Below are 72,089 nucleotides of genomic sequence, written 5' to 3'. Positions count from 1 at the left end.
ACGAGTTCAGAATCTCGCTACAGAATAGATATTCAGCTCTAACCGAGGATAACGACATTACCCTAGAAGAAATAAACAATAATTTCAGAGATACCATTGCTGAGTGCGCTGTAGAAATAGGCGGTAGAATAGTCAGAGAGGATACCGGCAAGCTGTCTAAGGAGACGAAAGATTTGATTAAGAAACGCCAGAGTATGAAAGCTTCCAATCCATCAGACCAGATAGAATTGGCAGGGATGTCAAAGCTAATCAATAAGCGCAAAGTGGCCGATATAAGCAAGTATAACATGGAGAAAACTGAGCATGCTGTAAAGAGCGGGGGAAGCCTTAAAGCGGTGAAGAAGAAATTGGGTATTGACAAAAATCAGATGTATGCGGAAAGGAACAAAGCGGGCAACGTCAGCACGAATATAGGCAATATAGTCACAGTAGCTGAGGAGTCTTATACTGATCTCTGCAGTACCCAAAGTAGTCAGAACCGTAATGAGGTTGGCGGTAGGGAAGAATAGTCAGACGTTCTGCCACTGACGAAAGACAAGGTTAAGAAAGCAATAGAAACTATGAAAAAAAGGGAAAGCAGCTGGAGAGGATCACATAACTATAAATTTGTTGGAGAATGGGGGGATGTCGTGCTAGAAAAACTGCCCGCCCTGTACTCTCAGTGCCTGGTGTCATCGACGGTACCGGAATCATGGAAGAATGCAAACATTATACTCATTCATTAGTAAAGAGACGCTAAGGACCTTAATATTTACAGACCAATCACCTTACTGTCTGTTACGTATAAGGTGTTTACTCGGGTAATCGCTAATAGAATCAGGACAACTTTAGACTGCAATCGAGCTAAGGATCAAGCAGTTTTTCAGAAACGGTACTCTACTATCGATCATATTCATACCATCAACCAGGTGATAGAAAATTGCTCGGAAGATACCAGCCCTTTTACATAGCATTCATTGATTATGAAAAAGCATTTGACTCAGTAGAAACCTCGGCGGCGATGCAGGCATTGCGAAACCATGGGTTAGAGGAGCCGTACTTGAAAGTGCTGGAAGATATATATAGTGGCTGCACAGCAACAATAGTTGGGCATAAAGAAATAACAAAATTCCCATAAAGAAAGGGGTTAGGCACGGAGACACGATCTCCTCAGTACTATTCACAGCTTGCTTAGAGAATACCTGAGTAACCTGTGATAAGCTGATGACATTGCCTTGCTAAGTAACTCGGGGGATGAACTGCAAAGAATGATTGGTGACCTAGACAGGAAAATTAGAAAGGTAGGCTTGAAAATCAATATGCAGAAGACTAAGGTAATGTTCAACAGCCTTGGACAGGAACAGCAATTTACGATTGGTAGCGAAGCACGGGAAGTAGTAAGCGAATATGTATACTTAGGACCGGTAGTAACCGCAGATCCGGACGATGTAAAGAAAATAACAAGAAGAATAAGAATGGCATGAAGCGCATTTGGCAAGTACTCGCAGATTATGACTAGCACCTGACCGGTATCGCTCAAGAGGAAAGTATACAACAGTTGCATGTTACCTGTACTCACCTATGGGGCTGAAACGTGGAGGCTAACCAAAAGGGTTCTACTTAAGTTGAGGACAATGAAGAGGGCTATGGAACGAAAAATTGTAGGGGTAATAGGAAGCGTGCAGAGTGGGTCAGAGAAATAACTCAAGTTACTGACATTCTAGTGGACATCCAGAAGAAGAAATGGACATGGGCAGGCCATATAGAGGATGACCGATGGTCGCTTGGGGTAACAAACAGGACTCCAAGGGAAGGAAAGCGTAGCAGAGGGCGGCAGAAAATTAGGTGGGCGGATGAGGTTAAGAAGATTGCAGGGGCCAAGTGGATGCAGTTAGCACAGAATCGGGTTAATAGGAGAAATATTGGAGAGCCCTTCGCTCGGCATTGGGTATAGTCAGGCTGATGATAATGATGATAAAGGCTAACGCATGCTGACGCATGCGTCAGTAATAATGCTGTTATTCCGTTGCGTCCAGTATTTCCTGCCAAGAAAACCCTATGGCCAGTTACAATACCATTAATGATATGGCGCCGGAAGATGAGCCCCCCAGGTTGGAAGGCGTCCCACATGTTACTGGGGATGAACAAAGGGCGTTTCCTAGTAGCTCCAGGACGAATAAAGCGGCTGTGCTAAAGCCAAAAGGACGCTCAGTTGTGGATGTATCGGGAAGTGACCGGAAAGTCCGATGTTGCAAGGAGATATATCACATAGCAACATGGAATGTAAGATCTATGACGCAAGATAAACTGGATGTCGTCAAGCGAGAAATGGACAGATTGAACATTGATATCTTGGGTATCAGCGAGATCAAGTGGACCGGAATAGGAGAATTTAACTCCGGCGACCATTATGTATTTTATTGTGGGCACGAATCCAAGGGAAGGAATGGGGTCGCTCTCAGAGTAAAACAGAAGAATGGGCAAAGCAGTGCTAGGGTACAACCCCAAATACGACCGAATGATTTCACTTCGGATCCAAGGTCACCCTTTCAACATAACAGTTATCCAAGTCTATGCACCGACCACTACTGCTGAAGAAGCTGACGTTGAGAGATTTTATGCGGACCTACAATGTCTTTTAGACCGCACCCCATCATCAGACGTCGTTTTTCTCATAGGAGACTGGAATGCTAAGGTAGGGAGTGAAGAAATATCCGGAATTACAGGCAAGTTCGGTCTTGGTGAGCCAAATAAAGCTGGGCAGAGGCTAGTAGAGTTTTGTCAAGAAAACAACCTGACCATAGCGAATACTCATTTTCAACAGCACAAGAGGCGTCTGTACACGTGGACTTCACAGGACGGTCTCTACAGGAATCAGATCGATTATATTATTTGCCGGCAGAGATGGAGAAGCGCTATACAAGCAGTAAAAGCAAGGCCTGGGGCCGATTGTGGCACCGATCATCAGCTTCTTGTTGCCAAAATTAAGCTTCGATTAAGGAAAACGCAGAAAACTAGAAGGCCTTTCAGGTATGATCTGGATAAAATTCCATTAGAATATGCTGTGGAAGTGAGGAATCGATTTCAATAATTAGATCTAGAAGACAAAGAGCCCGAAGAGATGTGGACTGATGTTCGTGATATAATACAAGAAGTTGCTACTAAGGTAGTTCCAAAGCAAAAGAAATGCAAGAAAGCAAACTGGTTATCTGAAGAGGCTTTGCAAATAGCTGAGGAAAGGAGGATGGCAAAAGTTATGGGGGAAAGAGAAAGATAAAAGGTTCTCAAGCGGATTTTCAGAAAATAGCAAGGAGAGATAAGAATGCCTTCCTGAACATACAGTGCCAAGCAGTTGAGGACAACAGCCAATTAAGGAACACAAGAGCTCTGTATAAGACAATCAAAGATATCAAAGGAAGCTTCTGTGCTAAGCTGGGCGTGATAAAGGACAAACGAGGGAAGGACCTCACTGAAGCCTCAGAGATAAAGAATAGGTGGCACGAATACACAGAAGAACTATACAAGAAGGACCCGAATGTGCAAACCCAACATAAGACGGTAGTGATCACTGATCTCGAGCCGGGCATCCTGAAGAGTGAAGTTGAATGGGCCTTAGCCAGCCTTGCTAAGAACGAAGCTAACGGAATTGATGGCATTCCAGCTGAGTTGCTTCAAAACCTCAACCATGACGCTGTTAACATTCTGTATACATTATGTCAGAAGATTTGGACAACTCTGCAGTGGCCACGGGATTGGAGGAGGTCAGTTTACATCCCCATTCCAAAGAAAGGCAGAGCCAAAGATTGTTCCAACTACCGCACGATCGCGCTTATTTCGCATGCTAGCAAGGTGATGTTGAAAATCCTACAAGGTAGGCTGCAGCAGTATGTGGATCGGGAGCTTTCGGACGTGCAAGCTGGGTAGAGGAACTAGAGACCAAATTGCCAACCTTCGCTGGATCACGGAAAAAGCAAGAGAGTTTCAGAAACCCATCTACTTCTGCTTTATTGATCATGCGAAAGCGTTTGACTGCGTAGATCACAGCAGATTGTGGCAAGGTCTCCAAGAGATGGGAGTTCCAATTCACCTCATCTGTCTCCTCAGGAACCTCTATGAAGGGCAAGAGGCCTCAGTCAGAACTGGGCATGGTCTTACTGATTGGTTTCCGATTGAGAAAGGAGTGAGGCAAGGCTGGATACTGTCGCCCTGCCTATTTAACCTATATGCAGAGTGCATCATGAGGAAGGCCGTTGTGGACGAGTCTTCAGCTGGAGTGAGGATTGCTGTAAAACGTATCAGCAACCTTAGATAAGCAGATGATACCACTTTAATGGCAGAAAGTGAAGTGGAACTCAAGAGACTTCTGATGCGCGTACAAGAAGAGAGTGAGACGTTTGGGCTTAAACTGAATACTACCAAGACAAAGATCATGGCGTCTTGCCCTACCAAGTCCTGCAGCATCAAGAGACAAGAAGTGGAAGTTGTGACAGATTTTCTCTTCTTGGGCTCCAAGATTACCTCGGAAGGAGACTGCAGCCATGAAATTAGGAGACGCCTGCTTCTGGGAATGAGAGCAATGGTTAGCCTTGATCGCCTAGTAAAGAGCAGAGACATTAGTCTGCCAACCAAGATCCGTATAAAGGCACGCTCACACTAGCGGGAAAACGCGCAACGCTGGACGTTCTCCGCGCGCCGCTTCCCGCAGAAACCGTTTTTTTTTCCCGCAGGCTGACTTGTTTGACGTTCCGCGGAGCGATGGGGTCGGGAGCTATTTTTCCCGTCCCGCAGAACGGAGTAGCCAATCGGAGCGGAGCGCAGACCGTGACGTCAGTCCAAGTTCAATGACTCCCTGCGGCGGCTGTGCGGGCGAAGGGAGCATCGCTGGTGTCGCTTGAGTAGACCGCTCACTTGTGCACGAGAAAAGCGCGCGCTTTCCCTTCGCTCTTGTCACGTGACTACTCTTTCTCGCTCCGCTCGCCTTCGCCTCCTCTACATTCCACGACAAACGCAGCGGGAAAACGGGCGTAGTGTGAGCGTCCTTCCGAGGAGCTGCGACGCTGCGGCGCCATGAACGTTGCGCCGCAGCGGGAAGTTTCCCGCTAGTGTGAGCCTGGCTTAACTCATGCTATGGTCTTTGCAGTTGTGATGTATGGATGCGAGAGTTGGACTGTGGAAAAGGCTGACCGCCGAAGAATTGACGCGTTTGAATTGTGCTGCTGGCAAAGACTCTTGAGAGTTCCTTGGACTGCCAGAAGATCTAATCAGTCGATATTGTCGACCATAAACCCTGACTGCTCATTGGAGGGTCAAATTCTAAAGTTAAAGCTCAGCTACTTTGGTCATCTGATGAGAAGAGAGGAGTCCCTGGAGAAGGATTTGACGTTGGGAAAGGTTGAGGGTCGCCGGAGAAGGGGTAGGCAGCGAACGCGATGGTTAGATGGCATCCTCGAGGCACTGCAGATGAAGTTATGTGATGTTAGGAAGATAGTGAGAGACCGGAAAGCGTAGCGTGACATGGTCCATAGGGTCACGAAGAGTCGGACACGACTGAACGACTGAACTAGCCTCAGATGTTTGGTTGGGGCTAGTTGGTAGCAGTTTCTTGAAGACATAGCGCAAAAAAGACGAGGACAACACAGATGTAGAGGCGCTACATATGTGTTATCCCCGTCTTTTTTGCGCTATGTCTTCAAGAAACTGCTACCAACTAGCCCAAACCAAACATCTGTTGCATCATATTTCTCCTACATTGGGCCCTTTCCTATCGTCTCCTGCAGGGGGCAATTCTGTCATTTCGTGTGTTAAAAACAAAATAGCGCCTGTCCTGTCTACATCTGTGTTGTCCCCGTCTTTTTTGCGCTATGTATTCAATGAACTAGCCTCATTTGTAAAGCCAGCTAATTAAAGACCCACATTGCTTTGAAATTTAGTAATCTGGCGAGTAGCGCTTCACCTGTAAAGCGTGCTCTTTTAATATAATTTTGAGTATGTGGCAAAAAAAAACTTCAACTTACAGTGTTCGTTGTTAGTTGCCTAACGTCGTTGTTCAGAAGGCAGCCAATGCTTGAGTGGGAAGGAAAAACAGCGCAAACAGACGAACACCACAGCAAAGGAACACAAGTCGAGCGCTGAACACATGACTAGCGCTCGTCTTGTGTTCTTTTGCTATGGTGTTCGTCTGTCGCGCTGTTTTTCCTTCCAATATATTCCACTAACTCGCCCGTATGGCTCTAATGCCTGAGTGTTTATTTACTTAGTCGTTTTAAGACAGCTGTATAGATGTTATTTAGGACCGGAATTGCGTAGTAGGGCACGATTATGTGAAATATTTTTTTTAAGGCTTATTTCGAAGCAGACGCCAGCTCGCAGCCTTAACGTTGTTGTTGCTGTTGTTTTTATCTAAGTTTTCAGTTGATTATTTATAAAGGCCAACGCATGTTGACGCATGCGTCAGTAATAATGCTGTTATTTCGTTCCGTCCTCATCTGTATAGACCAACACCGTGTTTACAAACAAAGGGGGCGCTCGCGGCGCCGCAGCCGACTGGGGGTGAAAAATAGGGTTAACGTCCATAGGAATACATGGAATCGAAATATTCCAAAGCAGTTTTTTCATTTCACAGGGCACCTGTGATATCGTTATTCGGTACGAAGCAACTATGAACATCCTACAATAGATCGTCAAAATATGAAATCTCATTACCGAGGCGAAGTATTTTTAAAATACCGCGAATTATGTGGGGGTGCGGGTTGGGAGCGCGACCCGTAGAAATACATGTAAACAGAACTTACCGGAGCATTTTTCTCATTTCGCAGAGCATCAGAAGTGGTGGCCGTTGACCCACGCTTTGAAGAAGTGTGTGATAAAGTATGGTGCACCATTACGGAGGCAGTCTACTTTAAAAACTCCTTGAATAATCTGTGTTATGAATCCAGACGTCGCCAAAAGGCAAGCTGCAAGGTGTAGCGAATCGCGCAGTTTTGCTTAGTCTGATATGCTGCCGCATAGGGTAAATAAGCTTGATAATACTCTCGCTTCAGTGATACTTCCTAGACAGAACTACATTTAAAAAGCAGTTGGCAAACGCCATACGAGAATATAGACCGGACGCGATTCGCGCATTGCAGCAGACGACAGCGCAGCTAGCGATACCCACCGCGGCCGACTCCAGCTCCGGACCGTCGGCTGGCGACAGCGCCGGTGATGCATGGTCGTCTGCAACTGTGCGCGGTCAGTTTATCGTGCTGTGAGCGGTCCCACAAGTCGTCAGACTTGCATTACTTGCAAGGGAATGTAGTGTGTCATACAACATGACGTCGGGGAATCGTACAAGACGTTCACCAAAAAATGAGAAGGGTTCAACGCTGCTAAACTGAGCAAAATTTTGCGGTAAGTTGTGTTTACATGTATTTCTATGGGTCGCCCTCTCAACTCGCAACCCCATACGTTTCGCGATGTTTTAAAAATACTTCGCCTAGGTAATGAGATTTCACACTTTCACGATCTGTTTTAGGATGTTCATGGTTTCTCTGTGCTAAATAACGACATTGTATGTGCCCTGTGAAATGAGAAAATTGTTTTGAAATCTTTCACTTCCATGTATTCCTATGGGTGTTAACCCTACTTTTCACCCCCAGTCGGACCACGCTGGCGATAGAAGCGCCACCGCATCGTGCTTACGTCACAGATCGGTGTTGGTCTATAGCCAGCTATATAAAGATCCACATTGCTTTCAAATTTAGTATGCTGGCGAGTAGCTCTTCACCTGTAAACCGTGCTCTCTCATTATTGTGAGTATCTGGCAAAACAAACTTGAACTTACGCTGTTCGTTGATAATTGCCTAATGCCGATGTGCGGAAGGCACCCAATGCCTGAGTGTTTTATTGCGAAAGCCATACTACTTTCTCTTTTCAGCCCTTCACGTAGCCAGGCGGTAGCTTTCATTGACCTTTAGCGTGACCTTTGGCGCGTCGCCAAGCACACCTGCGCAAAAACAGGTGCCCCAAATCGCGCAGTCAACTCGCGAGGCGGTACCTACCAACCGCGGCCTAATTCCCGCTAGCTCCGTGAGGGAGCGCTACAGCCGGAGTGACGTCATCCCATCTTCGGAAAACAGGGGCCTCAACTCGCGCTGCCGGCTCGCGAGGCGGTAACTACCAACCGCGGAGCTGCACTTGTGCCACATGCTCCTAAAGCTAAGAAGAATTATGGGGCTGCAGCCGCAGCTACCGCCGAGGGTGCAACGTTGGATACTATAGGAGGTGTTCTAGCGGCAGGTGGAATTAACGCAGTCTCCAGGGATGCTTGCATTTCTGCTGGCGTAAAGAATGCCGTTGCAGCCGGTGCCGGAGCGGCAGTTGTACATTATGCCTTAACCTCACCCACAACCAAGTATATCGTTGCAGCCACGGCACTCCTTGCCTCGCTACTAGTTATACATAGAATAACCAGGTAGCACCCCGCAATAAACAATAGTTGAACCATATGCCGTGGCGGAGTGAATCACTGCATAACCATAAGCATAACCACAAGCACCACAACCAGCTACACCACCAGCTGAAGCTTAGCGTAGCCATAGCTATTGCTTTCGCAATTACCAGACTTAACCAAAACGCCACTGCCAATTTTATCTACTTACCCGTTTAACGACAGCTGTATTGATGTTATTTAGGACCGGAATTGCGTAGTAGGGCACGATTATGGGAAACGTTTTTTTTTTTGTTTGTTTGTTTGTTTGTTTGTTTGTTTGTTTGTTTGTTTTAAGGCTTAATTCGAAGCAGACGCCAGCTCAAAGCGGTAACGTTGTTGTAGCTGTCGTTTTTATCAAAACTTTCATTTGAGCCGATTATAAAGGCTAAAGCATGCAGACGTATGCGTCAGTAATATTGCTGTTATTCCGTTCCGTCCTCATTTGTATAGCCAGCTAATTAAACATCCACATTGCTTTCAAATTTAGCAATCTGGCGAGTAGCGTGTTACCTGTAAAGCGTGCTCTGCCAATACAATTGTGAGTATGTGGCAAAACAAACTTCAACTTACATTGTTCGTTGTTAATTGCCTAATGTCGATGTTCCGAAGGCACCCAATGTCTGAATGTTTATTTGCTTAGTCGTTGTAAGACAGCAGTATAGATGTTAGTTAAGACCAGAATTGTGTAGTAGGGCACGATTACGTGAAATATTTTTCAAGGCTTTTTTCGAAGCAGAAGCGAGCTGGCAGCCTTAACGTTGTAGCTTTTTTTTTTATAAAAATAAAATTGAGCCATTTAAACGGCTAACGTATGCTAAGGCATGTGTCAGTAATATTGTCACGCGTCATCGTAGAACACCGACGGAAGATGAAGAAGAACGGTCGGGTAGATCGGTGAAGAAGAAAGAACAAGGGCAGAGGGACGTTTGTACGCTTCGCCGCAGTCCTGTTTTGACCGATCTCTGTAAATAAGTCCCCCGTGCGTGCAAAGCACGTAACATCTTGGTGAGAGGTGCTTGGGTAGCGACCACGGAGCGTTTCATCTACCGAAGAAGTCGTAGACATGCTGGCTTATCACCAATGCCAACAGACATGACTGAAGACGGCAGTACTGAGCAGCCAGGATCATCCACGGCGAACAACTGGCCCCATTATCGAGAGCCGCGTACATTATCTGGAAAACCTGAGAAGGACGTTGATGAGTGCCTGAAACACTACGAAAGAATGGGTAAATACAATCGCTGGAACGCCGCTACTAAGCTGGCTAACGTGGTGTTCTTCCTTGCCGCCACTGTCTTCGACTGGTTCGATATCACGAGGATTCATTAAGTACATGGGCTATCTTTACAAGCGAGATCAAGAAAAATTTTGGGGATGAACCTGCAAAGAAGAAGCGCGCTGAACAAACTTTGCTTCACCGGGCGCAAGTACCCGGAGAAACTTGTACAGCATATATCGAAGCCATCTTAAAGCTATGCAAGCTCTTCAACCCCCCTATGCTTGAAGAAGACAAAGTCGGCCACCTTTTGTAAGGAATAGCGGAAGACGTTTATAATTTTCTTATTAGCAAAGAGAACCTGAGCACCACCGTTGATCTTATAAAGCATTGTAAAACATTTGAGGCTCTCAAGCTGCGACAAATTACACCTACATTTGGAAGACTGGCCAATATGTCCCCTCTGCAGCCAGTGTTGAAACCTGTCCTTCAGTTTCCATGGCTGATAAGATAGAGAGATTGTACGGGAGGAATTGTCAAGATCCAGGGACACCGTCTGTAGTGAAGAATATGTGCGGCAGAGTTGTGCACCGCAGGCAAATGTTGCCGCCCTGTCCACTCCGTGAGTTCATCCTAGCGGCGCTTCGCATATGGACGATCAGCGCAGCTGTACTCAACGTTATGACCACCAGCCGACGGAAAGGAGGCCCGCCTACTCTGAAAATGTGGTTCGTCAGCAGCAAGAGCCTCGCTACAACCAACGTCGAGACTTTGTTAGTGAGGCCTCTTATGCTGATCGCTGACTCCCTCAACCTGTGTGCTACAGGTTTGGCATTGCGGGGAATATCGCTAGATACTGCCGCGGCCGTTTTCCAACTGTCTAAGACTACCGACACCACGCGAACATTCACGGACGGCTGCACACCGAACAACAGCGATCCCCGACTATGTCTACTTGGGACTCATACCATACGAAATATTTGCGGAATTCATCTCCTGCATCTGATCGTAGTGTGACGCCGCCACCCCAGCGCCCGCGCAGGCCACCTTCCCCTCGACGTCGTCCTTCTCCTACGCTCTGGGAAACTAGGGGGCGCGGCCGATGGAGGTGAGGCCGCCGGCGAGTCGATGACGTCCATACCTCTACCCGTGTTTATGTTAAAGAAGAAATTGAAAATGTTTGTTGATGGTGTGAAAACAATGGCTCTTGTGGACACTGGTGCTACAGTATCTGTTATGAGTTCGAGTTTTAAGAACCGTTTAGGTAGGAAAGTAATGTTCAGTGGTGACCGTGCAGTGTTATTCCGTGGCGTCGGTGGTGAATCTTTAGTTCCTCTTGGTATGTGTGCTTCGGATGTTGTTATTGGCGGCCTCAAGTTTAGAGAAGAATTTGCAGTACTGCCTCGGTCAACGCATCATGTGATTCTTGGGATTGATTTTCTGCAAGAGTTTGGTGCAACTTTAGACTGTGGTACGGGAGAGATTGCTTTGAATCCTTCACTACGTTCGGTTCTTGTGGATGACTCGACCCCTAATTTTGGTGTATTTGCTGTGGAAGAAGACACAATTGTGCCAGCGTTATCTGCACTATTCGTGCGGGTTTTCTCTATTCGCAACCAGTGCGAATCCTTTAAAACTATAATAGAACCTCCGAGATTCATCTGCTCTAAGAAGAGTATCCTTGTGCCTCGTTGCGTCGCTCCCGTGACTAGAGGCTGCACTGAGCTGTGGACAGTGAACCACTCCGAAGAGCCAACTGTGTTGCCTCGGGGCCTAAACCTCGCCCGTTTCGAGGAAGGCATATCGGGTCGCAGCAGGTGCGACCAGGCATGGAGACCCAAGCTACGGCTATAATTAGTAAGCCTCTTTCTACAACTGAGTGTCGTATTCTAGTGGAACTACTACTGAAACACGTGAAAGTGTTCCACTTTGCCAAGGATAACTCAATGCCACCGCCTACCAGTCGTATTCATCACACGAATCTCCAATACGTCAGACGCCCTATCGAGTCTCAGCAACCGAAGGTAAGGTATTAGCTGAGCAAGTTCAAGACATGCTAAAGCGCGGCATTATTCGAGAGTCCTGTAGTCCTTGGGCAGCTCCAGTTATCCTTGTTAGAAAAAAAGATGGCACATGAAGGTTTTGTGTTGCCTACCGCCGTTTAAATATTGTCACGAAGAAAGATGTCTACCCGCTTCCACATATAGATAACGCAATTGACTGTCTGCACTCAGCTTCATACTTTTCTTCTTTTGACTTGAGATCCGGGTACCGTCAAATCCCCATGCACATTGCAGATAAAGAAAAAAACGGCATTCGTAACACCAGATTGGCTTTATGAATTTAACGTTATGCCTTTTGGATTATGTAATGCACCTGCCACATTCGAGCGGTTCATGGATACAATTCTTCGTGGACTAAAGTGGCAAATTTGTTTATGCTATTTGGACGAGGTTGTAATTTTTGGCAAAACATTTAGTGAGCACAACAGCCGTCTGGATATCGTACTTGATTGCATGGAATGAGATGGTCATGTACTGAATACAAATAAATGTCATTTTGGCGATCGTGAGGCAATTGTCCTCGGTCACTTATTTGACAAAGAAAATGTTCGACAGATCCCAAGAAAATTGAAGCTGTCAAAAGTTTTACAGTGCCCAAATCAGTAAAAGAGCTACAGAGATTTTTGGGGCTATGCTCGTACTTTTGACGCTTTAAACTAAGGTTTGCAGACATCGCTTACCCACTTACGTGCCTACTCCATAAAAATACACCATTCAATTGGACTAGCGAATGTGACTCAGCTTTCCGTCATCTGAAGTTTCTTTTGACCTCGGGCCCAATCCTCCGCCACTTCTGCCCATCAGCTCCAATTGAGGTACACACTGACGCAAGTGTTATCGGTATCGGCGCTCTACTTATACAACGCCATGGACACGATCAGCACGTGATAGCGTACGCCAGCCGCGCGTTGTGTAAATGTGAGTGAGTGAGTGAAAACTTTATTGAATATTTCAAGGGTTTCGCGGTTGTGAAGTCTCCGTCGTCTCTGGCGCTGGCGACTTGAGGCTTCTCGTCAGCAAGGGTGGGCTCCTATTCCAAGGCTCCACTGAGTCGTGCTGCATCAGTCGCGTGCTGCACTAAGGCCCTTTGGGTCGCGAGCTCGCCGCTGGTGAGCCGACTCTCCCATTGCTCCGCACTCGGGTCTTCGTGTTGGTGGAATGCTTTGTTGCGTTCGCATTCCCACGTGATATGATAAAGTGTAGGTGTGGCATCGCACCAAGGGCAGGTGGCTCTGTATTGTGTCGGGAACACTTTATTAAGTATGTGTAGGATAGGAAAAGAGTTGGTCTGTAATCTGCGCCAGCCGGTCGCTTCCTCCTTTGTTAGGGCTTTGTGTGGTGGTGGATATCTAATTCTAGCTCCCCTATGCAAGTGTAAGATCTCTGCGTATCCCCCTCGCAAGCCTGTAGGCGGAGCTCCGGAGCATTTGACTGCCCTGCTCGGAATGCGTAACCTCGAGCTAGGCTGTCTGCTCTTTCGTTCCCCCCTATGCCCGTGTGGCCCGGGATCCAGATTAGATTATGCCTAGGTTTCTCCTCGGCGGAGGTTACCCCGCTGAGTATTTTAAGGGCTGTTCTGCTGATCCTGCCCCTCGTGTAGTTCCTGCACGTCTCCTTCGAGTCCGTCAGTATGTTGAGAGATCGGCCCGTTCTGTAGCCTTCTGCTGCCGCCAGCGCGACGGCAATTTCTTCGGCCTCCGCTGTGCCGGCGACCTTTGCCGTGGCACATGTGATCATGTTTCCTTCCTTGTTTACCACTACCGTCGCGGCTACGCGTTCTCTCTCGCGCGGATATACGGCAGCGTCCGTGTATACGGTGTTGTCTAACTGGGCTAGCGTTCTCTCAACGTACTCGGCCCTCGCTTCTCGTCTGTTTTCGTGAAGATTGGGGTCCATGTTTTTCGGCAATGGTCCCACGTTAATGGTTTTCCTAAGGTGGTCCAGTACGTCCGCGTATCTGTCTACCAGTCCGCTCGTGTCCCGACCCAACCTTCTTAGGAGCGCTCGTCCCGTGGGGGCGCCTCTGAGTCTCGTGATTTGAGTTCCCAGCAGAGCTTCGGCGAGCTCGCTGAAGGTGTTGCTGATGCTAGCTGGAGCAACTTTTCGTTCGACGTGTGCTTGGGTAGGTGCAGAGCAGTCCTGTACGCCTTCCTGAGAATGATGTCGGCTTGCTCTCTTTCCGCCTTGGCCGTCGCGTGGTACGGCAGGGAGTACGTGACTCGGCTGACAATTAGGCTGTTAACTAGCTTGAGAGTGTCTTCTTCTCTCATTCCATATCTCTTTTGAGAGACTCTGTTGATCATACGGCCCACCTGCTCTGCCGCCTTACTCAGCAGGCTGATGGTGTGGCTGCATTTCCGGCTTCCTTGCATCCACATGCCCAGGATCTTTACCATGTTCTTTTCCGGGATGTTCTGTCCCTCGAGAATGACCTCCAGTGTCGCTTGGGTGGGATGCTTGCCGACCCTGAGGAGTTCCGACTTCTCCGTCGAGCATCTTAGGCCCCTCTCTCTGGTGTACGTTTCTACGCAAGTTGCCGCTTCCTGCAGTTTTTCTTGCTTCTCCCCGAGGGATCCTCGGGTGACCCATATCGTGATGTCAACGGCGTACATCGCGTGTTGGATGCCCTGGATCTCCTTGAGCCGTCTTGCAAGTCCAATCATTGCCACGTTGAAGAGGACGGGCGATATGACGGATCCTTGGGGTGCACCTTTGCACGGCGTGGGGAAGACGTCGCTTCGGAGCTCGCCCAGCCCCACGGTCGCCGTTTTGTCGCTCAGGAAAGCTCTGACGTAATCGTGCGTTCTCCTCCCGCAGTTGGTGTTGTTGATGCCTTCCATGATGGCCGCGTGGCTTACGTTGTCGAAAGCCCCCTTTATGTCGAGAGCCATGGCGACGTTTTCGCCCGCCTTCGGCATCGCCTCGAGCACTTCCTCCTTGCGTTGGAGCAGCACGTCTTGCGTAGAGAGGTTGGCTCTGAATCCGTACATGCTGTCCGGGTACCATTGTTCGTTTTCCATGTGCGACTGGATTCTTTTCGTGATCACTTTCTCGTACAGCTTGCCCAGGCACGACGTTAGAGATATCGGCCTGAGGTTCTCGATCTGCAGCTTTTTGCCTGGCTTCGGAATCATCACGACGACGGCGTGTTTCCACTCCGCCGGCACTCTTCCCTCTTGCCAGAGCTTGTTGAGGTAGGTCGTAAGCTGATCTATCGCCTCGTCACTGAGGTTCCTTATTAGCGAGTTCCGGATCTTGTCCGCCCCCGCCGCCGTGTTCTTCGTGGCCGATCTTATCGCCTCGACGACCTCCTCTCTCGTGATGGGTCGGTCCATGGCCGGGTTCTCCTCGCCACGGTATTCTTCTCGGTAGCTCTCGACCTGATCTTTGCCGTAGCACTTGATCCGGACCTCTTCGAGTAGTTGTTCGTCCGTGCCTTCGTATTGGTGCACCAGCCTCTGTATCGACTTGCTGCCTTCGGATTTGTTTTTGCTCGGGTCCATGAGGGCCTTGAGGATCTGCCACGTTCTGGCTGTGCTGAGGGTGCCGTTCAGCGAGTTGCTGAATTGCTGCCACCCCTGCCTGGCCAGCTGCGTCGCGTACTGCTCCGTTTGCTTGGTTATATCGGCACCCCTGGGCAACGCCGGCAAGCAACAGCCGCAGCAAAAGCAGCAGCCGTGGCAACAGAAAAAGAAGAAGAGCGGCGGAGGTGTTAAGGTGAGCTGGGAAGACGGCCCTCCCAAATCACTTTTTGCTCCGCACTCTAACACTAACAACATACAAACCACACAACACAAACAACTATTAGAAGAGATTACGAGCCTCAGGCGCGAACTAGAGCAAAGCCGCGAGGAAGCGAGGCAACTGAAGAAACAACTAAACGACATTATCAGAGAGAAACAAGAAATGAGGGCGGGTTATTTGCCGGCTAGAACGCCGACTCCACCACCTCAGGCGATAGACATGGCGCAACAAAACCACAAAGGGGGAAACCCAATTGATGATATAAAAAACCTCAATGGCTCTACAGGGACAGATGCAGCAAATGCAAAGTGAACTGCAACAGACACAACAAAAGTTTGCCCTGCAAGAACAGAACTTTAGAACCTATGTTAAAAACAACACCACGCAAAGAACCACCAACGACGCCAGAGACAGACTATACAACCAACGCAGGTTCGGCGCAGAGACCCCCAACACAAACAACAATAACAAAACATGGCAGAACGCCACCGACAACTAGAACTTTGGCAATGGAACTGCAGGGGGTACAAGCGTAAGCAAGGCCTCCTGCAGCAATTCATATACACCAGAGGAACCCCACCGGATGTAATTATGTTACAAGAAACAAACAACACCCCAGCACTCAGGGGCTACACGTGTCAGGAAAGCGGACGCACTGCGACCCTCATAAGCAAACAAGTAGTAGAAATAGCACACAAAGAAATAGAGGACACCCAGGTCGAACACGTAATTACAGAGATAATTCCCAAAAAGGAAACAAATTCCAAAAGCACCTATATCGTAAATCTATACAGCCCACCCAAGCAAACAAATGGGAACTTTATTAGGCTCTTTGCGGAGGCGAAAAAGTTGGCGGGACAAAACACCTTAATCATAGCGGGCGATTTTAACGCCAAGAGTCCGAGATGAGGCTATAACAGAGAGGACAAAAAGGGGCGCGGCATCTGCACGGCGGCAGAGAACTTAGGATGCGAGCTGCTAACCGACGAGAATCAACCGACTAGGCAGGGGAACAGCGTCAGTCCAGACACGAGTCCCGACCTAACCTTCATAAGGGGCGCCAAACAAGCGGAGTGGGAAAACCTACTCGAGAACCTTGGAAGTGACCACCACATAATAAGGATCTGCACAGTGGCGGACAACGTCAGGAGGAAGATTGGCACGGCTCGGCTGACGGACTGGGACGCCTTCAGAGCGCACTGCAAGCAGCTCGAGGGCGACATCGGTTCTGCGGAAGAGTGGAGCCAACAACTCAGACGAATCCAAGACCTATACACGAAAGAAGTAGACAGAACGGAACAAACGCCGGAGGAGGACAAGCGGCTCCTCAAGCTATGGGAGGCGAGACGCGGGCTCACCAAGCGGTGGAAGAGACAAAAACTCAACAGGAAGCTAAAGAGGAAAATTGTGTAAATGTGAAAGAAATTACACGGTTACGGAGCAAGAATGTCTCGCCGTTGGTTTCGCTGTACAGCGCTTTTGTACGGGAATGCTTTCAAGATTGTGACCGATCACCATTCCCTTTGCTGGCTCGTGAGTCTTCGTGACCCCTGTGGGCGGCTCGCTCGATGGGCTTTACGCCTACAAGAGTTTCATTTTACTGTGGTGCATAAAAGCGGCCATAAACACTCAGATGCTGATTGTCTCTAGCGTTTGCCGCTTCAAACGACTGATAACGACTCAGACAATTTCGATGAATATTTGGCTCCAGTTTCATAAACCTTCCTCGATCTCCGAGTTTTCCGAACCGAGCAACGCAAAGACAAAAATTAACCTCTCTCTTTGATTCCACCAACGATCCTATGAAGAACACATTTAGCATTCGAGAAGGGTTTCTTTACAAAAAAGATTTCACCTTTGGGGGGCACGTATGCTTCTTGTCGTTCCAGAAAGCCTACGCATCACAGTTCTAGAAATGATGCATGATGACGCCACGTCTGGCCCCTTGGGAGTGGCCCGAATACTCCATCGCACACAGCAGCGATTTTACTGGCGGAATATGCGTTCAACGATCAAGCGATACGTAGCCAGCTGTGCGCAATGACAGCGCTTTAAGCTGTCGACTTCAACCACAAATGGAAAACCGCAGCCAGACACACCTCCAACAGCCCCGTTTGAGCAAGTTGGCATTGACCTTCTTGGACCTTTCCCACGGTCCTCTAAAGGAAACCGGTGGATTCTTTGTGCGTTGATTATTTAACCCGCTATTGTGAGACAGCCGCGATACCATCCGCTACTGCGTCTGAAGTATCTAATTTCTTACTTCGATTCGTCATTCTTCGACACGGCCCTCCTGCAGTCATCATTATTGACCGTGGACGCCAATTCACAGCGGACATTGTCGGAGAACGTCTTCGCCTCAGCGCCTGCAGTTTTCGCTACTCCACGTCATATCAACCCCAAACGAACGGTGTGGTAGAACGAACTAATAGGACGCTCACCACCATGTTGGCTATGTACGTCGCTGCAGATAATAAGGACTGGAATAGCGTTCTATTGTTCATTACTTATGCATATAACAAAGCGCAACATGAGACAACAGGCTACAATCCCTTCTACCTTCTCTATGCTCGCACGCCTCGCTGCAGCCTCGACAGCATAGTGCCATATTTCATTAAAGACGAACCTTCTCTTGCTACCACACTCTGCAGAGCTGAAGAAGCCTGCCAGCTGGCCAGATTTCGAATTTTATCTTCACAAAAACGTTCTAAGAACCGCTACCGACGACAAACACCAACAAGTTTCTTATGTTCCTGGTGACTATGTGTTGTTGCGGACACCTCTCCGTAAGCGTGGTCTTGGTCAAAAACTGCTGTCACATACACCGGACCGTTTGTTGCGTTAGAACGCATCAGTGACCTGAATTACATCATGGCACGCATAACTGCGAATGGTCGACGGTCACGGCATTCTCAGGTGGTGCATGTAGCCCGCCTCAAGCGATTTCATTCCAGAGGTTCTCTGCAACTCGCCCGACGGACTTCGTCTGCGAGGAGGGAAATGTCACGGGCCTTCGTAGAACGCCGACGGAAGATGAAGAACGGTAGGGTAGATCGGTGAAGAAGAAAGAAAAACAAGGGCAGAGGAACGTATGTACGCTTCGCCGCAGTCGTGTTTGGAACAATCTCTGTAAATCAACCCCCCATGCGTACAAAGCACGTAACAATATTGCTGTTATTCCGCCCCGTCCTCATTTGTATAGCCAGTTAATTAAGAATCCCCATTGATTTCAAATTTGATAATCTGGCGAGTAGCGCTTTCCCTGTAAACCATACTCTGTAATTGTAATTGTGAGTATTTGGCAAAACAAACTTCAACTTACGCTGTTCGTTGTTAATTGCCTAATGTCGATGTCCGGAAGGAACCCTATGCCAGAGCGTTTATTTACTTGTCCATTTTAAGACAGCTGTATAGATGTCTTTTAGGACCGGAAAAGCGTAGTAAGGCAAGATTATGTGAAGCGTTTTTTTATGTGCTTATTCGAAGCAGAAGCCAGGTCGCAGCCTTGATGTTGTTGTTGCTGTTACTTTTGTCATAATTTTCATTTGAGCCATTTATAAAGGCTAGCGCATGATGACGCATGCCTCAGTAATAATGATGTTATTCCCTTGCGTCCTCATTTGTATAGCCAAGTAATTAAAGATCCACATTGTTTTCAAATTTAGTAATCTGTAGAGAAGCGCTTTCCCTGTAACGCGTGCTCTGTCATTGTAATTGTGAGTATGTGGCAAAACAAACTTCAAAGTACGCTGTTCGTTGTTAATTGCCTAATTTCGATGTTCGGAAGGCACCCAATGCCTGAGTGTTTATTTGCTTAGCCGTTGTAAGACAACTGTATAGATGTTATTTAGGACCGGAATTGAGTAGTAGGGCACGATTATGTGAAATGTTTTTTTAAGACTTTTTTCGAAGCAGAAGCCAGCTGGCAGCCTTAACGTTGTTGCTGCTGTTGTTTTTATCAAAACCTTCATTGGAGCCATTTATAAAGGCTGACTCATTAGTCAGTAATAATGCTGTTATTCCGTCCCGACCTCATTTGTATAGCCAGCTCACTAAAGATCCACATTGCTTTCAAATTTAGTAATTTGTCGAGTAGCGCTTCACCTGTAATGCGCGCTCTGCTAATATAAATGTGAGTATGTGGCAAAACAAACTTCAATCTACGCTGTTCGTTGTTAATTGCCTAATGTCGATGTTCGGAAGGCACCCAATGCGTGAGTGTTTATTTCCTTAGCCGTTTTAAGACAGTTGTATGGATGTTATTTAAGACCGGAATTGCGTAGTAGGGCACGATTATGTCAAACGTTTTTTGCTTGAAACGCTTATTTCGAAGCAGAAGACAGCTCGCAGCCTTAATGTTGTTGTTGCTGTTGTTTTTATCAAAACTTTCATTTGAGCCATTTATTAAGGCTAACGCATGCTGACGCATGCGTCAGTAATATTTCAGTTATTCCAATTCCGTCATCATGTGTATAGCCAGCTAATTAAAGCTCCACATTGCTTTCAAATTTAGTAATCTGTCGAGTAGCACATCACCTGTAAAGCATGCTCTGCCAATATCACTGCGCGTATGTGGCAAAACATACTTCAACTTACGCTGTTCGTTGTTAATTGCCTAATGTCGACGTTCGGAAGGCACCCAATGCCTGAGTGTTTATTTACTTAGCCGTTTTAACACAGCTCTATAATGTTATTTTGCACCGAAATTGCGTATTAGGGCATGATTAAGTGAAACATTTTATTTTTATTTCAAAGGTTTATTTCGAAGCAGAAGCCAGCTCGCAGAGTTAACGTTGTTGTTGCTGTTGTTTTTATCAAAATTTTCAGTTGAGCCATTTATAAAGGCTAACATTGGTAGGGCTTAACGCTAGAACCCTAGCTAGTGAAGCTAGTTTAGGAGTGCTGTTAGAGGAACCAGAGGGTATAAATTCGGATATCATAGGGATTAGTGAGGTTAAAAGGCCGCATGAGGCATATACAGTACTGAACGATGGGTATATACAGTGTTATCGAGGTTTACCGGAGAGGCGAGAACTAGGAGTAGATTTCGTTGTTAATAAATGTATATCGGGTAATATAGATGATTTCTATAGTATTAATGAGAGAGTGGCAGGCATCGCAATGAGGCTTAATACGCTGTATAAGCTGAAGGTTGTACAGGCCTATGCAGCGACATGTAGTTATGATGACCAGACAGATGAAAGCTTTTACAAAGGTGTAGAATCGGCAATGCGAAAAGTAAAGACGCAGTATACGATATTAATGAGAATTCGCTATGGTCAGATTGTTTTCTTGACAAACCTCTACTAGCCTCTGCCCAGCTTCATTTGGCTCGCCAAGACCGAACTTGCCTATAATTCCAGATATTTCTTCACTTTCGACCTTACCATTCCAGTCTCCTATGAGAAAAACGACGTCTGATGATGGGGTGCAGTCTAAAAGGCATTGTAGGTCCGCATAAAATCTCTCAATGTCAGCTTCTTCAGCAGTAGTGGTCGGTGCATAGACTTGGATAACTGTTATGTTGAAAGGGTGACCTTGGATCCGAAGTGAAATCATTCGGTCGTTTTTGGGGTTGTACCCTAGCACTGCTTTGCCCATTCTTCTGTTTACTATGAGAGCGACCCCATTCCTTCTCTTGGATTCGTGCCCACAATAAAAGACATAATGGTCGCCGGAGTTAAATTCTCCCATTCCGGTCCACTTGAGCTCGCTGATACCCAAGATATCAATGTTCAATCTGTCCATTTCCCGTATCAACAACCTTAGATATGCGGATGATACCACTTTAATGGCAGAAAGTGAAGTGGAACTCAAGAGACTTCTGATGCACGTACAAGAAGAGAGTGAAAAGTTTGGGCTTAAACTGAACATTACAAAGCCAAAGATCATGCCGTCTTGCCCTATCAAGTCCTGGAGCATCAATGGACAAGAAGTGGAAGCTGTCACAGAATTTCTCTTCTTGGGCTCCAAGATTACCTCGGAAGGAGACTGCAGCCATGAAATTAGAAGACGCCTGCTTCTGGGAAAGAGAGCAATGCTTAGCCTTGACCGCCTAGTAAAGAGCAGAGACATTAGTCTGCCAACCACGATCCGTATAACTCGTGCTATGGTCTTTCCAGTTATGATGTATGGATCCGAAAGTTGGACTGTGAAAAAGGCTGACCGCCGAAGAATTGACGCGTTTGAATTGTGGTGCTGGCGAAGACTCTCGAGAGTTCCTTGGACTGCCAGAAGATCAAATCAGTCGATATTGTCGACCATAAACCCTGAGTGCTCATTGGAGAGTCAAATTCTAAAGTTAAAGCTCAGCTACTTTGGTCATCTGATGAGAAGAGAGGAGTCGCTGGAGAAAGATTTGATGTTGGGAAAGGTTGACGGTCGCCGAAGAATGGGTAGGCAGCGAACGCGATGGTTAGATGGCATCCTCGAGGCACTGCAGATGAAGTTATGTGATGTTAGGAAGATATGCAGAGACCAGAAAGCGTGGCGTGACATGGTCCATAGGGTCACGAAGAGTCGGACACGACTGAACGACTGAACTGAACTGGTACGATATTAATGGACGACTTCAATGCCAGGGTAGGGAAAAAGCAGGCATGAGACCAGGCAGTAGTAGGTGACTATGGCATTGGTTCTACGAATAGCAGGGGGGAGTTACTAGTTGAGTTTGCAGAACGCAGTAACTTAAGAATCATGAATACCTTCTTCAGCAAATGGAAGAACGGGAAATGGACATGGAAAAGTCCTAACGGGGAGACTAAAAATGAAATTGACTTCATACTGTGTTCAACCCCCGCCATTATACAAGATGTAGAGGTGATTGGGAAAGTATAATGCAGTGACCAGAGTATGGTGAGGTTCCGAATTAGTCTTAATCTGAAGAAGGAACGCAACAGGTTAGTAAGAAAGAAGTCTATCAACGAATTGGAGGTGAGTTGGAGGGCAGGAGAGCTCAATATCTCGCTACAGAATATATATTTAACTCTAACCGCGGATGGAGATATTACCCTGGAAGAAAGAAACAATAATTTCAGAGATATCATTACCGAGTGCGCTGTAGAAGTAGGCGGTAGGATAGTTAGAGAGGAAACCGGTAAGCTGTGTAAGGAGACGAAAGATTTGATTAGGAAACGCCAGTGTAGGAAAGCTCCCAATCCATCAGACCAGAAAGAATTGGCAGAGATATCAAAGCTAATCAATAAGCGCAAAGTGGGCGATATAAGGAACTATAACACGGAGAAACTTCAGCATGCTCTAAAGAGCGGGGGAAGCCTTAAAGCGGTGAAGAAGAAATTGGCATAGGCAAAAATCAGATGTATGCGGTAAGGGACAAAGCGAACAACGTCATCACGAATATGAACAAGGTAGTCAAAGTAGCTGGTGAGTTCTATACTGATCTCTAAAGTAGCGAAAGTAGTCATGACCGTAATGCGATTGGCGGTAGGGAAGAACAGTGAGACGTTGCACCAGTGACGAAGGACGAGGTTAAGATAAAAAACGAAAATATGAAAAGGAGGAATGCTGTTGGAGAGGATCAGATAACTATAGCTTTGTTGAAGGACGGGGGGAGGGGGGGATATCCTGCTAGAAAAACTGGCCATCCTGTATACGCAGTGGCTGGTGTGATCGACGGTACCGGAATAATGGAAGAATGCAAACAATGTATTCATTCATAAAAAAGGGGACGCTAGGGTCCTTAAAAATTACAGACCAATCAGCTTACTGTCTATTACGTATAAGGTATTTACTAAGGTAATCGCTAATAGAATCAGGACACCCTTAGACTGCAATCAAGCAAAGGATCAAGCAGGTTTTCGGAAACGGTACTCGACTATCGATCATATTCATACCATTAACCAGGTGCTAGAAAATTGCTCGGAATATATAGCCAGCCCTTAAACATAGCATTCATTGATTACGAAAAAGTATTTGACTCAGTAAAAACCTGGGCGGTGATGCAGGCATTGTGAAATCAGGGGTTAGACGAGCCATACGTGAAAGTGCTGGAAGATATATATAGTGACTGCACGGCGACCATAGTTCTGCATAACGAAAGTAACACAATTTCCATAAAAAAAAAAGGTGTTAGGCAAGGAGACACGATCTACCCAGTACTAATCAAAGCTTGCTTAGAGGAAGTATTCAGAGACTTGGAATGGGAGCAATTAGGGATAAGGGTAGATGGAGAATACCTCAGTAATCTGTGATTAGCTGATGACATTGCCTTGCTAAGTAACTCGGGGGGATGAACTGCAAAGAATTATTGGTGACCTAGACAGCAAAAGTAGAAAGGTACTCTTGAAAATCAATATGCAGAAGACTAAGGTAATGTTCAACAGCCTTGGAAAGGAACAGCAGTTTACGATTGGTAGCGAAGCACTGGAAGTAGTAAGCGAATATGTATACTTAGGACAGGCAGTAACCGCAGATCCGGACGATCTAGAGAAAATAACAAGAAACATAAGATTGGGATGGACCACATTTGCAAGCACTTGCAGATTATGACTAGCAGCTTACCGGTATCGCTCAAGAATAAAGTATACAACAGTTGCATCTTACTTGTACTCATCTATGGGGCTGAAACGTGGAGGCTAACCAAGAGTGTCCTACTTAAGTTGAGGACAACGCAGAGGGCTATGGAACGAGAAATGGTAGGGGTAACATTAGGAGATAGGAAGCGTGCAGAGTGGGTCAGAGAAATATCTTAAGTTACTGACATCTAGTGGAAATCAAGAAGAAGAAATAGGCATGGGCAGGACATATAGTGCGAAGAGAGGATAACCGATGTTCGCTTAGAGTAGGTTCCAAGGGAAGGAAAGCGTAGCAGCGCGCGGCAGAAAATTAGGTGGGCGGATGAGAATAAGAAGTTCGCAGGGGTCAAGTAGATGCAGCTAGCACAGAACCGGGTTAATTGGAGAAATATGCTAGAGTTCTTCGCCCTGCAGTGGGTATAGTCAGACTGATGGTGATAATGATAAAGGCTAACGCATGCTGACGCATGCGTCAGTAATAATGCTTTTATTCCGTTGCGTCCTCATATGTAAAGCCAGCTAATTAAAGATCCCCGTTGCTTTCAAATCTAGCAGTCTGGCGAGCAGCGCTTCACCTCTAAAGCGTGCTCTGTCAACATAATTGTGATTATTTGGCAAACAAAACTTAAAATTACTCTGTTCGTTTTTAATTGCCTAATGTCGATGTTCTGAAGGCACCGAATGTCTGAGTGGGTTTATTTACTTAGCCGTTTTTAGATAGCTGTATGAATGTTATTTAAGAGCGGAATTAGGTAGTGGGGCACGATTATGTGAAACGTGTTTTTTGTTTTAAAGACTTATTTCGAAGCAGAAGCCAGCTCGCAGCGTTAACGTTGTTGTTGCTGTTGTTTTTATCAAAACTTTCATTTGAGCCAATTATAAAGGCTAACGCATGTTGACGCATGCATTAGTAATAGAGCTGTTATTCCGTTCTGTCCTCGTTTGTATAGCCAGCTAATTAGAAATCCACATTGCTTTCAACTTTACTAATCTGGCGAGTAGCGCAGCGTGCTCTGTTAATATAATTGTATGGAGCAAAATAAACTTCAACTTACTCTGTTCGTTGTTTCTTGCATAATGTCGATGTTCGGAAGGCACCCATTATTTACTTTGCCGTTTAAATACAGCCGCATAGATGTTATTTAAGACCGGAATTGCGTAGCAGGGCACGATTATGTGAAACTTTTTTTTTAAGCTTATTTTGAAGCAGAAGACAGTTTGCAGCCTTAACGTTGTTGCTGTTGTTTTTATGAAAACTTTCATTTGAGCCATTTTAAAGGCTAACGCATGCTGACGCAAGCGTCAGTAATATTGTTATATGCCTAATGTCGATGTTCGGAAGGCAACCAAGGCCTGTTTATTACTTTGTGTTTATTTAATATAAAGTGAACGACGGCTAAAATCTACAGTGCTCAGGCCCTTTCGTTTTACCCAGCGCTCGTTAAGCATTAATCTTAATAAACTAATCTGGCTTATCACGTTAATACCCACTATACGTTAATAGTTAATAGAGGAGCCGTAATAAACCGGCGGAGGAGTACATTTGCACATACCCGCATTTCGATTGAAGAAACACTGCTACGCTTCTCCGACATAGCAACTAAACTCCCTTCCTTTAATGCGATGCGTCACGAACACTCGCCCTTCGGAATGGCAAAAAATTTAAGCCAAATTGGCACCACAGCTACTGAACAGAAATCGAAGGAGAGAGGGGGGTTTTCTCTATCAAACATAGCTACGGTGGGCGCACTCCTACAGCTTCTCGTGTATCTGTCGTTCACCTGACGCTACGGCATTTTGGCGTATACGCTCGTGACAGCGAGGAACTTAGTGTGTGGAGGTCCCGGAAAGACGGCAATGAGCTTCGCTGCCAGGTGCCTCTCCTGCAGCTGCGATCCTGCAGGGGTGATTCTGGTCATCGTATGCCCGGCTCGACTAGAGTGCTTGCCTGAGGTACGGGTTTTAAGAGTTTGTCTTTAGCGCATGAAGGCGAGGGTCATGTTTCCTCTCGCTGTCTTCAGCCCTCTCGCTGTCTTTGATGCCAATCATCAAACAACGTCACTAGTTTTCTTATCACACCATAAAATGCAAGTCAGCGTCGAATATATTACTGTCGTGATATTATAGATTTTGGTTTAAAAATAGGTCATAATCACTGAAAAGGGTAGTTAGTATTGAGCGCTAAATATGACACTGAAAGCGCGAAGCATTCACGATAAAGGGAACACTTACGCTCCGCCTCAAAGACATCACGGGCCTGTGGCCCAGTGGAGTGCTTCCGCATTGAGAAAAATCGACCCAGACGCACATTTCATATTGCGAAAGCCGTTTTGAGAGTTGGTAGGGTGCGTCAGGCTTAGAACACAGAGGCGCCGTCTCCGCAACAACGTAGAATGTCTCGATTAGTTCCGGTGGCTGACACATGCCGGCGTCTATTTTTATGACACGTTTTTCGTAATTCGGGGGTGGCGATGCCTTTTCGACTGAACGAGCTGCATACGTTACGAAAGTCGTGTGATAAAGGGGAACTTCGCATGATTTGGGGCAAATCCCTTTGTTTTAAGTGTTAGCTCATAGCGTATCTACTTTGGGACATACCTGTTACACAAAATGTTGTATTGTCACGTCCAACAATAGCATTGCGAAGGCCACACGGCATAATAGAGATATTGTTTTATTAAAAAAGTGGCAAAGTTTTAACGTATGTGAATCGATGGCACACGGTACGCGAATCTCACACAATAATCGGCGTAAAGCCGCGAAATTGCACCACACGTTGGCGAGCTGAGCACAGGCGCATTAAGAAAATATCATTCTAATGTGTTCCTATCCCGTAACACAATGCATGGGGCTAAAATCAACATGTGCATCGCAGAGACATTCAAGCTGGTCATTCCGAAGTTACACAGCATTACGCCGGAATGGATAGTAGCGAGGAGCTAGATGTAGTAACGAAATACGTCTACTTACGACAGATTGTGACTGCAGATCCAGGACATGAAACGTACGTAAATAACTAGAATCAGGATGCGACGAGTACTTTCAGAAAGTACCATCGGATCATGAATGACAGATCACCAGCTCTGTTACTCTACGTCATTTTAAATAGGAAAGTTTATTTCGTCGTGTTTTTTCTAAGTAAATCAGATGGGATAAGTTAAATGAGAACGTCCTTACCTTTTAATGCCAGGACGATGAGCTAGAACTTCTATATACACTATAATAACTTCAGGTACACGCTAATGCTCTACAAACATAATACGGCTTTATTTTTTTATTTTTTTGCTAATTCTAACCCTACATACGAAGATGTGCGCTGCAATATTTCAGAATGAAAACACCTCATGAAACGGGTATTCAAAAGAGCGTCCAATGCGTTCCAGATTCTGATGATATTAAACCAAGCGGGGAACAACATTGCCATATATGGGAACGCAAGGGGCATTAACTGACAATCGCACTTACCAATTTGGCGTCTGCGGGTGAAGAACTTTGATCTCACATGCAGAACTGAAGCTGGCTGACACACGGTGCGACGCCGATGACATCTCACCGCGAAGATTGGCAGAAAGTGCAGCTGATGCAGCTTAGAACGCCATGAAAACAGTAACCAGCACTGGTTGGCGACGTTCGGATGAACTTCTTGCACAGACACAACACTGTCGATTGCCGATTGCAGTGGACAGGCGAGCGTGCAGCATGGCATAGATTCCGAGGCCTCAGCATTTGCAGGGTTTGAACACACGTCACAGTTCGCAACTGCAGAAACTGAGAAGAGAGGCGAGGAATGTTCTGCTAGTCTGGTTAGTCCTGGGCGGTGTTGAAACGTTCGGAACCAATTGTCGTAACCTGGACAGGGTCGGGAATGCAAAAGCTGTGCTTCGGCTGCTCCGTAGCATTCTGCTGGGGTTAGGCCTACTCTCGGCTAATCTCACCTATCGCAGACGAAGCACGTGCCGCAATCTCGTATCTTGATCGGCAAACGCCTCTGCTGAAGCATTTGCTATCTTTGGAAGCCAACCTTTCTGGTTCCTGACTGTTTCATGCTGGCGTTATATAAATTATAGCTCGACTGCTAGATTTTCTTTTCCTGGGCTCGCCCTATCATGTACAAGTACCACGTGATGTGTTGGTCGCGCGCATTACAGATTGTGTGAACTCAGCTGAGAGTATCTTCATGTGACGAGACCTTTTTGAACATTTCATTGTTATCAGAAGAGCACCATGAGTGAAAGAAAGCATGGAGTATACGCTCAAATCCAGCGATGAATTAAGTATATCAGTTTCCAATGTGAGCCGTAGCTAGGACGAACTTGCTCTGTTGATATTGTATATAGGTGCTCAATATTGTTTTTGGCGGCGCGTATAGAGGCGCACATAGCAAGAGAAACTACGGGTGAGAACGAAGGAATTCTGGTGGGATTTGTACCTCGGGCTCCCCTTAATGTTCGGTTTAATCTTGTTTTGTACCGGAGTCCGCCACAAAACTGTATGTGTTGCATAGGAGTTGGGGAAGTGGGGTGCAGAAATATACGTCGTAGCAACCATACACATCCTTCCCGGCACTCTAAACGAACTTACATCAGTAGGTATATAGATCAGATCAGATCAGTAGATGATTGGCAGCAATGAACTTCAGAAATTACCAGTTTGATCATTTGGGAATGGCGCTGATGACGCTACAGCAGGTCGGAAAGAAATCAAAGCTGCTGGCTATAAACGTTCAGCGCATTTTTGCAGGGGCGTACTTCGACGACGATGGTAATGATGATGCACCTTTTATTTCTAAATTGAAGTTGAGTGGGAGAATTGTAGAGCAGATCAGGTTGGCAGAAGTCGACTCGCATACTAGCCGAACTCGCTTGTACTTTGTGCTAAGCTTTTCACCTGTCAGGGCCGCCTCCCACACGTAGTATGGATGACGGTCACTACAAGCCTGCAAGCGTGTTCGCATAGCCCCATGATATACGGAAAAGCATGGGACAAGCGCCACAACAGGGTAGAGCCAGCGGTATCGGTTTGGGCGAAACTAGAACCGAAATGTAGCAGCTTTCAAAAGGTGCTCGTGTTATCCTCGGCCAATAGCTTATGCGGTTTCTCGTTCTATGTTGCCGGATTTAACACTATTCTTCCGACCAGATTTTAGAGCCGCTCTCGCGTACTGTCATTTTCTGCTGACTAGTGCACCGCCATCCCGATCTGTATCTCTGGGGACCGCGGGACTGCGGAATCTCCGAGGCCGCGCCTGCTCCACGATTTGCCAGCATTCGGGTGCTGTAAAATATTTTCAGATATTTTCACCGTATCATTGTGTAACTGCAAGGTTATTTGCGTTATCCACAATTGAAAATTAAATGTCCCTTTCAACGGGTAATATTTGTAATTGATGTCATTCGCGCAGTGTCACACTGTGAAATTCAGTTACACTCGCTCCGAAAGGCGCTAACCCTGTAGTGAGTGGGGTGCGTGACCTACGTCACTGGCTTCAGCCGGGCGAGTGTTTAGTCTCTGGAGGTACACATGAATCTCCAGTCCCATTGTAGCGGCGTTTACATTGACCCGACAGGATTGATTTGAGTTGAATTATCTGGTTGTAAACCGGTTACCGGGTTCATATAAACCCTGTCGGGTCGGGTCGAGGAGACGACGGGCCGAGTCTAGTCAACTCCCGCGCAAAGAGTGAATTGAGTGGATTTGACCCCACTGCAGGAAGCATGTAAACACTGTCAGGCTGAGTCGGGGCACAGTGGGAGAGGAGAACAGTACGGAAAACGCTACAAATCCGTGGGGGAAGAACAGGAATCTGTGGGCCCACATGATGTGAATGTGTGCTCGCATGTGTGTCCGCAAGTTACGTCTTGAAACATTATCCTAATGTATTGAGTGTGTCTTTCAGTAGGCACCAGATCTAAATAAATTGTCAGCAAACAAAGCAATAAGCACACTTGAACAGTTCTGTGCTCTCTGTGATAGCGCGAAGACAGCGGTGTTCGCCAGTAGCTGACCTTGGATGACTTCCGCCTCATATGCTTGCCGCTCAATCTCAAGCTGGAGTAACATCAATGCAAATACTTAGAATGTAGAAAGCCGTTCGACGGTGCGACAACAGTTAGCCTATGCGCTGTTTGTTGCGGCTCAGCCGCCTCTCTTCCCACAAGCCTTCTACGTCCAGCCAACACCTTCTCTAGATAAATAGCGCAACCTTGCAGGTACCGATGTCAGAATAAAACATGTTAGGATTCGTTGCTCTGGCAAATGATAAAGTCTAGCGTAATGTCAAGAATGAACCTTTTTTGAGAATATTGGACACATACAGAGTCGCTGGTAACGGTATAAAATCACATTCCTGCTCCCAGCCGCACATTACCTTCCGTCAGTACAGGGCGTATTAATCGGATAGCTTGCGCTAGATCCGCAGCATAGGCATCACAGAACTCGATTGTGTCTTTCTTGTGTGGTCAGATGACAAGGTTGATGACAAGGCAGCAACGGCAATGCAGGGAGTCTATTACTATTGCACTGATCCTGGGTTCGAAGTCAGCGGGGTCGCGACCCTCTCGCCATCACTGGCAAGCGATTTGACACCATCTGCGCAAGAACATGGGGAATGCCAACTATTGACTGGCAGAACCTAACCACAACAGGAAAAGCAGAAATAACAATCTTCATTGATGTTTGTCAAAAATTCAATCTTACTCAGTTAGTAACAACCCACACGCGTCACATGTGAATCTTCTAACGTCTTGGAACTCGTACTAACAAGTCAACCTGAAAGTTTGTCATCGCTTACTTGTCTGGGCGAAACTACCGACCACAAAATTGTCATTGGAGTATTTGTGGACTTCTCAAAGGCTTCTGACCTGGTAAATCATAAAATCTTACTAAATAAATTACACTGCTATGGTATTCCGAGGAAGAGCGCACTCACTGTTAGGTTCCTATTTGTCGTTCAGACAGCAAGTGGTATAAACAAATTTATACGGTCTGAACCGAAGCCGCTCTTCTGCGGTGTGAACCAAGGCTGTACGCTAGGACCTCTACTCTTCAATATTTACCTAAACGATATAGTCAACATTAACGATAATACGAAGTTTTTTTTTATCTATGCCGATGATACGAGCGTATTTTCTTTTTCATGTGAAAATGTTCATGAACTTATCAAGCAATGTAATGCCACAAGTTAACCTGATGCAAATAAATGAGGGTAGGACTAAAGCTGTCATATTTAGACCGAAAAACAAAGTTATCCCACCGCACGATAATATTATATTAAACTCGCGGTCTGTAGAAATTGTTGAGCAGTTTAAATGCCTCGGGATTATATTATCTGCAGTAGTCATGAAATTATCATGTCTATAATATCTTTAAAAAAATTAGCTCAAATCACTGCTGTTATAGGTCGTCTAAAATACGTACTTCCCACAACAAATAAGATGCTGGTATAAAATTCAATATTCAACTCGCATTTAAACTACTGCCAGTTATTTGAGGTACTACGAAATTCACTAACCTTGAACGTATTCATTTAATGCAAAAAAGATATCTCCGAAATACATATAATTTACCATTCCGACATACAAGTGCAGCTTTCTTTTGTCGCTCCAGAATGATTAAAGCCCACAATCTTTATAAATATCGCCTTAGTGTCACTTTTAAAACACAAATCAGGAATAATATATTAAATTCTAATTAGCAGAACTAATGAAAACAGAATCAGTCTATCCAACAAGACGTGGCGAAGAATGGACATTGCCAACACCATGATTATATCTTGGTAAGGTATGCCTTCAATACACTCTTCCATATCTTCTAAATAGTTATATACACATTAACTTCGATTTGTTTCCTTCTTCACGTGGAGAACTACGTTTTTGCATAACGTTATTTAACTTTCATTGTGTATACATATTGCTGTTTCGTGTGTTCTCTCGGGTTTCCTTGATGTGCTTGTTTTTAAAAATGTAAACTCTTGTGTTGCCTCCTTGTTAATCATTAGGATTTTAGACTCGTCAGGTGCCCAAGGGTAGCTTTCTTCTTCGATTCTTCCATCTGTGGTGTTAGATGGGAAATAAATTTTGGTATGATTTGATTTGATTTTAGTATTTGATACATTCAAATGTGACGCTAAGCCATTGGCTAAAGAGACCATTTTAGCCTTACTTATACATTTTGCCTCGAATGAATTATCTAAATAACTTATTGGCCTAATTAGTTTTGGACACAACATTACGTCACCTTCTATCAATTGACACCACTCATTAACCTCTACCACTTCTCAATTACAATGGCTGTGGACAACTTTTACATTTTTGCCTGTAAATAATTAACTAATTACCTTATTGGCCTAATTATTTTTCGGCAAAACATTAAGTCACGCTCTATCGATTTACACCGCTCATTAACCTCTACCACGTCTCAATTACTCACAACTACTGCGGACACGATTTTGCTGACGCGGTCTGCGGACAGAAATCTGTGAACATAGCGAAGTAATGTTTTAGCTATAATAACCCGAGAATGTTCTTACAACTACTTAATCCTCACCATTCGCCCATCAAGACACTTAACCAATACGCTTGAAGAGGAGGCAAGCGTCATTGAATCTGCCTATATGTTCAATACCGCATTCTCATCAGTCTCCACAAAAGAAACCGATACGCCACCATCTGTCACAACTGCTTACCCTTGGCCATTTATGCTTTCCATTACATTTTCTGCGCATGTAATATCTTGTGTCATAGAAAATATTAAGTCATAATCTTCTGCAGGCACTCATGAAATCACCACCAAACTGTTAAAAAATACTAGGCATGTTTCCGCACCGTGCACCCGCCCACGCGGGCAGCTCTGGAAACGATGGGGCCGACCAACTTGCCTGACGATTAAAACCCGGGCGTTCGGTCTCACGCATCCAGACGCACTCGCTAAAGCCCACCAGACTGTCGCCGAAATTATCAATTTTCACAAAAAGACGCGACGCCTTTTCCCGCCTCCCCACCCAGACATTGACTGAGCACAAGCCACCCTGCTGTGCAGATTACATACACACTCAATTCTTAGTCACTCCAGGTTATCACTAATTACTAACGGGAAATACGACCCCGCATGTCGAAAGTGCAAGAACAGAGACCCACCACTAAGGCGCACATGCTCTGGGGATGCGAAGATAACCCGCCCCCAAGGGCCCTCCTGCCAGCTTCTTCCGCGGAAAGTTGGGACCGACTCCTCACCAAGCCAGACAAGAACACACAACTTGCACTTACTTCGTGGGCCCAGGATGTCGCCCCCACCTGGGGGCCACACAGGACTCACCTGCCCTAATTGACGACACCTGGAACAAGCCGCATTGGCTGTCGTGAGCATATTTATATTCAAATTACCTCAACCTTTGCTGACTGATTTTCTTTGCTGACCGAGGAAATGTTTGCTTTCTTGTTTGTTTGTTTTTTCTTAAAGCATTGCTTCTTTTATGTGTCATGTCTGTTGTGAAATGTTTTAGTTACATTCATATTATAGTGACATCTGTAATGGACTGTTCAGGTTGTATATGTAACAGCAATACAGTGTACTGACACGGCGATTGTGACTGCATAGATTTTGTTTCCGAATGTTGCGCACGACAGTGTGTATAAAATATTTTATGTTCGCACTATATTGCCCTTTTCAAAACGAACTGCCTTTTGTTTAGTGAAGCTAGCAGCTAGCGTAACAGGGGCGAAGCGGTTTGTGATAGCGCGTGTGCATGACGCGCCACTTGCGAGCTGACGGCAGCAGCGGATAAGTAACCGCGCTGGCTATATAAGCGCGTCAAAGAACGAATAAACGTCATTCCTTATCCTGCACCTGGTCTGGGCTATTTCTTCGAGTACGGCAAGCTCGGCTGCCGCCGCTACTACACGGTTGACTGCGACGGAATGAAAAGAGATTTATTCCACTGCATCGAGTGCTTCCTGTAAAGGGTACAGTAGAATGAAATATAACTTTCAGAGCTTGAAGTGTTTGTAAATCAGAATTATGCGCCCTTTATTTATAATAAATAATATATATGTGTGCTCACTCTAAACATGTTTGTTTTATTTGCATGAAAAAGTTGAAAAGTTGTGCGTCAAGAACTTTAATTTTTACAAATTTGACAGTGCGGCTAGGTTTAGCTCCGTTTGCAAACAGCAGCCACTTTGGAAAATGTGTTCCGCTAAAATAAGGACAGGATAATATTCATCATAGTAATACAACAGGCCATAATGTTTTAAAAGAGAAATTGAAGATGGTCGAGTGCAAAGTCTGAATGAGTTGTCTTGGAATGACCCCCGTAGACTCTACAACCCGGATTGCGCACTGAGCCTTGCGCATGGATGTCATTAAAGGAGCCGTAACTATTAGTGCAATGTAATTAGGTAATAAGTTTTTAGTGATCATGAAAGCTGATGTAGAGAGAGAAGAAACCTTTATTTAGCCGAATAGTTATATAGGGCCGAGTTACATTGCCCTACTAGATGGCCAGCAGGTCAAGCCTGTTAGAGACCTCATAGGCGCGCTTGAGGATCCGGTCTTGTATGCACGAGTCCGAGCAGCGCAGCAGGGTCTCCTAGTAATCTGGATGCAGGATTTCTCCCAATTCTGGAGGTGTGCGTCCTCCTTGCATCCCCGGAGTATATGGTTGAGGGCTCTCTCATCGCACAGTGTGCCATAAGAAGAAAATTAGCTGGAGAAAATATGTGAAAGAACTAGCGGGTTTGGGAATGAGTTTGTTTGGAGTCTCCTCCAGGTAATTTTGTGTTCTTTGCTAAGCCGCTTGTGCGGGGACGGAAGCTTCCTTCGTTCAAAGCGGAAGTGGTGGGTTAAGTTGTGAAATGATATAATGTTATCCTAGGCTCTCCCAAGGGCGGAGGTGGTCACCGCCCGGCCGACTAAACCTCGAGCTGTCTGGTGAGCCGCCTCGTTTCCAGGGTTGCCAGAATGTTCCGGTACCCAAGTCAATTCAATATCCTTATCTGGGAAGGGAATCTTATTAGGAATATTTAGAGTAGATTGTGCAATTCTACCTCGGGCGAAGTTATGTATGGCAGCCTTGGAGTCGCTGAGCATAATATCTGCCTCTGAATTTGTAATGGCTAAAGCGATGGCTGCCCCCTGAGCCATTGCGGATGTGCGTACTCGGATGGAGGCTGAGAAGGCTGCCACTGCAAATGCTCTTTTTAGAACTGCATACTCAGCCGCATCAACGTAGATAACACCCGGTTGGTGCTTATGAGTCCTATGAAGAGCTAGGGCCCTGACCATCCTCCCACCCTCGTGGTGTATAGGATGCATATTTTGGGGAAGAGGCTTAATGGTGAGCCGCTTCCTGATTGGGGGGGGGGGGGGGGGGGGGGTAAATCTCTCGGTTCATCTATTTTCCATTCCGAATTTTCCATTCCGCAGCGTTTGTTGAGTTAGTCCGATCATAACGCTTAACTGGAAACGTTAGATAGGAGCGCTAGCAGTTTGATAGATACGTTTCCATGGAACATAATGAGCATTACTGCTGCTTTACAGTTACCTTTTTTTAGATACGCAAAAAAGCAAAAAACGAAGATGTTTCCTTGGGCTGACGTCTCGTTAAAAAAGTTCGCTATAATAAACAAAAATATAAATAACTGAGCGAAAGCAAAAGCATTTTTATATGTCATCGAACGATTTTCATTTACATAACTTTAACCTTTTATGTTATTTATAAAAAAGTTAGCCATAGCATCAGAGCATTTAATCGTGGTACTAGACCTCTTGGCCACAATTATACCCGGTGCTTATAGAAAACAAAAACGGACAAATACCAGTTGCAGATCTCTTTTTATTTAAACATCAGGAAACATCCCATAAAAATTTAGACCAGCCACGCTTTCATATATCTTATGTGAAATCACCCAACCATCTTTTCTGCGTAACTGCATACTGCAGGCGCAGTGTTTCATATGTGAGGCGACATCAGGTTACACATAAAACGGTCCCAGGAAGCTGCATGATTACATCTATGCCAGATCGACGCAAACCAGTTTAATCAGCATATTTTAGGGTACCTAAAACCGAGAGTCATTTTCGATATCTCTCCGCGTTACGACGCTACACAGTTTTAAAGTCTGAAAAAGAGGGAAATTTTGATGCCTTCCCATAGCAAGCAATGCATAATATTCAGACGCGCTGGGAAGCTCGTGTAACAATAGCACTGAACTGAAACTAGGGCACAATCTTCGGCTAACTGTATAATATATAAATCCCGGAATCATTTTGCGTACGTGCTTTTGTTCACGTTTTACGTATTTTTTTCGTACCCATTCCCATTAAGTTACACACCCTGTCGCCGCCACTTGCCGGTAGATGGCGTGAGTGGTACATACTGACGCAATGCATTGAAATAGCGCGCAAAGAAAATCGAGGGCTTGTGGCATGCTTCCTAGACGTAAGTAGGGCGTATGTTAGTGTTCCCCACGAGCTTCTACACCATCGAATGACTACTACCGGGTTGCCAGCAAGATGGATCGAAATGCTACAGCGACTATATAGCGACAACACCGTGGTGGGATACTTCGCCGATGCCTGCTCCGACCCTGTCACCGTACGGGTAAGACTGAAGCAAGGATGCCCAATGTCGCCAATCCTGTACGTGCTCTACACAGCAGAGCTCGAACACCACTTGATCCGCTCTGGTGTCGGATTTGCCCTTCCGTACTTGCACACTGGCATTCCAGAGTCCTGGACACTACCGGGCCGGGTGTTTGCAGATGACATTGTGCTTCTAGCCGCGGAGGAAGCTCAGCTGCAGAAGCTTGTCTCCATCTCCGCCGAACATTTCGGAAAACTGGGGCTAGCCTTCAATGCAAGGAAATCAGCTGCGCTGTACTTTGCGGGCCCCAGCACCTCACTCTCCATGCTGCGTCTGCCAAGCGGAGAGCCTATACGTCAGACCACCACCTACAGGTACCTCGGCATTAACATCAGTGCCCAAGGAGACGTATATGCAGCACACGAAGAACACGTGCGACGTTCCTCCCAGCGAGCGTGCTGTATTTTGCGCAAGCGGTACCTGTAGGGATGCAGCCGATAGGTGATAGTCCGCGAATTGTGGAAGGCTGTGCACGTTCCGGCCCTGACATTCGCGAATGTTGTAGTGTGCATATCGGCCTCCACGCGTGCTTGGCTGGAGCGCGGACAACACGAAGTTGGCCGAGTAGCCCTGGGGTGTCACGGGCGAGTTGCCATTGAGGCAATCCAGAGTGATCTCGGCTGGTCGTCGTTCTAGGTAGAGAGGCAAGCAGCAAAATTGCATTCGAGGAACGGTTCCGCGACTCACGATGGGCACGACGAGTGTTTCGGTACCTCCACTTTAACGGGACCATAACGCGATAGTGCTCCCGGGTACAGCGGTTGCGCTGCAAGTACAGTCTCTTTGAAAATGCCACCCAAGAGAACGAGCTAACTGAACGGAAGAGCGGACGCGCGGTGCGGACCCGGGTGAAAGCAGCAGAGACCGGCCGCTGGCAATCCTCTATGGAGACCAAATCAACGCTCCAGATGTACCGCACGCACAAGCAGGCAATTGTACCAGAACTCCTGTACGACAACAGCGGGGGTAGTGCCCTTCTTTTCGAGGCGCGCGCCGGAGCTCTGCGCACACTCGTGTACCGCCGGCGCTTCGATGATTCCGCCGAGGCAAAAGCCGCCACCTGCAGAGCCTGCGGGAAACATGAGGAGCTCCTAGAACACCTGGTGCTCCACTGTGACGGGTTGTCTCCTCGACACGCAGATGGCGCCACCCTTTTGCGCGCATTGGATTTCTAGGCGGGCGATGAAAGCGACGAAACGAACGGTGTCGCAAGTCGCAGTGTTTCCACCACGAAGGCTAGGCTACAACAGTGGTGGAAAATAACTCGGCGATGACCGCCACACAACTGAACGAACATCGCACTCAGTGACTGCCACAGTGCGTGTGTGGATGTTTGTGTGCCAGTGCTTGAATTTGTGCCAGTGTGTGTTTTGTGCGACAATGTGTATGCGTGTTTCGAATTTTTTTTTATTTATTTTTTTACAATTTTTTGGTCTGACCGATACGAAGGGGATGACCACAGACTCATCATCATCATCATCATCACCAGAAAGCTGGGCATGTACGTGTGGTTTATTGCGCGGTGCCAAAGCCATGACCCAATGCAAAAGTATTCATTTTTTTGTACAGGCGTACAACATTTTTTTACAGAAAAACTACAAGTAACTGAATTTCCGCCGTGTCAAAGCCCCTCTGTAGCTTATATTCGGCTCTACAGGAAATGAAACGATTTAAGTATACCCACTTTCTGCATTCGGCAACCACAGTAAAACATACATATCCGAATTTGCCAGGGAACCTGGCAATGACCGTACCTTGCAACCTTGCATATCAGCGATAAAATAGCATGAAAACGGATTCCAGCGCGAAAATTGAAACCTAAATTTTCTTCTTTTCTTAAACGCATATTTCCAAGTTCACAGCAAGAGGTTAGCCATATATGTCATGCCTTCCACATTCTTTAACTACACGAAGAAAAGAGTTAGGTCAGCCTCATACCCCTCGTTGCGAAAAATACCTTATCTGTGGGACTTCCTGTTTTTTTTTTTTTCGGTGCCTCTAATTATAGTAGACAATATTTTCACATGAAAAGTTAATTACCTACAAACATGGCATCGCGAAAATTACGTGCTTGTTTAAAGAGGCGCTACAAATTCGTCTTCTATGGCTGATCAAGATTTTCTCGTCAGCGCAGCGATGTACACCCAGACTGCGAGGACACTTGACGGGTACGGGTGGATGTGGACGGCGAGGGCGAACTCGACGTTCTTGGACTCTGTCAGGTGGACCCCGGTGGACAAGACTGTCTCGATGACCGTCTCCACGTCAGTGAAGCTCATCGACAACGGGAAGCCACTCATCTGAAAGTGGAGACAGACGGCGAGCGTTTCTTATGATGCTCTGGTTCGACTGATGAATAAGAAGATATTGCATAAAAAGCCCCCATTCTTTCTTGAGACCGCTGGGTATACATACCCTGTTATGTGCGGTGGTGGAACAGCTTTCGAGGGAAGAATTTTCGTATAATGCGCTTATACTCTACATGTTACAACGAAAGTAACATGCGAAAACAGAAAACTTTCAACAGAAAAATTTCAACTAAAAGAATCCTGGAACTGATAAAGGTGCTCATTCTTTATAAAGAAAATCCTGCAGAAAGCCGCAACTTGACCTGCATCAAGGTAAGATTTTTCTTCCCGTTGCAAAAGCAAGAAACACGCTTCCGAAAAGTTCGTTGCTTTTTGGGATGTCCAAGGTAACAGCACAAACATGCAAAAAAACGTAGCTTCGCTAGCTACGCGCATAACATTGGTACCAGTACGCGTTAATGTTAATTAACCTTGAGAAATGAGAAAGCTGCGATGAACTGAGCTATAGTGACACCAATGCCAACTGCTCGTGGTGAGAACTAACCACATGAAGCATGCGGTACGCATGACAGAGTACTGCTGCGCTTTTGTGCCGTATACTATGACAATGTTTACCATATTCTTTCTAAAGCTACAAACCGTAAGCCTTAAGGGAGACTGCAAGCTGGAGTTCATTAAAAAGGCTAGCAGGAATTCAGCGATGAACAAGTTGACTCACTTTTTCTCTTTCAACTCGAGAACGGTATTATTGATCCTTGCTTCTGCACAGTGTGAAAGCAAAAATATAAAAGAATAACGTGGAATTTTCTCTCAAATGTCGGGCGTAATAGACGGCGTCATGTTCTTTGTGTAGTCTTTTTCCCATTTCAACGTACATTTTTTATAGCATTATCATACACCAACATGTATATGGTGACCTGAGAACGGCCGTCCAGCGATATCATCTTTCCAATTATGAAGTCAAGAGAAAACAGGAAGCCATCAACAGTTAGCACAGTCTGAATGCTTATGACGGCATAAACACTGAGAGGAGGTGCTCTAAAGAGATCTTGCCTTGTAGGAAGTGAGTATTTCTGAGAGCTCTTGGATGTCATCTGTGTTGGAAGATGTCGACGCCATAGACTCCAACCTGAAAAGGAGGAAACATTCCAAATCAGTCACGTGCTCAGGGGTAGAATAAATGTGCGTTCTCATCAATAGCTGGCCCTTATGCACACCTTATAAATATGGTTGGTCGGTTTGTGGGGTTTAACGTCCCAAAGCAACTCAGGCTATGAGAGACGCCGCAGTGGAGGACTTCGGAAATTTCGACCACCTGGGGTTCTTTAACGTGCACTGACATCGCACAGCACACGGGCGCCTTGCTTTGATTTCTGCTCCAATAAAGATAAGCTGTCAGTTTGCGTTTTGATTTGTGTCTTTGTTTTGTTTTTGTGTCTTCGTTTTGTTTTTGTGTCGTTCGTAATAGTTGAGTGCGGTTCTTTGATATGTCTATTCTAGTTCACTGGATATTGAGGAATCGGTATCGTGCGTAGCAAGAATGTCGTTTGGGACATAGTGCAGGCTGAATAGACAAAGCAGCTGTGGTACGCAAACGACACGGCCGCAGAGCAGGAATGCGTACTCCGAATAGCTGTCCTTGTAAAGAAAAAGCTAGAGGGATTTAACGCCGCTGAACTGAATGTCATGCGATAGCTCTGTTGCCTGCCGCCATGTTTATCAAAGCAAAAGCTTTACTAAGCTATGTTGCGTCCGCAAAATCTGTCATCAAATGTGTCGCTGGATGTAACGTCATCTCCTTGTGGTGGCAAATCGAGTTATCGATCAATAATAGTAATTGGCGATAGAAAAGTGAAATGATAAAAATAAAAACTGAAAAGGATTACTATTACTAACAATTACCGATAAAGGTAATTAGTGAATGCCTAATTATTGACAATTAGCAATATATAATTAGTGATAATATGGTTAGTTATAAGTAGTCAGTGATATGTACAGCCTTTGTCAAAGGTTTAGAGCCGAGAGAGCTTGCTTTTAAACCATATATTATGACTTATTTAACAATCGCAGAAGCCCTAGCCATGGAATAGGGTAGGGCGAAAAATCTTGCCCTCAGCAAGTTTGGAAAGTTTGGAGTGCATTACAGGCCACATAGTATGGCTCAGAAGTAAACCCCCTGGGCTCTAAACTTTTAACAAAGGGTGTACCTATATAGTAATAATGTAATTAGTATTAATATCGCTAGTGATAAGATATTAAGTGTTGAGGTAATTAGTCACAAGGTAATTAATTATAATTACTGATAAGTAGTAAAAACATCGTGGCCGCATTAATGCTTTCACATTCTCCTAATTCTGTTTCTGCAGCGACCTCTAAGTGTTTGTAACGATCTCTTTCACACTGTAACGATTACGAACACAACTTTGTGTGCGAAATTGCCGCGGTTTCTATAGCCCTGCATACATGGAATCGACAGCACCGAGCACAGTCAGCGTCGAGTAAGCGCGGTCACCCTTACTCCACTCACTTCGTGTCCACATGATCTCGTGCTAGCGAAACATTATAGCTGCGGCCCCTAGCGTCGAAATTCGCACTTAGTGTTCACGCTTCCTCTGCGTTTTATACCGCTGCCTTTTACCATCGAGAGCTTCCCTTATTATTTCTTATTGTTGATAAGGGCTTGATAGCCAACCCGGAATCTTTTAATCCCAGTGTTCCCCATAACTCGACTACCTTATTCGACATCGTCTACAAGTTTGCAGGCAAGAAGTTCAAGCCAGCAAGCGAGTTAACCTTCACCATGCAGGCGAGTTAATTTGAACGGCTCCGCCGCCTAGTTTATTCGACCCGACCGTGCATACATGAACCTAACGACTGGTTTTTCACTCTACAGGCTAACCCGCCCAGACTGTGTCCAGCTGTTAATAATCATAATAATTGGTTCCAAGGAAGAGAAAGGAGCAGTATCTGTTACACTTGCTATGTGGACACCTGAACCGCGCCGTAAGGGGAGGGATGAAGGTGGGAGTGAAAGTGGAAGGAGAGATGGAGGGCTACAGAGTAATTTCGACCACCTGGGGATCTTTAACGTGCGCTGACCTCGCACAGCACACGGACGCCACTTCGTTTCGCCTCCATCGAAACGCAGCCGCCGTGGTCGGGTTCGAACCCGGGAACTCCGGACAGTAGTCGGGCGTCTTACCACTGCACCACCCCGGCGGGGCTGTCCAGCTGTTCATTAATAAAATTCTAAATTGTCGCAGTGGAAAGGAAAGACTCCGTATCTGTCAAGACTACAGTATGATTTTAACACCTGAGGATGTTAATATTTGCACTATCATCGGGGTGAGTGGCTGTTGCCGACCCCACGGGGCTGGGAACCTAGGGGTTCTCGCCCCTTGTGGCGGAGGCTCCTTTGCCACTGGTGTTTTGATAACTGTTGTGCGTACCGTCATTGCACTCGCGCCATTTCGGTGGCTACGACGGCGTTGCATTGGTGAGCTGCTCGTACTCGAGCAGCGCCGCTCCCATGCGCGATGCTGCTCGCGTACGAGCACCTCATCAATGCAACGCCGTCGCAGCCACCGAAATGGCGCTAGTGTAATGACGGCCCTACGACATCTGCTCGCCCCGACTCGCTGCTACGGAGGTTCAGCGAGATATCGTCGGCATCGCGGGGAAATGCACCACACCGCTCTGTGCAGTGCAAAAGCTGACCGAGGCCGTCATCTACGAGGAATTCAACACCACCTCCTCGTTTACACCGACGGCTCCGTGGCCAGAGATAAGTTGCTCACTAGGAGCGGCGGCTACCATCCCCGCCCTGCAACTGCACAGACAGCTGTACCTGTCATTCCTGGGTTCTTCCACCACGGCGGAGCTGCTGGGCCTACTCCTAGGCATGGATTTATACCGCTTGAACTGACTCCTTCGCCACCCAGGTGTGCCATGCTAGTGAATCCCGCGCCGCTATCAGCCGCCTTCATACCACGGGCGGGGAACTCAGCTGCTGTGCCAGATTCGCGCACGTTTCGAGTGCATGGCGGAGAGCGGCTGCGCAATACGGGCACAGTGGATCCTCGGGCTCTTCGGCATCGAGGGCAACGAACGTGCCGATGAGCTCGCGACCGCAGCACATGAACTCCCTCCTAGCGACGATCACCTCGCTTTGGAGGACGTGCATGCGGTAATCGACGACCACCTCCGGACGCTGCACCCCGATCTACGCATTGCAAGAGGTGAGCGCATTCACAGTGTCAGTGTCCACTCGATGTCTCGGCTGCAGCGGGCAATGATCTTCCGTGTGCGCATTGGATGTGTGTGGCCTGGGGAATGACGGATGCGCCATGGACTTGCCACCAGTGACGTGTGTGACGGCTGTGACGCAGTAGAAACTCTCAAACAGCTACTGCACTGTGCCGCGCTAGCTGAACCACACCGTGAGTTGCTGGCGGCTTACAGAGCGCAGGGGGTGAAATCCCGGACAGCGTAGCTGGGCTCCTGTGGCCACCGGGCAGTGCGCGCGTCCGCGAGCGAGCAAATGTGAGCCTGTGTGAATAAATCAAACAGGCGGGCTTGACGTCCCGCCTATTTCACCTCGCCAGATAGTGCGCGCTGTGACCGAACGCTCCGCGTGTGCTATTCCGGACGATAGCGGCCTATCGCCCCACGACGGCCGTCAGTGTTTTGTACAGTGTGCCGCGTGCATGCGTCATAAACAGTGACATGAACGCAGAGCTATTGCGGAGGCCCGCCCGATGTGCCAAGTGCTCAGTGACCTAAGACTTTTGCGGGTGGACCCCTAGCAAACTACTGTATATTGTGGCATAGTGTATATATTTCTTTTTATTTTTACCTACCCTGTCCTTTCTCCCTATCGTCCACCTCTTTGATTTCCTCTACCCCTTCCCCACTATCCCTTTACTTCCGCCGCCCCAGTTCAGGTGCTTCAGGTATCAGATAGCAGATACCGGGGCTGGCAAACATATTTTCCTTCCTTTTGTGTATATAATAAAATAACCACTACAACTACAACGGCTGTTGTGATGTACTTCTTTCTCTTTTTTCCTTTGTCACTATCTCTGTCCGCATGAGACAGCAGTGGGCAGGTTCGTGCATTTTTTTCCTTCTTGCAGTCGCAAAAGAGCATCACACCATCAGCGCCCGCTTTCGAACACGAACGCTGCGGCCGCGTTTTATCGAGAAACGCAAAGGCGTCCTTGAGCTGTGCAATGTCAGCGCACGTTAAAGATCCGCAAGCAATCTAAATTACTCTATAAGCTTCTACTACAGCACCACGTAGCCTCGTCCTTTCCGCACAGACTTCTGCCGTCCCGCCTTCCCTTAGGGTGCGGTTCCGGTGTTTGACCACCCGTTACAAAGGGACTAGCTAACACTATCATCATAACAGGGGAGTGACAGATCATAGACTCTATGTGACAGTTACTGCGCCTTCCCTTTATGTGGTACGCACTGCTTCTATGCGATCTATGCTATTCTCAGGGTCAAATTTCGGACTAACGCTACCTTGAAGAACACTAGGATTACAACTAGCACTCCAAAACAAATATGCGTCCAAATTCAAGCTTGCCTGGGAAGTATCTTTCGGAGCACCTGACTAGCGTATCTGTTCCAAGAGGTGCGAAACCGTTTCCTCCACTTCATGACGCTGTCCTTGAGGGCGTACTCGATCTTTTGCAGCAGCTTGGAGACGAACGCAGGGTCCGTCGGCTCGTACGACAGCTCGCTCGGCTGGGCACGATAAAGAGGATAGAGCACTTAGAATGGATTATGCGATGCCGACGGCCAGTGGAAGTGGTAAAGCTGCGGACAAAAAGCACCTGCACTCAATACCGAACACTGCCGCAGATGCCAGAGTGGCCTAATGGCATAACCGACTGGTTTTGAGCCCCGCATTGTTAAAAGTAGATATATCAATTTACTGCTAGCAGGCAAAGGTCGATGTTCCGCCCGAATGCAAGTCCTGTTGCACTGTAATGCAGAAAACAAATTTTGTCTGATTAGCTAGGACAATTTCTCGCACGGGAAAGCGATTTCATGAAATCGGCTAATTCTGCAAGCGCAGATATATGGTGGGTTGTCGTTTTGTTTTCAGAGCAGCGTATTCGGCCGGAGCACAGGTTTATGTATGGGTTCCCTCGAAGCGGGTATAGACGGACACCCTGTAAGAGACTGGGGCTGGTGTCTTGTAGTTAGATTAACGTTAAACACAATTCAAGCAAATACTAAGGGCCAGAAGAGCAGTGAAAGGAACTGTGGCGTTGCTTTTGGAAAGAGAGAACATATGGCGAAATGCGAGGTTTACACAAAATGTAGGGTTGAAAGCGGCTGAATACGACATTTTTGGGAAACATTTAGGCTGTGAAGTGTTGGGCATAATGTAGGGTTCTTTTTTTATTATTTCTTCTGACTTATACTGAGCGATACCAAGATTAATGGCATATTGCTGAGGCGCCGTTTTAGTATGGAGCGCACAGATATTTTCGAGCGAGCTAGACAAAGCTCAAAACTAAAACGTTTTTCGATGTGTCTGTTGTTGGCGCTTAGTGTTCTTGCTTAGAAACAAAGAAAATCTATATTCTCACGCCTGCTGCTCGTCTGCGAATCAAGCATTGTGACTAGATTGCCTTCTTCTACATCCGTCCTGGAGCCTTGCTGATAAAGCGGGGCATGCAATAACTGCTTAGCCAAACTTACACTTAATTTTAAAATACCACTCCTTAGAGCTTTCACATAATTGAGTGCATACTACGACCAGTTGGTGCGGTGCTTCAGACACGATCAATCTACACGAAAAGAACACATACTAGACAGTGTACGAACTGATAGCCTATCATTATCGGAGGCGATGGCCTTCCGATATGACCGACCCTCAAAGTGTGCCGCCGTGGATGGATGATGTGAGAGTTATGGGCAATAGCCTTGGTAATATCGCATAGTAAGGGTTGGAAGCACAAGTTATGAAGAAAAGAGGGCACGACTTTATTAGCGGCTCTGTGCTATACAAATGTGAGTGAGCGTTTATGAATAACTAAAACTATCTAAAATAATGATTTGTTGATTGCGAAGTGTTAAGTTGAAGCATTTGCTGTCTGCGAATCGCCGCTATATACTGTTTCACTGAAATATGTGCTGGCGACCTTCAAAAAAAAAAGCTACTTCAGTTGTCAGTTTACGCACATCCTTGTACCTGGTTTCGTGTGTGTTCTTTTAGCGCAAATTTACCATTCCTGAAATACCTTAATTTTAGGCATATATAAGCACCATTACTGGGTAAAAGCACCTTCCTTAGGTGCAGTGTGTACATACGTTCGCTCTAACTCACCTGGACAGAGTCGAGGGTCGAGGGAACTTTGCCCTTTGCGAAGAACGGTTTCCAGTGGCTCGGTTTGCTCACGTTGTAGGACAGCCTCGATGGATGCTCGTGCTTCTGTACGTTAGCCCAAATCTGGAATGACGAAAACTAAGGCTTACTAACCGAGAGGCAGTAGCTGTTACCTTCTGGCCAACCTCAACGGTAAGCCTACACTCTGGGAACCTATTATTTAGGCTGACTCATTAGAATGATACTTAAGAGTGTCTGCAGGCTATGTCTTTCGTTGAGATGTCTAAGCTCAGGGCACTATAAAAACAGCTGAAAGCGGACAACGTACATCTTAAGTTACATTCGATGTGAAGTCCTTACATAGAAGAATTATGTACTCGGCAGTGGCACGGCATGGGGGGAGGGGGGGGGGGATATCGCCTATTCGACTTTAAGCGCTGTAAGAGGTGCAGCCTACGGAATTAAGATGCCTGTTGCAATCAAACATGAATGTTATTCTGTCTGTTTAGAGCATCCGGAGAGTAAAACGCGCCAGTGGTGAAGCCAGTGCGCTGCCAAAGTAGTGGATGTGACGTCTAAGCCTAATGCTCACATTGTCAGTGCCCACGAGACATCCGACGGTCTGCAGCGGTCCGTAGCTGTCAGTGGCGCTGTAAGAGCGTCCTGTGACGGCGTTCCAGATGCGCACCTCGTCGCGGTTGCCCGCACGGTGTTCGCGGGTGAGCACGTACGCCGTCTGGCCCTCGGGAATGCCCGTGCCCAGCAGCAGGTAGGCCTCCCGGCCCAAGTGCAGAAAGTAGTTGCACAGCAGCAGCGCATGCTCCTCTTCGTCCCCCGTCAGCACACGAAGGAATTGCTGCACGCCAAGAGTGGCATGGTAGGAAGCCAAGGAGTGCGTCTCCTCGCTAACAGAGGTGGACACTGCTTCTCGCCAGGTGACGGATGTGCCACTGGCAAGTTGAATTTATTGGAACAGCTTTCCAGTTACTCTGACACGCACCCGTTAGAGGGCCTATAGCTCCCCAAGCCGCCGTCCAGGGTAGATAACATTTTCGTGCGCCGCAGCATTATCATGCTTTAGACAGCGAGCTCTATTACTTCAGGTGTAGAGACTGGGAAATCGACTGTCGAAAATCTTTTTTTGGCTCATGGTTCGTGCAGACAGAAATATCCGCAGGAAATTCTCGGGGAGAAACGTCCGTACGAACATAATCTTAAAGAAAAACATCCGTCTCCAGCCGGAATCGAACCAATATCCCTCCGAGTCACAGCCGGGCGAGCAAATCACTGCTCCACGCGCGGCTCATGACGGTAATAATAATAACACAATAATGTTTGGTCCAGAGGAAGGAAAAGGCGCTCTATCTGTTGTTGTTGTGGCTGTAGGAAGAAGGAAAAGAAAATCCACGGGCCTGCTACTGGCTCTGTAGTTATTATTATTATTATTATTATTATTATTATTATTATTATTATTATTATTATTATTATTATTATTATTATTATTATTATTATTATTATTATTATTATTATTATTATTATTATTATTATTATTATTATTATTATTATTATTAGTTTCTGCGGCACGCTAGCTGACTTCCCCTATTCCTCCCACTTATTGTGAATAAAGTTTTATCAGCCTTTGCCTCTGCAGTGATAACTCAGTCTTTAAAGGGAAGCTGAAGCTGTTTTCGAATTGAATGAAATGCAGTGATTAGAGTGATTAGATAAAAGGGCCTTTGATAATCCTGCGTGTTAATTTTTACTCAATTCCGTCAGTAAAACAAGCAAAAATCGCTGGTTAAAAACACGCAGCGGTCACGCCCTCGTCGATGCCGGGCGCTACGGATAGAAGGACGCCGAAAGTGGGGAACAGGCAAATGTGTCGTCAATCTCGGCGCGCCGTTCGGCCGCGAGATTTGCACAATTTGCACGCTTGCTCCACACCGAAATCTTTGCCGGTGTCGGTTTTTGCTTTTTCCGGTTCAGTCGTTCTGTGCTAAAAATTCCGCGTGTTCAAAGATCCCATGAGGTCGACAAGCAAACACGCAGTAATCAAGGCTAAATCCTGCAAATTACTTTGCAGCTAAGCATTAAGTTCGACCTTGGCATCAAGATGCCTCTGTGGCGGCAATACTCACATCACATGTACTCCAGATGTCGCACAAGCCAGGAAATAGCACGCTGTCCGACATCGTAGGTATCAGGGAGACAAATCGAGCAGCCAGGGCCTGCAGAGGGTAAAACACGCGTGCGGATATATATTTGATGCAGATAGAAGCGGGGGACATGCTCGAATAGAATGTCGAATAGTATAAGTTTATAATGGCTGGTTCTTCCAAAATAGAGCAGTTAGGAATCCGCAGCGTTTTCTACCAGTATGTGGAACACGAAATGATAAATTATAATTATTTCCTGAAGCATCCAGTAAAAATAACTGGATGACATTTTTCTGCCGTTAACACAGCGACGATGACGGAAAGAAACCACCAGAGCTTAAACTGGATTCGTCTGGCTTCGTTTCGCTTGCAGCCACTTGCAAGCCGTACTCGATACTGAGGCTCTAAAGCAAATGTGATTCTCGACGTCACACGACTGGCAAGGCCTAAATGTCAGACTTCAACTATTGTTAACTTAGCCGCTTCTGTTGTCGTTAAATGTCCAAGAATTAGCGATTCGATTCTTTATTTTTTTTTTTTAATTTTGTAACGATAAATACACGCTGCTCTTTGCAGTCGCCAGTTCCAAACTGGAGAAGTATACGATGAGGGGCTAGTAGGTAATGCATGCGTTAAAACACAGGGAAGAAGTGGACAGGGCGTCCATTTTGTCTATTGCGTGGTTTTTGTTCTAAGTTTCAAATTTTCCTCGCTCGGCTCGAGGCCCGTGATAGCTTTTGGCTGAAAATCACTTCCGCAACGCAGATGCCATATGTCGAGAAATGCCGACGTCGTGAGGAGGAGCCTGCGCGAAAATACACGGGTGCGAGTCAAGTAACCACGTGGAGGTCCTGAGTGAAGAAGGTTGATTCCGCCATTTCTCCACCTTTCCTACGTGGTCGCTCTGCGCATACACGCTTCTCCCCGCTCCTGCTGCAAATTTCATGTTGGTGGCATTCGTATGCGACAGATGGTGTCAAATGTCAAATGTGTTGTTGCTACTTCGCAAGGGCGGGCTGTCCAATGCCACGGCGGCTCATTGGAAGCGCTATAGGTACGCATTCATTGAACGGCGGCGCCAATGCAACTTGATTACGACTACGGCTCCCACTTACGTTTGTTTTCAACTTGTGACAGAAAGCTTGTCACCACTAACCATAGGGCGCCACACCTTGTGAAAAAAAAAAAAATGAGAAGAGTTCAACGCTACTGAATCGAATATGGAGCGAAAGCATTAGCTGCGGGTGACTAAGCGTTCTTCTTCTTCGTCTTCTTCTTCCTCCTCTCCCTCTTTTTCTTTTCCTTTTTCTTCTTCTTCTCTCTTTTTTCTTCTTCTTCTTCTTCTTCTTCTTCTTCTTCTTCTTGTTGATCTTTTTCTTTTTCTCTTTCTTTTTCTTATTCTTCATATTCTTCACGGCTGTTCAAGGTCATTCGTGATCGCGGCCACGGACTACGCAACGGGCCGAAACCTGGCGTAGTATTGCTTTCGCGATAAAATGTGGAAATTCTTTCAGTGAAGGCAAGCATTTGCCGCGAACTGAAATCCCAGTGACCTTATTGCGAACTACGGATGCACCATATTGCAAACTGTTTTGTCGCATGCCAATAAGGGCCCATACAGTTGCTGAACAAGCCAAAGGATAGCGCGCGTACAGCAAGAGCCACCCGACGTGTCGATACTAAAGAAGCCGCCTATAGCCAGAACACTATGAATCGGACTAGACACACATCTTCATTCAGCATTAATTAAGCAACCTATTTATTCAGCGCTCTTCGTGAGCGGTGAAAGCTCGCTTGAGAGGGATAACCACGTGGAAGGTTTATTTTTTAGGATCCTGAGGCTCAAAGAGGTCCGGCACGCCGGCCATACATTTTTCTTCGTAATATTTGTAATAGTTACGAATAGTTTGTGTTATAAAGGGGCCTGCGTGTGTTTCTTTAAAATGCTCGATTCCCTCAAGCGTATTCGTTATATCCAAATGCCTGCAGCATGCAGCTTCGTTATAACAGTTTACTTCTCCACACACCTTCTGAATAGCATGGTTCAATATGGGCGTTATGTAGGTTCTTAACGACGTCTGAAGCGGAGCAGCAAAAGCGAAAAAGAGTATCCGAAACAACTACTTGTTTTTTTGCCAACCTCCGAGCAGTAGCGTACCATGATGTCCCTGGTGGGAGCCAAGCCGTCCTCGACGAAGCTAGCTCGCCTGGCGGCGTCCACGAGCTGCTGAGGGGGCGCTAGTGGTCTCAGGAAGCGGGGCACGAACACCCACTTTCCCGAGGCATCCATGGCGAGCGCCTTGACGAATCGACGCGGATAGCGAGACTCGAGCGAGCTCTGCCACTCCTCGGCCTGCTGGAGCAGTTGCGGGGACTCGTCACTGTCGCACTACGCACAGGAAGAAAAGCAGAGCGCGTAGTCTAAGAAGAGGTAGTCTTGTCCAGCCGCGAGAGGCACCACCAGTGTTTCCTCTGTTTTCGTGTATTCTTTTTTGATCTTGGCAAGCAACCAGTGTAACATCACGCAAAAAAGGACCGCTGCAAGACGCAATGTACCATGAATTCGTTTTCTACTGTCGTGTTGCCCCTGTTTTGCAGCTGCCATTTCATTTCAATAGATTACCTCCTGCATAACAACTATATTACTTCATTTTCGAGCTGTTTCCACCTATTACTTAACAAGTAATAAGGGAATAATAATGCATATAACAAATTATTATTATTATTGTGAGAGAAGCTTCGTAATAATAAAACTTCAGAGCAAATACCCTCTACACATTTCTTAAAGGGACTGCGTAGAAACCCAAATTAAAAATAAATTATGGATTGCAACATATTTACCACTATATGCATGAAAGTTTAAACCGAATGCGCAAATTAAAAGACATAAGTCATAACATGCCAGAATTAGCCTCAGAGGCTTTTCTGTGGAAATGGTAAAGTATGCCAACACTTTCCAAACGTATATAATTCATCGCATTCTTATTTACAATAAACACTGTTCAAATAAATACAGGGAGTCTTCAAAAAAAAAAAAAAAACTCTGAAGTTGATGTCTCCTCGTTCTGTGCATAGGTAAGCCGGACGTGCAGCAAGTGATTCCTGCATATTACAATTTGTGCAAAAAAAAAGATGTATATATAGGGCAGGAATGTTGCCGAGAGTGTTGTAGATCCGAACAATTAGACCACTAGTGTTAGGTAGTAGCCCATACTAGCTCTTCGTACGAGGTGATAAAAGGGTAGTAAGTGTAAAATAAAGGTGGTGGCCGCAACACTTATTACTTTTTACTATCTTATTTTCTAAGGTTCTGGAGATGGTGCGAAGGTCGCCGTTCAACACAATATGAGAGAGAGCAGCAACAGGCACTCACCCGCGCTCTGAGCACCTCGGGCGTCTGCAGTCCCGGCTCTACGGTCAGGTAGAAGGACACATACGTGCTCGAGGCGGGCGCGTCCTGAACCGGAGACCACGGTTTCACTTCGTGCGCGTAGCCAAGGAGCACCACAGGCACGTCTACACGGAAGGTCCCCTCGATCTGCAGCGAGACGCTGCTGTCAGCTTTGAGAATAAGCTACGTACAAAGGCAGAGAGCAGACCTTTCGAGCTCACAGTCATCGTGAGAACGGTTTCTTCGCACGTCCTCTCTAAAGTAACGGGAAATTTCATCTCGACTGGTCAGCTATTTAAGCACGCAATCATTCGTCAGCCGCAGTTAGTTTCGACAACCATGTTTGAACCAGTTTCTGAAGGCAAGCAACCACATAGAGAAAGGCTCAGGTCTACCGTGGGTATACTAGTATTGTGGTGGAGTGGCGACGCTTTATCTCACCGCCTTTCTTCTGATCTTCCCTCATCTTAACGTCAATAATTCAGTGACCTCCAACAGGATAGCCAAACGTGAAGCTCTGTCGTGAGTATTACGACGACGGTTGTACTAATATCGCACTCACTGTGTTATCCTCACCCTTTGTTATCATAATCCTGTGTGGCACATGCGTCTTTAATCCTGTATTTCTGTGAAATAATTTTAATTTTAATATTTAAAAGGTTGTGCGGAATGTTTTTTACCATATGGGATCATATGAGAGATACATCTGACACCAAGAACTTAATGCGGGGTAGCCGATTTTGTTCAGGCACTCGCCTTGGAGTTGATGTAGAGCGTGGAGAAGGGTATCTTCAGGCTACCCAGCCAGCGTCTCTCGAGCCTCTGGTGCACGGTGCTCTGGCGCTCGCGGTCGTCTTCCAGGAGGTCCAGCACCACTTCGTCGAACAGGTTCAGGTAGATAACGTCCCTCACCACGCCTGACTCGGGGCTGGTGCGGTGGAAGGATCGCGGTCAATTCAGGACATAATTGCGAGTAGGAGCAATTCTGAAAAAACGCTCCGCTGGGTAAATGACTGCAAAGTACTGCAAGTAGTTTAGCAAGGCGAACATTGCAGACACTCATCGGATGAGCGCCGTTGTTTAGTTACTACTAAAAACAGCGCACGCTTAGAAAATGTGCGTGTGAAACGTTCTGGCAGTCCACTTTTCGGGATAATTGATCAGAATTAAGAATGTGAACGTATGTTGAGCTAATGTTTGGGGACTGATGGCCTATTGTACACAATAAACAAAATCAAATAAAATAGAATTAAGAATGTGAATGTATGTTGAGCTAACGTTTAAGGACTGACGATGGCCTATTGTACGCAATAAAAGAAAAATCAAATAGACGATTACAATTACAGTTACTTCACCTGAACCTGTAACCGATTTCAGAAATAATTTCCTGCTCATGAGGAGTAAGTGAAGAATCGCATAGAAGTAATCGATTTCCATTACGGTATTGGTTGATCCATACTGACGCAATGTCGAGATTCATAAGAGGCGGATCGTAATTAAATGATGCGTGCGCACAGCTTCTCCATGAGTCGGCGGCTGCCGCTGTAATGCGAGGAAAGATGGACGGTGCACCACTGTTTTAAACCAAGTTTAGACTCTCGACGTGATACCACTGCTTACAACTCATTTAACCAGCAAGTAATAGTTGCCTTACAGAGAAAGTTTCATCTCATAACATTTAATTAACACTTTGATAAATTTGAAGAAAATACAATTTACATTGTGTAATCAGCAATAATTTACTTGTAGGGTTCCGTACAATCTGCCAGAGACTCGTATATACGTCTTGCTGTAAGGTGCTATGTGGAATTGTGCAGAGGTACAGTGCAACTACTCCTGCAAATTACTCGCTTTGAAGAGTGGCCAAATGTCTACGAATTTTTTTTTTCACAAACAATTAATAATAATAATAATAATTGGTTCACAGAAGGGAAAGGCGCAGTATCTGTCACACTTATTTCTGTGGACACCTGAATCGCGCCGTAAGGGAAGGGATGAAGGTGGGAGGTAAAGTGGAAAGAAAGAAAGAGGAGCCGTAGTGGAGGGCTACGGAGTAATTTCGACCACCTGGGGATCTTTAACGTGCGCTGACATGGCTGACATCGCACAGCACACGGACGCCTCTTCGTTTCGCCTCCATCGAAACGCCTCACACGAAGTTCACTGCGGAGGCAGGCCGCACCGGCAAATTTTATTGAACATTGTCTCACCATCCTATTGGCGGGCCAATGTGCGTCTCCCCACTCTACTAGCCCAGATGCCATACAACCTTGTGGAGGTCTCGAATTCGATCTTTGAGCGGGCCGGACGAATTTTTTTTTTGAACTTCGTAATCGCCTCGCAAGCAATTACGAAGTTCAAAAAAATTCGTCCGGCCCGTTCAAAGATCGAATTCGAGACCTCCAAAAGGTTGTATGGCATCTGGGCTAGCAGAGTGGAGAGACGCACATTGGCCCGCCGATGGGAGGGTGAGACAATGTTCAATAAAATCTGCCGGTGCGGCCTGCCTCCGCAGTCTCTGCCCTGTGCTAATTTAGTTGACTTGGCAGCAGGACCATTTTGGTGGTGATCACGGGTCCGTCTCCGTACTAGAATGAAATTCCTTTTTGGCCAGCGCCGCAATAATACATTTGCACAGGTTTAACTTGTAGAAGCAGTCTGGGCTCGGCTGGGTGCTCTTCCTAAATTTGACTGTTCAATCATCATCATCATCATCATCAGCCTGACTATACCCACTGCAGAGCGAAGACCTCTCCCATATTTCTCCACTTAACCCGGTTCTGTGCTAGCTGCATTCACTTGACCCCTGCGAACTTCCTAACCTCATCCGCCCACCTAACTTTCTGCCGCCTCCTGCTACGCTTTCCTTCCCTTGGAATCCAGTTTGTTACCCTAAGCAACCATCGGTTATCTTCTCTTCGCACTACATGTCCTGCCCATGCCCATTTCTTCTTAATTTCCACTAGAATGTCGGTAACATGAGTTATTTCTTTGACCCATTCTGCACGCTTCCTATCTCTTAATGTTACCCCTACCATTTTTCGTTCCATAGCCCTCTGAGTTGTCCTCAACTTAAGTAGAACTTTCTTGGTTAGCCTCCACGTTTCAGCCCCATAGGTGAGTACAGGTAAGATGCAACTGTTGTATACTTTCCTCTTGAGCGACTGTTCAGTACTTAGATTTTAGACGGCCACCAGGTGACAGTAGCACCTGCTCGCTTTAATCAAACACTATTTCTCAGTCTGGTTGTTACTACCAACAGGAAAAAAAAACTTCCAGCTGTAGTGGTTCCAGTATGTTCCCGAGCGTTCTTTAGACTCTTGAAATTAATAGTTAATTACATCCATTCACGGCACAATATATGCTTAAATGAAAATTACAATATCGGTCATAGTAATGCAAGCAAAATTGAGTTATTTGCATGGCTGGGGCAGGAAAGGGATTTTGGCGCAGCAAACAATTAGTAAGAGCCCCCGAATCGGTATACAGTTCTTGGAAATGGTGAGTGTGAGTGAAAAACTTTATTAAGTATATTTAAGGGAGGGGGATGTGTAGGTGGGGTCCCTAGTCCGGGACTCCAGCGGCTGCCGCTGCTACCCGCGCACGTGTCACGAGGGCCCGTTGGTCCTCAAGTCCAGAGCTGGATAGGGCAGCCTCCCACCCCTCAATTGTTGGCACTGCATTCGGATCATTTGGAGGATTGTGTGGGCAGGTCCACACCATGTGGTGCAGGCCTGCCTTTTCCCCGCAATATTTGCATTTGGGGTCGCAGAACCCGGGGTGTATTGTGTTTAAACGGGCTGGTGTGTTATATGTACCTGTTTGTAGCCGTCGCCATCTAACTTCCTGCGCTTTGGAGAGCCCCTTGGCTGGGGGTGGATATTTTCTGCGAGAGAGTCTGCAGTGCTGTAACCTCTCCGCATACGTCGCCAGAGGGCCGGGATAGGGCGGTGTGGAGGATGGAGGGGTCGAGTCCCGGGGAAGGAGAGCTCGGGCAGCGGCATGGGCGCACTCGTTCCCTTCCACGCCTTGATGTCCCGGTGTCCAGACGAGGCATTTGTCTTGTTCGGGGTGTCCATAATTTTTCAATATTCTGGCAGCCTGGGGACATATTCGCCCTTTGATGTAGTTGCGGTAGGCAGCCATAGAGTCTGTTATTATATAGGCGCAGGTGGTATGCGTGGCGGCTGAAGCAATGGCCACCTGCTCCGTCATTTCTATATTGTCATCGCAGATGGTGAGGGCATCAACCAGTTGTTGTTGGTGAATCACAACCGCTACCGTGTACCCCGCTTCTGACTTTGCTGCGTCTACGTAGTAGGATTCAGTGTCCGTCCCGTACTTTTCCTGGATGTATTTGGCCCGCGCCTTCCGGCGCCCTTGGTGGAACAGAGGATGCATATTGCGGGGTAGGGGATTGGCTATGAACGAGTCTGACCACCCGGGCGGTATAGCCTGTTTTTGTACGAGACCTTGCGGGCTAGTCAGGTTAAGGTCCATAGAACGGTCTGGCCCGTGCGGGTTGCTGCTAGTCGATTTATCTGGGTAGCGCGTTGGGCGGCAAGGAGTTCTTCGGCTGTATTGTGCACCCCTAATTGCAAAAGACGTTCTGTTGAAGTGCTTTGGGGCAGGCCCAGCGCCTTTTTAACTGCGTTTCGTATAATGAAGTCTATTTGCTTATAGTCTCCCGTTTTGAGGTGCAGATACGGTGTCAAATACACAATTCTATTAATGATGAATGCTTGAACCAGGCGCAGGGTTTCTTGTTCGAGCATACCCCTGTCGTTGGTAGTGACCCTGGCTATCATACGCGCAACCTGCAGACTGGTGTTTTTGAGCCGAGTGAGGGCGTACACATTTCTGCCCTTGTCGTTGATGTAAAGCCCTAGAACCCTGATGGTGTCCTTCTGTGGTATTGGGTTTCCATTGAGGTTGACTCCAACAGTGGGTCTGCGTTGGCGGGAGCTGTGTAGTACCAGCAACTCCGACTTTTCGGGGAGCAAGTAAGGCCGCAGTTAGCGGCGTAGGCTTGCACGATGGTTACGGCCTCTTGAAGGCGGTCTTCGATTTCCGCGGTAGAATAGGCCGTGGTCCAAATAGTGATGTCATCCGCGTAGAAGGCGTACCGTAGATGCGATACCTGATTTAGCTGGGCTGGGAGTTTGATTAAAGCAATATTGAAAAGTAAGGGTGATAGAACAGCACCCTGTGGCGTGCCGCGTGTGCCTAGCTGTATTTGGCTGGGTTCTGCCAGACCGAGGTCGGCGTAGACGGTACGACCGTGAAGGAAGTCTTTTACATATGCAGAGGTCCTTGCACCACAATTGATGTGGCTCATATTTTCCAAAATAGAGTGGTGCTTTACGTTATCAAACGCCCCCATTGAGGTCAAGAGCGAGAATTGTCCTGAAGAAAGGCTTGTTAGGGGGGTTTAAGACTTCTTCTTTAAGCTGGAGGAGTATATCTTGGGTGGATAGGCCAGGCCGGAATCCGAACATGGTGTGTGGGTACAAGTCGTTTTCTTCAAGATATCGGGTGAGCCTGATGTGTACCGCCTTCTCCATAACTTTCCCTACGCAAGAGGTGAGAGAGATGGGCCGTAGATTGTTAATATTTATGGGTTTGCCCGGTTTGGGGATGAAGTGCACCTCCGCAGTCTTCCACTCGTTTGGCAGCCGGCCCATGCGCCAACAGTTGTTAATGTAATTCGCGAGCTGCGTGAGGGCTGCGTCGTGGAGATTGGCGAGGAGTCCCACCGTGATCTTGTCTTTCCCAGGAGCTGTGCCTCTGCGCATGGATGGCGGCCTGTATTTCTTTGACGGTGAATTCCGCATCTAGTTTCTCGTTTGGCTGCCCATTATAGGGAGGGAGGGGGTCCGTGCAGACTGTGGTGCAGAAGTACTTTTGTTTGATGGTTTGTACGAGATCTCTATTGGAGCCGCGGTAACCATGTAGAGTCCTAGCAAGGTTCTTGCGTTGGTCGCTTTTGGAGTTGTTTGGGTCAAAGAGGCATCTGAGTAAGCTCCAAGTTTGTTTCGAGCTAAGGTTACCACTCAGGGAATCACATCTTGTCAGCAAATTTGATTGAGCAAGGTTCCATGCATAGTCCTCTGCAGCTTGCGTTAGGGTTGCGATGCGGCGTTTGAGCGTTCTGTTGTGGCGCTGGTGGCGCCAACGTTTCACCAGGCCTCTGCGGGCGTCCCACAGGTGCAGGAGATGGGAGTCAATAGCAGGGCGGTCTAAAGATGTAGCAGCTTGAGCAGTCCTAGTCACCTGTTAGCAGTTAGCTCGATTATTTGAAACAAAACTATTTGGTTTTTATATCTACCGAAGTACTAGAGGAATATAACTGTAGTACAGCGACTGTAACGAGGGCCCAGAAACGGTCACCGTATGCACATGGCAGATACCCTAGCGATAGTTCCTTCTCATCACATGCACAGGGCGGACAGATGTATCTATCTTAATTTACGCCGCCATCGCAACCAGGCGGCGTCGCTGCGGCGGCGCTGAAGGAGTACTCACGTGATGGGCAAACGTAGCTCCTGGTTCCATGTGGGGTGCGGGCCGTCGGCGACGAAGGTCCTCGCCGTGCGCTGCTGGAACATCACCTCGACGAAGGGACGCACCTGGAACTCGACAACGCTGTCCAGAGCACCCGAATAGGCTGCACGAAGAGCACACATCGCCAAGTCGATAACGTGCAGAAGTGACTGCTGATGGAAAAAAAGTCTCCCGTTTTGGTTATACCAGGAAATCGATTTTTTTGGGAAGTACTGTGATAACCTTTGTTAGTGTTCTGCATGGAGACTTGGTTTGGTTTGGTTCCTTGGTTTGTAGGCTTTAGCGTCCCAAAGCGACTAAGGTTATGAGAGACGCCGTAGTGGAGGACTCCGGAAATTTCGACCACCTGGGGTTCTTTAACGTGCACTGACATCGCACAGCACACAGACGCTACAGCAGCAGCAGTAACCAGCTATAACCATTACTTAATGTAGGACGAGGCTGGTTAGGTTCATGGCCCTTATATTGGTTCATCATTTAAACGACACCACAATTTGATTGCTGTAGTTCATAATTTAACAGTACCGGTAAAACCTTGCTAAAAGGTGACGATAATGAAAGCATCCATAAAATGGGAAAAAATATTTTTCTTCTTAAAAGACACCGGCGAATCATTTCCTGGTCTACAGCACACTGATTTATTTTTATGTTACTTTTTATACATTTCACTTTCGACAGCAAAAAATTGCAATGCCTGATGCAGGAACAGAAACTAAAGGCAATCGGTGCCTGTCGAGGCCTTTGTCACTGTGGAGTTCGGGCTGATGCTAAAATATAGACTTAAATAGCATTCTTTTTCTTTACACAACCATGTATACAAGGCGACACTGTTCAAAAATTACAAAAACGTTTCACATGTAAAATAGCACAAAACAACAAACCACGCGTTACATGGTATTAGCTTAAATTTCATCAACATATCCCAAAAGTAGCTGTTGTGCGATTGCACAAAGAAATACACATTGCATCGCTAAGACCACTAACACTTTCGAACTTCCACTCGGCTATTTACAGAGTTTCCTGCTCTTTATATTGCCCGCAAAGTGCGTAATAAAAAAAAATATGGCATTGAAAGTACAACAAGCTACAGTAACTGCCATCGTAAACAGGTCTACTGGTGCAGGCATTCCCAATAGACCAACACAGATCTGTGACGTAAGCACGTGCGGTGGCGCTTCTATCGCCAGCGTGGTCCAACTGGGGGTGAAAAATAGGCTTAGCGCCCATAGGAATACATGGAAGCGAAATATTCCAAAGCAGTTTTTTTAATTTCACGGGTCATCTGTAATGTCGTTATTCGGTATGGAGCAACCATGAACGCCGTGGAACAGATCGCTGAAGTGTGAAATCTCATTACCGAGGCGAAGTATTTTTAAAACACCGCGAAACGTATGGGGGTGCTAGTTGAGAGGGCGACCCATAGAAATACATGTAAACACAACTTACTGCAACATTTTGCTCGGTTCAGCAGCGTTGAACCCTTCTCATTTTTTTTTTTTGTGAACGTCTTGTACGACGCCCCGACGTCATTTTGCATGACACACTAAATTCTCTTGCAAGTAATGCAAGTCTGACGTATTGCGGGACCGCTCACAGCACGATAAACTGACCGCGCACAGTTGCAGACAACCATGCACCACCCGCTGTCGCTAACAGACGCTCCGGAGCTGGAGGCGGCCGCGGTGGGTATCGCCAGCTACGCTGTCTTCTGCTGCAATGCGCGAATCTCGTTCGGTTCATATTGTCGAATGGCGTTTGACAACTGCTTTTTAAATGTAATTCTGTCTTGCACGTATCACTGGAGCGACAGTATTATCAAGCTTATTTACCCTATGCGGCAGCATATCAAACTGTAAGCAAAACAGCGCGGTTCGCTACACCCAGCTTGCCTTTTGGCGGTGTCTAGATTCATAACACAGGTTACTCGGGGAGTTTTAAAAGTAGACTGCCTCCGTAATGACGCACCATACTTTATCACACACTTCTTCAAAGCGCTGGTCAACGTTTAACGACCGGCCACCACTTCTGATGCTCTGCGAAATGAGGAAAATGTTCCGGTAAGTTGTGTTTACATATATTTCTACGGGTCGCCCTCCCAACTCGCACCCCAACATGTTTCGTGGTGTTTAAAAAATACTTTGCCTCGGTAATGAGATTTCATATTTTGACGATCTGCTGTAGGATTTTCATAGTTGCTTTGTACCGAATAACGACACCACAAGTGCTCCGTGAAATGAGAAAACTACTTGGAAATATTTTGGTTTCATGTATTCCTATGGGCGCTAACCCTATTTTTCACCCCCAGTCGGCTGCGACGCCGCGAGCGCCCCCTTTGTTAGTAAACACGGTGTTGGTCTATAGTTGGCTTATACAAGGTGTTGCACAATTAGACGCGCGCTGTAGAATGCTTCTCCCAGCTAAACCGCGGAATCCTTGCAGTTCAGATTTCGCACAGAAGTCGCATTTTGTCGCTAGTATTTTTTTAATACTAAATTTGTTTGGGGTACTTGCCTGATTCGATCAGAAGAAGTCAGATGTTCCCATCGCCTGCGGCGGCGGCGACGCCAGACGAACCGCTGCCCCAGCGATGGGACTGGTGGCGCCACCTCATGCTGCTTACAACAACTCAAACCTTCTGCCAGAAACGTTCGCCCCCTCTTTTCCTGCTACAAAGTTGTTGTAAGCAGCATGAGGTGGCGCCACCAGTCCCATCGCTGGGGCAGCGGTTTGTCTGGCGTCGCCGCCGCCGCAGGCGATGGGAATATTTTACTTCTTCTGATCGAATCAGGCAAGCACCCCAAACAAATTTAGTATTAAAAAATACTAGCGACAAAATCTGATTTCTGTGTGAAATCTGAACTGCAAGGATTCCGCGGTTTAGCTGGGAGAGGCATTCTACAGCGCGCGTCTAATTGTGCAACACCCTTTATGTGGGCACTTCGGGCACATGAGGCGGCATTTAAGTGACGCCTAGACTAACCGAAAAACAAGACGTTAATCGTGAGTGTTGAAACATGTATAGAAAGCAATGTAAAAATGATCCAGGAAAAATATATACGTCGTCGTATTATTCAGCAGTGACCAAGTAAAACTGAACAATACAATAACTTTACTGCCAACAAGTCGTATATCTACACAGCCGCAATACCGTGCATGTCAAGGTTGTGGCTGGGGCCTCGTAGCTCGTGGATCGATCGTGACTCTCTGTCGCTAGTATAAATCGGCAACAACGGTGACGTGGCCAAGCCAATCTTTATTTATTTTTTTCTTCACCTTTATTTTCTTTCTTTTTGCTAAAAAAAAACAATACACGAACGGTTGGTTGGACCCATAGCCTTTACGGCTAGTAATGGGTCCAAATGAAAAACAAGTACACTGTTACTGTAGACCTTGTACAGAAAACCTTCAATGTTAACATACACAATCAATTCATACCTACAGGTTCATGAAAATTAGATAGTGTTTTAAGGATGCCGAAAATTATTTTTTTTTCTTTAACTTCATTTTGGACTTCAATCCAAACATGGGTTCCACTATATTCTAGGAGTCTCCGGCCGTACATATTATAACAAGGTGGTAAATTAAATAGGTTGTTAGTTGCAGCTCTTGTTTGTTTCATTGGTAATCTAAATAAACTAAGGGGCAGGGGGTTATTAGATTTTATTACAGTGTTTACTATTTCAGCTACCTTCAGTTTATATGCCATTGATAGCGGTAAGATGCGAAGCTGCTGAAAAAGTGTCCTTACTGGGGTATGTACTGTTTGTATAAGTTATCTGAATAGCTCGTTTTTGAAGGCCAGAAACAGGATCTAGGTATGTTTTATATGTACCACCCCATGTTTCCAGACAATAGGACAACTGACTGTGCACAAAGGCGAAATACAGGATGCGCAAAATTGGAAGACCAAAGGAGTCCCTGGCCCTTAGTAAAACATGACAAGCATAGGCTAATTTGGAGCAAATGTTATTAATTTCTTCTTTCCAGTGCATATCAGACACGAACGGGACACCAAGATACTTTTATTGGGGTACCCTCAGCAGATTTGTGTTGTTGATAGTTCGAGATATGTGTTCGTAGTTCATGTTCTTTCTGCGCGAGTGAAATGCGGTGTACTTTATTTTCTCAGTGTTAAGGACTTGTAGATTACCTTTAAACCACTGTGAAACTCGATTAAGTTCTTCATTAATGAGGCATTTAGGTACCTATAACTTTTCACCAAATTTTACGAGCTAAAGATAACTTTTCGGAAGAGAAAAAAAGAGCCACGAGTGAGCGGTGCACAGCTCGCAACTCTCTTTTCCGACAAATCTCGTGACTCTCGTGTCTCGTGACTCTCGTTGTCTCGGCTACACCGACAACAGCGATGAAGTTGCTCAACAGCCGAACGGGTGCGTGAAGAGCTTTAAGAGCTTACATCTATAGTGTCCTCTGCTGCCCAATTCTTTATCTGTGTGGAAATGTGTCATATGTTATTTTGTAAACAACAACGACAATAAATGCGCTTTAAAGCAGCCTACCAGTGTTCCTGACGGCTGTCCGGTGTCCGGCGTCGGGGTCCCTGCGCACTGGCACGTTAGATGCCCTGAGCACGGTGACCAGGATCTCGGCGTCGGCAGCGGCTGCGCTCTGGCCGGTCACCCGGCGCCGCTCGCGACGGCTGGGCCGCAGAGGGCGGCGCCGCTTGACTAGCTTCAGCAGGCCGAAACCAAGGGAACTGGCACGAGCACAGAGCGCAGTATGTGGGAGCATTTGGACCTCTCCCAAAAGCTTCCTGCTTCATCCAACTCTTATTTCGCGCTCATCAAGGGAGAGGAGCTTTCCAGCCGCCAGCACTACACGGTTTGTTTATGAAGACGGCACTTACACTTTGTGTCCAAACTACTAGAATTGTAGCAAGAACTGAGGTACAGGAAACAGGGAGGGAATATTTCAATTTATCAAAATAATACCGGTGAATTGGTTATTAAGAAAGTATACAAGAAGCAACTGCCTCCCTCATAATAATAATGATAACAATAATAATAATAATAATAATAATAATAATAATAATAAGAAGAAGAAGAAGAAGAAGAAGCAGTAGTTACAGAACCGTATTATAAATGGGTCCTGTCTTCATATTTCTGAAACACATATAGCATCATTTTACTCAGCGATACTACCACCACCTGTGATGATTCAGGAGCTATCACTCGATTTCCATGTTCGAAAGGCTTGATATTTTTGTTGTCTTAAATAAGCATCGACCAAAACATTTGATAAAAATGTTTCGAAATTCAAAATAATAACACTAATACTAAGAAGAAGAAGAACAAGAAGAAACAGTTACACAACCGTATTATAAATGGGTCGGGTCCTCATTTCTGAAACACATATAGCATCATTTTACTCAGCAATACTACCTCACCTGCGATGATTCAGGAGCTATCACTCGATTTCCATGTTCGAAAGGCTTGATTTTATTGTTGTCTTGAATAAGCATCGACCAAAACATTTGATAAAAATGTTTCGAAATTCGGCTTCTGATATGTAATAGAAAGGATGCACCCAGAGTATTTTGTTCGGCAATCCGTTTGGCAACTGTCTGCTGCTAAAGTAGCTTTGTAATAGATCCTGGTCACAAAAACGAAGACGGCTGGTACATAGCGCTACTCACCCAATGATCGGCATCTTCTCTTCGATCACCATGTCTTCCAGGACTTTGTGCGCCTGGGACTCGTACACTTGTCTCAATACCTGCTCTCGCATCTGAGTGGAAACGCAGACACGATTGCGCAGTACACTTAATCAGCAAGCTCCCCCTATTTATATCTTATTCCACGTTGTCAATAATTATTGCCTGACCATTTCTATTACAGCAATAAAAGCAGGGCATCTGTCCATTATGTCTGTAATTTTGAAAAAAAAAGATAAAAACATTTTCCTACGTGACCTTAAGGCTTTGCGACTTAAGAGAGCGAGTAGCCGTCAAGGCCTGTGGGTAATCCATGTTAATAAATTTCCTGTCTGCTCAATATAGCGCCATATTCGCAATGGTAGGCCATCGAAAGAGGTTGTTAGAACAGACTGAACGAAATTAGCAGAACCTTGAAAAAGTGATACGTTATTGAGCTGCATGGTGACAGCTTTTTACATTTCCCAGTTCTGATTTCAAAGACAAAAGGAAGCTACAAAATATGTCGGAAGCCCAAGTCATGTGACGCTTTAAAAGCTGTCTTATTGATGTGTAGGCCGTCAAGAAGAGTGTTGAAGCGAGACGTCACTGCACTAACTGCGCACTTCAGCCTTTAATACATTGTTGAAAGTTTGGGCCAGCAAACAATTGTTGACTTTTGACCACGTCAGATATTCGCTTTAGGGACACCTAGCGATGACTCGAAGAAGGTTCATTCATTCGAACTGAAAACCTCACCACACCTAGCTACACTTCAGGAACCAGTGAGCATATATAAAGCTTTAATGCTTCACCTTGACGCCACTGGTATGCACAGCCGTTATTCTATGCCATCAACTGGAGCCAAATGAAACCACTCTCGTTCCTGAGCAGTCTCCATTCCTGAAGCTCGAAGTACCAATTCAAAGCAATTAGTATTTTTATTTTATTTTCCTAGCCTATAATAGTATTACACGCATCTACGTGTTGTCATCGAAGTTTGAGAGCTTTTCTTCATCAACAAATAAAACGTTGATCGGCACTGCAACGTAGCGAAAACGTGGAGGAATGAGGACGAGATGGCCGTCTTGAAAATACATATTCCAGAACAACACTTCGCCAGTTACAGCGCTCTTTATGCATATTCCTTCTCAATCCCTGACGGAATAAAAGGTGAGATCTTTCAGCCAGATAAGAGTGAAACGTCTAGATTTTCTGCAATTCTGTTATTTGAACTAGCCTCCTAAGACGGCCGGTTTTAGAACTGTGTTACAATTGTGGTTTAATGCAGGAATGCATTTAACAGCTGCATTTTCAACTCCCATTGTTCGTCACGGTTCCGTCCGCCAAGGCTACAGGACATCCATAGGTACCCTCGTGAGGCTCAGCGGAGTTTCTAAAATTCTCGTGGGTTGCAAATAATGCTTCAAATAACAAGCAAAACAGCACTAAATGCGAACAGTATTTGCTTTATTGCTACCTATAACGACATTGCAAATGCTCAAGATCGTTAGTCATGGAGAGTTTCTGCCCCGATTCCAGGGATTACTACCGCCACCCGGTACTCATTCATTCCTTAATAAATCTTTGTTCATAAGGATGACTTGAAGCCTAGAGGGGAAGGGGGTGGGTTATGTGAGGTTGAGGGCAACAGACTCCGACATGAAGTCTAGCAGAGAACTTGTCTGAATGTGGTGAGCAGATGTGGAGCGGGCGCGGAGGCTAGCCGTACCAGGACATGTCCAAATCAAGTGCTGCAAGTCAATGGAGTCAACAGGACAATTGGGGCAGCCGATCCTGGTTCGGCGCCATCAACTCGAGATGTCCGGTGCGTACGCTGCACCGGCTCGCACATTTTGCAGCCATTCAAACATGAATCGCGATTGTGGCGCTAGATGGCGCCACATTTCCGCGAGGTAGCCGAGAATTCGGTATCCCGAGACCATTGAGCGCATGTGCACTGACTGTTCAAAATTCTCTACTAAGCTAACCTGGGGCTCGGACTTGAACGATTATTTTCATTTTGGATATCTGACTCGTCAAATACCAACTGGGTTGCTAAGACGCTATGTGCTTACACAATGGCGTGATCATCGGCTGAACCTTCCACTAGTTTTGCTGCTGATCGCCGAGAACATAACCGTCTTTGAAAGTGGTTGATTTTTAAATATCTCGATTAAGAATGATTTCAAGTGCCAGGCGAACAAAGAGCTGGTCGTTTCCTGGTAGACTTTGAAGCTAAGAGATATACCCATAACAAAAATATTCAGTTTGCCTGACATAGATTTTTCATACAGCGCTGATTTCCTGTAGACTTTTATAAACGTTATTCGTGAACAGGAAATTTGAATTCAGGAATTCTCTGCCTCCAGGTCGTATACTTAGAGGGTGTCGCACTATTAAGAGTTGCCAGACAGTCGCTGACTGATATCATAGTTCATAAAAAACGTAACAAAAGATAGGCATGCAGTCCTACTTTTACGGACTCTTAAAGCGACTTCAACGAATTACCTCTTTTCCTGTTCAACAACTGCAGCGTAACTTTTTAAACTTACAACTGATGATCTTCACTTAAACCTAGACTTCTCGTTCCAAACTGATATCATTTACTTAGACCTCGCCAAGGCTTTCTATCGCGTTCCTCACTAACGTCTCTTTTCTAAACTCTCAGGTCTGTCACTTGACCCTCTTATCTTATTCTGGATCCACTGATTCTTAACTAACCACTTGCAGCTCACCATCATCCCAAATCACGTATCGTTAACTACAAGAGTAATCTCCGGGGTCCCGTAAGGATCAGTTCTTGTTCCATTACTCTTTCTAATGTTCATCAACAACTTGCCATCTGGTATTTCATCTTTTGTCTGTCTTTTTGCGGACGACTGCGTCACTTATCGCCGTATCAACAATAGCAGAGATCAAGAAATATTACAGGATGATCTAAACTGAATTCACTTTCCATGTCAGCCCCTTCCACCAGATAACTAGCATATGAAACGCACATCCGGACTAAACCAGAATACGCCTCAACAATATGGAATCCTCACCAGATCTACTTAACAGATTCGCTCGAAGCCATCCAGAACCTAGCAGCTCGTTTCATCACCTCACAGTATAAACCTCGGCTAAGTATCACAAAGTATGTAAGAGAAGTGCGCAATAACTTAGACAGGACACAGGAAGAAACGCATACAACAGTTCACGAGCGCAACTACCAACTGTTTAATAGGGTGAAGCAACAACAGCATATATACAGACAGGCAGAGCATGCGTAAAGGTAGAGCAGGCACACACATCACAAACACCGCAATTTTACACAAACGAATCAAGACATGAAACTTAGCATCACAGATCCGCAACGAAGCATCACTTACGCAGCGATCAGATAGTTTTTTGACATGGAAGGCCTCTAAGACAAGCCGGGCTTTCACATTGGCACTCCTGCCTAGAATCTTTGTCATCTCAAATCTTGCCCTACACGTGCTAATGCAGGAAGAAATGTGCCTTACAAGGTTTGAATTTTTATCATTATTGTCAACATTTTTTGCATGCTCCCGTAGCCGGTCATCAACGCAACGGCCAGTTTGGCCTACATAGGAAGAGCCACAAGAAAGGGGCAAGCTGTATACCACTCCTGTGGCGCACTTAACATAGGAGGTGTCATGCCTTTTTTTGCAACCCCTTCCACAAACGCCAGAAATGCGGCAGCAAAGCTTTGATAGCTTGGTGGGGGCTGAGAACACCAAAGGTACATGGTGTCTACCGGCAACTTTCTTCAGGTTATGAGACACCTGCTGCACATAGGGGACCACAACCGGCTTTGAAGCCGAGTAGTCAGGTCTTTTTGGGCGCCTTTTTGTTTCTGCAGGAGGGTTTCAGCGACGGCAGATATGACCGGACCAGGGAAGCCTACCGCCAAGAGGCGGGAAACCTGATAGTCGAGACTTTCCTGCATGCTATGAGGGCACGACTTGTGAAGCGCCGACTCCAAACAGAGAGACGCAATGGCTCTTTTTACAACCTTGGAGTGTGGGGAGTCGTATCTCAGTAGCTCCTTGATAGCACGGGGGGAATACATATGGCAAACGTGGTTGCCACAGAACGTAAGTTTGAGGTCCAAAAAACGTTACTCATGATTATCTGGGAGTTCATGTGTAAAACCCAACCCTCGTCCCAATTGATTAAAAGTAGTTAAAATCTGTGAAACAACCTGGTCAAGGGATATAAAGGTCCCAGACTTTAAAAGGATTAAAAAATCGTCAACATATCTAAAATCTTTTAAAACCGAGCCGTCACTTAGGATTAGTTGTCTTAGAGGCCTTCCATGTCAAAAAACTATCTGATCGCTGCGTAAGTGATGCTTCGTCGCAGATCTATGATGCTGAAGTTTCATATCTTGATTCGTTTGTGTAAAATTGCGATGTTTGTGATGTGTGTGCCTGCTCTACCTTTACGCATGCTCTACTTCTCTGTATATATGCAGTTGTTGCTTCACCCCATTAAACAGGTGGTAGTTGCGCTCGTGAACTGTTGTATGTGTTTCTTCCCGTGTCCTGTCTATGTTATTCGCACTTCTCTTATATACTATGCAGAACCAACTAGCCCGACAACACGCTCTTCTAAGCATCACAACCATGAAATCATCTCGCGGCCTCAAATCATTAGCTCTCCGCAAAAAAAAAAAAAAAAAATCAATCCTTTGTCTTTTTTATAAATTGTACTTTAATTTCCAACACTTAGAGAAAACCTTCTACGAGCTCCTGTACGATCATATCATTGTTTATTCAACACCCTAAGCATGCAGCATTTGCACGGTTCCACAAATTATTTCGATAAATATTTCCTTCCGAGTGCAATAGAAGCCTGGAATGACCTCCTCGAACACATTGCCATTGAGGCAAATCCTTCCAGGCTCAGACAGCTGCTAATCGGCCTTCTCAACGCGCAAATGAGCGAACAAGACCTGCAAACCGACCAGCCTGTCCTAGCTCCATTTGAGCAAACTGTTTTGTTGTATATTTAATATCATGTCTCAGCCTTACTACCTGAATTTGTGTATAACTGCCGCGTACAGCAGTTATAAACGAATATTTATATTCCTGTATAACTGCTGAATACTTCTCATCTTTGTTTTTTCCTGTATTTATAATCGTGTATGACAGCTGAATACTTCTGTATCCCCCCCCTTTATGTAATCTCCCTAACGGGCCCTTAAAGGCTCAATAAATGATGATGATGATGATGATGATGATGATGATGATGATGATGATGATGATGATGATGATGATGATGATGATGATGTTGATGATGGTGATGATGATGATTTGTAAAACATTAAGTGCTGCTCCCTAAAAACGAAGATTAAATTTCCTTTTCCACTCCGAAATAGAATCGGGGCGGCGGCCCCGATTCTTCAGTGCGGATCTTAGACGCCAAGCTTGAGAGTTATTCCCCTGAGAATGGTGGCAGCCAGTCGTTTTCGGTATTAACGTCTTGAGTTTTAATCAGCTAGCTTGAATATTCTTAAAGCTCATTTTTCTTGGGAGGGGGCCATAAGTCCGTCTTCGACTAAATTCTACGAATAATAACATTTCGATTAAGCTATATCCTTAATCTCTCTAAATGTAAATGAATTTATATCATAGCAACTTCACTGAAACAACTCTTACCTGCCAGTTCAGTGTCCTAACTCACGCAAATTGAGGTGCAATTTGATCTTATTTTACGCGTTGCGATAAGTTCAGTCTGCAGCAGGTTCTTAAAAGTGATTTATGTGAGTGCCTGTGCATGAGAGCCGAGGGCGGGACTGCACTTGCCTCCTTGATGGCGTGCGACGTCCGTGCGTGCCGGGCTTCGATCGGATCGTGGTGGCCTGAGAAGCTTTCCCTGCGGGCTTCCCTTGCGTAGATTTTCTGGTTAAGGGGAGAAATAAAGTTCGCACCACTATCATGCATTGCACTATGCACTACTGACAATTCAAAGAGAAAAATGCCCCTGTCCCGTCACCTTCAAAAAGGAAGCTGCTTCTCACTAGTCAAATGTAGGGATGCAGCAGCTCCCTTATTCAGCGTGTGTGTGTGTGTGTGGGAGGGGGGGGGGGGGGGTTCACTTCCGGTCAGCACTACGCTGACGATAGTGTTCTGTTTCTTGAGGTTACAGGGAGCAGCTTTGCTCTAAAAGTGATTGTTCAGGTAGCCGGACAAACACTTCGCTTTAGTAACATAGCGAACATCTCTTGCTTCATACAAAGACACTAGCAAAGGCACAAGCCGCCAGTAAAAAAAACAGGCATGATTCTTAAAGTCAAATGTGCAATATTTCAAAACATAGGACATTCACAGGCAGGGGGTAAAAACTATACAAGCCGTTTGTTCCCCTGATATCAAATACGCTTAATTGACTCTTGTCCATTAGAATCCGTAAGTTTGCGGGCTTTATAAACTGATGGTAAAGTGCGCAAAAATATCGAAGAACATCGCCTCAATGTCAGCGAATTACACATGTCTATCAACTACGCGCCGCATTTCATACTGGTTTCAGCCAAACGTATCGTCGATTCGGGCGGATCTTTTCGACGCTCACCTCCATTAGTGTGATTGTGTACTCGTTGGCCAACAGAGGTACCATGGTGAAGTCTCGAAATTCCGCGACGCCCGCGCTGCGCAGCAGAAGCAGGGAGAACCTGGGATTCCTCTCCAGCTCCGCCTTGTCGCAGAACTCCAGGCCGGCCTCTGTGTCTCTTGGTGACAGCGTCTACGGAAGAATTTGAGGCCTCGGGTTAAAGTGCCTTAGAACCCCAAGGTTCAGCCGACATCCTTGTTATGTACGATTAAAAGACCTACATCTTTTCTACCAACATTAGCATATGTCTTTCCGTTACCTCTCGCCTCACTTTTTCTCTTCACATGATTAACTTCAGTTGCGTTTGCTGCATGATGACCTCGGTTACCTATGTAGTGTCGGGAGTATAATAGATTAGTATTACTGACGGAGCACCTAATCGCCGGAGTAGAGATGGCCGAAGAAGTTGCTATAGCGCTCACTTGCGTTGGAACGGAAGCAAAATTTGTAGTCAGCGATAGTAAAACTGCTATCTGTAATTTCATGAAAGGAAGAATCTCGCCAGAAGCGGCGAGGATCCCATGGCAAAGAGTTGACCCGCAAAGTCAACCTAATATGAACCCCAGCGCACGCGTCAGTTCCTGGCAATGAAGCGGCACAAGAGTTAGCCCTAGCTATCTACTTCCGGGTAACCGTAGAACCGCCGGATTGCCAGAACCTAGATGAACGCGCGCAAACATAATGTGAAATCGTTGAGAATTATAGATTAAACAGAAAACTACTGCCACCACTAGATAAGACACTAAGTACTGCTGAAGAAGCTGACGTTGAGATATTTTATGCGGACCTACAATGCCTTTTAGACCGCACCCCATCATCAGATGTCGTTTTTCTCATAGGAGATTGGAATGCTAAGGTCGGGAGTGAAGAAATATCCGGAATTATAGGCAAGCTAGGTCTTGGCGAGCCAAATGAAGCTGGGCAGAGGCTAGTAGAGTTTTATCAAGAAAACAACCTGACCATAGCGAATACTCATTTTCAACAGCACAAGAGGCGCCTGTACACAAGGACTTCACCGGACAGTCTGTACAGAAATCAGATCGATTATATTCTTTGCCGGCAGATATGGAGAAGCGCTATACAAGCAGTAAAAACAAGGCCTGGGGCCGATTGTGGCACCGATCATCAGCTTCTTGTTGCCAAAATTAAGCTTCGATCGAGGAAAACGCAGAAAACTAGAAGGCCTTTCAGGTATTATCTCGATCAAATTCCATTAGAATATGCTGTGGAAGTGAGGAATCGATTTCAAGAATTAGATCTAGAAGACAGAGAGCCCGAAGAGATGTGGACCGATGTTCGTGATATAATACAAGAAGTTGCTACTAAGGTAGTTCCAAAGCAAAAGAAATGCAAGAAACCAAACTGGTTATCTGAAGAGGCTTTGAAAATAGCTGAGGAAAGGAG

The 72,089-nt window shown here is 46.1% G+C and overlaps 2 protein-coding genes across 2 annotated transcripts; both read right to left on the bottom strand.

Annotated features, from left to right (window-relative positions):
• Window positions 1-38,757: 38,757 nt before the first annotated feature.
• LOC146179598 (coiled-coil and C2 domain-containing protein 2A-like) lies at window positions 38,758-45,812 on the bottom strand. The gene is made up of 4 exons (XM_084580215.1): window positions 45,783-45,812; window positions 44,546-44,706; window positions 40,009-40,084; window positions 38,758-38,946 (listed from the first exon to the last, which is right to left on the bottom strand). The coding sequence occupies exons 1-4, from the start codon at window positions 45,810-45,812 to the stop codon at window positions 38,758-38,760; spliced, it is 456 nt and encodes a 151-aa protein (XP_084436341.1).
• A 2,596-nt stretch (window positions 45,813-48,408) lies between these two features.
• Window positions 48,409-64,159, bottom strand: LOC146179597 (coiled-coil and C2 domain-containing protein 2A-like). Its single transcript, XM_084580214.1, has 7 exons — window positions 64,068-64,159; window positions 62,932-63,128; window positions 58,373-58,514; window positions 52,604-52,775; window positions 51,830-52,030; window positions 50,615-50,845; window positions 48,409-48,528 (listed from the first exon to the last, which is right to left on the bottom strand). The coding sequence occupies exons 1-7, from the start codon at window positions 64,157-64,159 to the stop codon at window positions 48,409-48,411; spliced, it is 1,155 nt and encodes a 384-aa protein (XP_084436340.1).
• Window positions 64,160-72,089: the final 7,930 nt, after the last annotated feature.

The sequence above is a fragment of the Amblyomma maculatum genome, chromosome 9 (assembly GCF_055883805.1).
Source record: "Amblyomma maculatum isolate TAMU_Amacu chromosome 9, ASM5588380v1, whole genome shotgun sequence".
Taxonomy (NCBI): domain Eukaryota; kingdom Metazoa; phylum Arthropoda; class Arachnida; order Ixodida; family Ixodidae; genus Amblyomma; species Amblyomma maculatum.
This window is presented reverse-complemented; position numbering and strand designations above follow the sequence as displayed.

Bases quoted from the DNA above. Each gene is read 5' to 3' on its own strand.
- LOC146179597 (XM_084580214.1), bottom strand. From the start codon at position 64,159: ATGCGAGAGCAGGTATTGAGACAAGTGTACGAGTCCCAGGCGCACAAA. The intron at 63,129-64,067 runs GTGAGTAGCGCT...TGCTCGTGCCAG, and splicing joins GAGAAGATGCCGATCATTGG to TTCCCTTGGTTTCGGCCTGC. The intron at 48,529-50,614 runs GTACGCTACTGC...TACCCTCTGCAG, and splicing joins CTCCCACCAGGGACATCATG to GCCCTGGCTGCTCGATTTGT.
- LOC146179598 (XM_084580215.1), bottom strand. From the start codon at position 45,812: ATGATAGGCTATCAGTTCGTACACTGTCTA. The intron at 44,707-45,782 runs GTATGTGTTCTT...TATCGTGCCCAG, and splicing joins ATCAGTTCGTACACTGTCTA to CCGAGCGAGCTGTCGTACGA. The intron at 40,085-44,545 runs GCAAGCTTGAAT...CCTCCTTTTCAG, and splicing joins CTCCGAAAGATACTTCCCAG to GTTGGAGTCTATGGCGTCGA.